The sequence below is a fragment of the Ictalurus furcatus genome, chromosome 16 (genome assembly GCF_023375685.1).
Source record: "Ictalurus furcatus strain D&B chromosome 16, Billie_1.0, whole genome shotgun sequence".
Lineage (NCBI taxonomy): Eukaryota > Metazoa > Chordata > Actinopteri > Siluriformes > Ictaluridae > Ictalurus > Ictalurus furcatus.
Window position 1 is genome coordinate 29,302,834 of NC_071270.1, and position 62,500 is coordinate 29,365,333.

General features: G+C 38.5%; 5 protein-coding genes across 9 annotated transcripts in view; 1 reads left to right on the forward strand and 4 right to left on the reverse strand.

The window, feature by feature from the left end:
- The window catches only part of pip5k1ba (phosphatidylinositol-4-phosphate 5-kinase, type I, beta a), a 21,088-nt gene extending 15,105 nt beyond the window's left edge, over positions 1 to 5,983 (reverse strand). For all 4 annotated transcript variants that reach the window (XM_053645738.1, XM_053645736.1, XM_053645739.1 and 1 more), the window contains exons 1-3: positions 5,861 to 5,983; positions 1,946 to 2,002; positions 1,597 to 1,662 (exon numbers count right to left, since the gene is read on the reverse strand). In XM_053645738.1, coding sequence (XP_053501713.1) covers positions 1,597 to 1,662 — 66 coding nt within the window. In that variant the 5' untranslated portion in view covers positions 1,946 to 2,002; positions 5,861 to 5,983. The remainder of the gene's footprint in view (positions 1 to 1,596; positions 1,663 to 1,945; positions 2,003 to 5,860) is intronic.
- A 2,590-nt stretch (positions 5,984 to 8,573) lies between these two features.
- actr1b (actin related protein 1B) lies at positions 8,574 to 14,351 on the reverse strand. The gene is made up of 11 exons (XM_053645174.1): positions 14,153 to 14,351; positions 13,298 to 13,362; positions 12,263 to 12,338; positions 12,048 to 12,173; positions 11,776 to 11,900; positions 11,479 to 11,695; positions 11,012 to 11,104; positions 10,562 to 10,736; positions 10,213 to 10,274; positions 10,075 to 10,115; positions 8,574 to 9,986 (listed from the first exon to the last, which is right to left on the reverse strand). The coding sequence occupies exons 1-11, from the start codon at positions 14,198 to 14,200 to the stop codon at positions 9,884 to 9,886; spliced, it is 1,131 nt and encodes a 376-aa protein (XP_053501149.1). The 5' UTR covers positions 14,201 to 14,351; the 3' UTR covers positions 8,574 to 9,883.
- Positions 14,352 to 15,509: 1,158 nt separating this feature from the next.
- On the reverse strand, positions 15,510 to 17,314 carry LOC128620298 (cytochrome c oxidase subunit 5B, mitochondrial). Its single transcript, XM_053645175.1, has 4 exons — positions 17,156 to 17,314; positions 16,035 to 16,105; positions 15,852 to 15,951; positions 15,510 to 15,763 (listed from the first exon to the last, which is right to left on the reverse strand). Exons 1-4 carry the CDS (start codon positions 17,247 to 17,249, stop codon positions 15,651 to 15,653), a joined length of 378 nt encoding a protein of 125 aa, XP_053501150.1. The 5' UTR covers positions 17,250 to 17,314; the 3' UTR covers positions 15,510 to 15,650.
- Positions 17,315 to 25,416: 8,102 nt separating this feature from the next.
- Positions 25,417 to 46,771, reverse strand: LOC128620667 (drebrin-like protein B). 2 transcript variants are annotated; one of them, XM_053645902.1, is made up of 17 exons: positions 46,563 to 46,771; positions 45,927 to 45,982; positions 45,230 to 45,342; positions 45,031 to 45,105; positions 40,417 to 40,563; positions 40,116 to 40,193; positions 39,225 to 39,376; positions 36,348 to 36,402; positions 36,186 to 36,254; positions 36,015 to 36,092; positions 35,186 to 35,337; positions 32,160 to 32,208; positions 32,012 to 32,080; positions 31,679 to 31,781; positions 28,906 to 28,976; positions 27,329 to 27,416; positions 25,417 to 25,828 (listed from the first exon to the last, which is right to left on the reverse strand). In XM_053645902.1, exons 1-17 carry the CDS (start codon positions 46,643 to 46,645, stop codon positions 25,692 to 25,694), a joined length of 1,575 nt encoding a protein of 524 aa, XP_053501877.1. In that variant the 5' UTR covers positions 46,646 to 46,771; the 3' UTR covers positions 25,417 to 25,691. The 2 variants fall into 2 exon arrangements, with proteins under 2 accessions (XP_053501877.1, XP_053501878.1); XM_053645903.1 differs by lacking the exon at positions 36,015 to 36,092.
- A 10,139-nt stretch (positions 46,772 to 56,910) lies between these two features.
- The window catches only part of LOC128620083 (cytolytic toxin-alpha-like), a 16,490-nt gene continuing 10,900 nt past the window's right edge, over positions 56,911 to 62,500 (forward strand). Inside the window, exons 1-2 of the mRNA XM_053644733.1 lie at positions 56,911 to 57,053; positions 57,847 to 59,600. Of these exons, the coding sequence (XP_053500708.1) occupies positions 56,963 to 57,053; positions 57,847 to 59,600 (1,845 nt within the window). The 5' untranslated portion in view covers positions 56,911 to 56,962. The remainder of the gene's footprint in view (positions 57,054 to 57,846; positions 59,601 to 62,500) is intronic.

The following is a 62,500-nucleotide window of genomic DNA, read 5'->3' on the forward strand; positions in this document are numbered from 1 at the left end:
AATAGAAACTTCCTTCTCCTAAACCGTGATGAACAGAAACGCCTGCAGAGAGGTTACTGATTTCACCAGATGCTACTGTAAATAACTTTTTTGTTGGTTTATTTATTTCCTGTGTGTGTGTAACATAGCTAATGCTACATGAAGGTGTGAAACTAGCAGATATTTTCAGAAGCTGTAGATCAGACTGTTGTAGCATGTTTCAGCACCATGTGCTCACCACAAAAAGAAAGTGCAAGGTCATTATTCCAGTCGTCTTCACGCTACACTGCTGTGTGTTCAATTCAATTCAATTCAATTTTATTTGTATAGCACTTTTTACAATAGACATTGTCTCAAAGCAGCTTTACAGAAACAGATAAACACAGGATACAGATTTTAAGTGTGCGAATTTATCCAAATTGAGCAAGCTGGTGGCGACGGTGGCAAAGATGTCATGCTCATGATGTTTAAAGATCTGAATGATTTTATTTCTGGCGTTCACCAAATGGCCAAAAGTATGTGCACCCTTGACCATCACACCCATATGAGCTTCTTCTCCAAACTGTTTCCACAACGTCAGACGCACACAGTCGTATAGAACGCCTCTGTACACTGTAGCTTTATAATTTCCCTAAGAACTAAGAATCCCAAACACTGTTCGAGCATGACGACGTCCATGTGCACAAAGCGAGCTCCATGAAGACGTGGTGTGTGAAGGTTGGGAGAAGGTAGAAGAACTCGAGTGTCCTGCACAGAGTCCTGACCTCAACCCCACTGAACACCTTTGGGATGAACTGGAACTGGAGTCTCCTTACATCATCATCACAACATCAACATCAGCACCTGACCTCAACCTCACTAACGCTCTTGTAGCTGAATGATCACGAATACCCACGGCCACGCCCAAAATCTAGTGCTCCCGAGTGGCCAAAGTGTTCGCCCTACAGTCAGGATATAATGAGTTTGAATCCAAGAAAAACAAAATCACTGCTCTCTGGGTGGGAGGGCCATTCTCTCTATCTCTCTCTCATCTAGGGTTAGGGTTGGGGGGGGGGGGGTGTTCTGGATTCCATCACAATCATCACAGCTCTGCCAGCGAAACTCTGGAATAGTGTTTTAGAGAACATCAGGACTGCACTAAAACTCTTTTAATCCAGATTTAATACTTTAAATTTAATTAGGTTTAAATTGGACTATTCAAGTTTCTGGGTCTTTTACTGTGTTAAAGGGACTCTTTATGATTTTAGTATTTTACACAGATTTACAGTTACAGTACATTATTAATCTAATTATTAATCTAACCACTTTTTAACAACAGAAATGATCACGATGCAGCTTTACAGAAATCTGGATGTCGATTTATATCCTAATGAACAATCCAGAGGTGACGGTGATGAGACAGAACTCCGAGATGCCATGAGCAAGAAACCTCGAGAGGAACCCCTCCTCATCTGGGTGACATCAGACAGCAAACATCACTAATGTCAGTAGTTTCATTCAAGTTTAAACTTCAGCCTATTGCATGTAAAACATTTTTAAAAGATGCTATAAATAAATCTGATATGAGGATAAATTTATTTCACACGCCAAATGAACTAATGGATGAATAATTCTCACCTTTTTTTGATTCTTGTCTCCGCTCTTCTGAGGTTTTCTACCTCCGCTTTCATCTGGCGCAGACATCTAGAGTTTAAATTAAATAAATATCAATATTGAAATATTAATTAATAAATCAACTCACTATAATTACACATACTGTAAATTATTTTTGTTTCATTAATGAATAAAGTTTTAGAATGATCTCCCGTGTGTGTGTGTGTGTGTGTGAGAGAGAGAGAGAGAGAGAGAGAGATGTGCTGATATTACGAGAAGAGGAGGAAGTGGCCTGTTCCTGTTCTCTGAAACATCACCGCTCACATCACACACACACACACACACACACACACCATAATTTCACCTTTCTTACCTTTTAAACTGATCTTTATGTCCACTGCATTTCCAATCTGTCACTAGACCATGAGTCCTGTAAACTCCGACAGAGAAAAGACAGAACGTGAGAAGGTCTGATAGAGTGAGAGAGAAACTGAAAATACCGGAGACAAGGAAAGATGAAGACAACACCAGTAACACAGGAAGTGTGTGTGTGTGTGTGTTTGGGGGGGGGGGGGGGGTGTTTTTACATCTTGGTGAGGACCCACAAGGATAGGAATATGTGAGAGTTTTGACCTTGTGAGGACATTTGGCTGATCCCCATGAGAACATCTGCTTATTTTCTTTTTTGTTATAAGTTTTGTGTCAGATTTAGTTGTAGCATTAATTAACCAACGGAAGATCCTCGTAAGGATAGTAAGACCAGTGCACACGAGTGTGTGTGTGTGTGTGTGTGTGTAAACTCTGATTTTTCGATGACTTGTTTAGATTTTGGTCTAAATTTTTGGGTACTGACTGAACTGATAAGCAGGTCATAATAAACATCTATAACAACTGATTTTAACCCAAGATCACAGAATTCTTCTCCACAGTGTGATTTTAGTCTCTGACAGCTTTATGAAGCAGCTATAAGAGAGCTGAAGGAGGAGAAGTTTACTGATCGTCACAGACACAAAACAAACAGCTGAACACACACCTTTCTGCTTTTGTTTAACTCGAGAGAAAAACACGTAAAAGAAAATTCAGCAGTGAAATAACCAGAACTCACGATTACAGAAATCCAGCTGAGGATTACTTAATGATACACAGAGAAAATAAAATAAAACACAGAAGATAAAGAATAACTCCATGATGACTCTGATCATAATCTTCATTTAACGTGTGTGTGTTTCCATTTCCAGATAAGAACCTGGTAACATACACACACACACACACACACATACAGACACACCCTGTGCTCTGCCTAAACTATCCTGAAGTGTTAAAGTCACACACATCTGTATAGAAATAATGATAATGATAATAAGTCTTTATTGATCACATATACACAGCACAGTGAAATTCTTTTCTTCTACCCCAGCATGTCAGGAAGTTGGGGTCAGAGTGCAGGGTCAGCCATGATACAGTGCCCCCTGGAGCAGAGAGGGTTAAGGGCCTTGCTCAAGGGCCCAACAGTGGCAGCTGGGGCTTGAACCCCTGACCTTCTGATCAGTAACCCAGAGCCTCAACCACCAAGCCACCACTGTTCCAAGTATTATATTTCATATAGAAATGAAGATGTGGTTTTATCTTGTCCGGATTATAGTTGCGTGCTGGGAATGTTGGTATTAATGACATTATTTCACTTTTATTTTAAATTCATTAATAATGGAAATTTTTGTTTACTACACAACAGTGTTTTGTGAACTCCTGCCTAAAACACACACTTTCCAGTTTATTGTCATTCAAAAATTTACTAATATTTCAAATGTACAAAAGGTTTAAGGGGCAAAAAACCCCACAAACAAATGAAAAGCAAAAGTGGGCGTGGTAATCCATCAAAGAGTTTTTACACACATTGAGTTTTTCATTTCCTAAAAAAAATCTAAACTAAAACTGCACTACTTCCTGATGGCCATCACTACCTTAAAAACTCTGATTAAATGAAATTTAATGTAAAAATGTCCAGCTACATTAACCAATCAGAAGACTTCTCTTCAAGGAGGCGGTCCTTCCTGCTGGTACATTATTCTGTATGATTCAGTTGCACAAACTCAGCTATACTGTTCCCTCCATTAATATTGGCACCCTCGGTAAATATGAGCAAAGAAGGCTGTGAAAAATTGTCTTTATTGTTTAACCTTTTGATTTTTTGTTAGCAGAGTGTTTTTGTGAATTTTTGTGAAAAGGTTAAACAATAAAGATAATTTTTCACAGCCTTCTTTGCTCATATTTACCAAGGGTGCCGATATTAGTGGAGGGAACTGGCGGACAGTGGGCTGGATATGAATCCAACTAATTATTTCAGTAGACCAAGCCGAGCATTCAAAGCGTCCTGTAGCAGAACTGATCAACGTTCAGCGACTGTAGTTTTCTAAACATGAGCTAGCTTAGCTTCTGGATCAGATTCTCTCTTTCAGTTTATGAAAAATGTATACAGATTATTTAAGTAAAGAAGCTCATCAGGCCAATGAGAGATAGAGAGATCAGACAGAGATGTTTTTAAATTTCATGACCTCTTTCTGGTCTGATTAGTAAAGAGACAATGTGACCTGTTAAAGAGATCGATGATGAAAACAGAATGTTTAAAGATGTTTAAAGAAAGAGAAGAGATTTTATTGTTTGTTTCAAGTTTGAATCAGATGTCTGATCTGTTCAGAGTCGACATGTACATCAGGACAGTCAGAAGTTTTTACATCAGATACGAATCAGGACCAGGAAAGGTCTCCTTCATCCCTGTCCATCAGGATTCACAGTAAAGTGTTGATTTATCTCATGTACAGCGATGTCAAACACACTGATGAGCTCCGTCTCTCTTAAAACTTCCTGCTGTCGTTCAAAAGTATTTACTAATCTAGACAATCCAGAACACAAACTATAAAATTCAAACACTAACTGTAATAAGAAAACCGGTCAGGGTTAATACTCGACAACACATTAACATTAAAACATTAAACCCTCACTAAGTCACTTAAACACCGCTGATTTTACATTTACATTTATTCATTTAGCAGACGCTGTCATCCAAATACAAGCAAACAGGTTAATGAAGCACATGTGTATACAGGTTTATATATATATATGTGTGTGTGTGTGTGTGTGTGTGTGTGTGTGTGTTGATTAGAAGGTATTAGTGGTCAGGTGAGTTACAATGAACAGAATTATTTGAATATTATGCATCACTTCTACTGAAACTGAGTGCCATTGTTCTGTAAATATAGGACAGTGAAGCAACACACACACACACACACACACACACACACAAGCTCTTTATCAGTAACACACAGGGATATGTCTGGAACAGCACGTGTACACGGTGTTTGCATTTGTTGGGAATAAGAACAATTGATGTAATAAAAGTCAAGCAGGTGATGTAATCTCTCTAACAGAAATGAGGAATGAGTGTGGAAACTCACACACACTTCACACTTACACACTCTGTAACACAACACCACTGAAAACACAAAAACACCTCACATTTATATTTTATATTCCAGCTTACACAAACCTACAGCTCACACCTCACACACTGTATCCACGTTCATATTATTATTGCTGTTCATATTATTATTCCTGTTCATATTATTATTCCTATTCATATTATTATTCCTGTTCATATTATTATTCCTATTCATATTATTATTCCTGTTCATATTATAGTGTGTTAAGTACACATGTGGAAGAGGAAGCGTGTTATGGCTGTGTTCCTGTAGATGTTTCTCTGAAACATTAGTTTAGTAAGTTGAGATGTAAATGAAGATAAATGATGTAAATGATGATGGAGGGGTAACAGACTTCTCTGTGCTCTATAATGAGGAAGTGAGTCGGGCAGGGAATTTGACTCTATAATATAATAATCGTCTTTTCCGCATTTCTTCCTGAGGAAAACAGAATGTAAAAGAAACTTGGAGATTAATCATTACATTTTATTATTTTTATATCTTATGTCTACCCCTCCCCACACACACACACTTTAATACATGCTAGTAACCTATGTATAACAACATTAATACATTCTCGTAGCACTTAAACCTATAAACAGTTTACTGTTTATTAAAATACTATTTATTAAAATAAATATTTGATCTGAAAGTTTTTCACTTTAGTAATCAGTATCGCGGTCTGTTTACTGCGCACGAGACCTTTAATTATTAAAGCGTGTTGTAGTTCAGAGACCGAAACAGAACTAAAGTGGAGTTCAGTGGAGAGAAAAAAAATCACAACAGGACAGATATTAAATAAAGAAACTCACCCGAAAATCTGCCTTTTATTTTCATTAAAGCTCCGTGTTTCCCTCAGAGAGCCGCCATTCCGCTTATAATGCTCATCTACAGCAGCCCCGCGCGCGCCTGTCACTCCGCACTGGCCCCGCCCCCCCAGCAACCCCGCGCGCGCCTGTCACTCCGCACTGGCCCCGCCCCCCCAGCAGCCCCGCGCGCCTGTCACTGATAGTTCTGTTTATTCAATTCAGTTTTATTTGTGTAGCGATTTTAACAGTTCAACACTTTTAACCGTGGACATTGTCCCAGAGCAGCGTTACAGAAATATATACATTCAGGATATAGATGTTAAATGTATGTATTTATCTCTAATGAGCAGACAGAGGTGACGGTGGTGAGGAAAAACTCCCCGAGACGATAGGAGGAAGAAACCTCGAGAGGAACCGGACTCAGAAGGAAACCCGTCCTCATCTGGGTGACACCGGATAGTGCGATTATAAATAAATACACCCCTTCTGTAAATGTAATGCAAATAGTGCAAAAAAATGCAAATAGTGCAGTTGTGTAAGCAGGAAATTCATTACAGTTTCTACAGGAAGTCTGTTTTGTTGAACTTCTCCACTGTTCACTGATGGAGACTCGAGTGCAGAACTGTTTGTGGTGATTGTAGTGCTAAAGCTATCATAGTATAACCGTTCATATGAACTGAGGTCCAAAGCATCTTTATGGTGTTTAAGTGGAACCGTCCTCAGTAATCTCAGTGATCTTCAGTGAACTAGCGCATTAATATAAACCTGCCGTTTACAGCCGGAACTACTGTCCAAGCCGCTATTATGCAAAAATACTGCACACCTTCTGACCAATCAGATTCCAGCATTCATCTGTGCTGTGGTATAAATTTAAATAAAGCATTTGATAAATGTGTTTATTTTTGTAGTTGAAAGCCTGACTGTTGAAGATTAAATTTCAGGTGTGCAGATCATTAAAACACAAACTTTCTCATGTGAAAGTCAACGTCTGTATGAGAATCAATATAAATGTGTGATCAAATTCTTTAATATAGTAAAACTTAAGACTTAAAATACTGAGTGACTTAAACACACAGTAAAGGAGAGTACTGGTCTGTTTATATAAAAAAACGTATTTTACTGCGTCGATCAGTACGATGTATTATATCATACTTATGAATTATATTGGGGGTGAATTTCGCTACATTATCACAGTGAAACTTATTTCCTGACCTGAACAGTGAAAGTTAAAACTGATCAGCTTACAGTTGAACTACCTGAAAGAAATAACATGACTTGATTCCTGTGACATCATTATAAGGGGGCGTGGCCAGCATCAAATATGAAGTTAATCCCAAAAACCTTGAGGTAGGAAAACTGACATGTGCACACTGTGATGATGAATTTGGAGACTATTTCAAACACTGTTGTTGACGTGATTTTCTGATGCCATGAATAAATATGCTACAAATAAATGTTTTAAACCTCTCATTGTTGCTGTCTTTTATTGTTGAACAGTAAAGTAAAAGATGAAAACAGCAGACTGACATATTTTTAAAAGGTTTACATGCGTATTGTGTAGAGAAACAGACTGCATTTAAAATCCTGTACACAGAGCCTTTACTTCCATTCATAACTTCCTCCTTACATTATTATTATTATTACTATTATTATTTTCTCGTTCCTTTTTTTACTTCTCAGATCTAAACTTTTCAGGACTGAAACCTTTGTTTAAAGCTGTTTAAAACTAGAGCTTCCTCTAAAATTAGATTTTCAGACTCATGCATAGGAGATGCATTTCAGTTTGTACTGATTTAATCACTCTTTATGTATATTAACACACAATTAGAGTTAATTATTGTAAACATCTGTGTAAAAATGCACAATTTTCTTTACTGAATTTAAAGACAGTTTGAAGACAGCATAGAAAATTTGATTGTAATTACATTCAGTATTAAATTATTGTCTTGATGGCAATAATTGTTGACAGAAAGTTTAGTATTACTCATATACTACCTGTATATTACCCATATATCCTACATATTAACCCATATAATGATATTGTTGCCAGAGATGGGTAATACTTTTTTCTAAGTCAAAATGTAGAATCTCTTCCTGGAGTTTTAGTAAAGACAAATGAGTTTAGTTTTTTTCTTTTTTAAATGGGTAAAGTACGGTAGTAAACCTAACCTGAAGCTTTTTTCTACAGCAGCTACTTTTTCTATATTCTTCAATACTTTCAAATCAAAATGACAAATCTGTGATGACCCTCGGATTCTCCTGGCACAACACGCCTGATGTTTTCGAGATGAAATGCAGCAACAAAACCAGTGTACTCTAAAACCTAACACACTGCTGAGGGTGAAATTATCCTCATCATCTCATCTGAACAGAGAGAAAAACAGCTGATAAACTCAGATTCCTCATCACAGCGTCTCTGATTTTACTGTGTAACCTGTTTAACGTTCCAAGAAAAAAACTCACTAGATTTATAAAAGGCAGAGCTGCAGGATAATCAATAATATACAGCAGTGCTCTTTAGTTCTCTACACCAGGACATCCAAAACTTCATCAGAATACTTGAAGTCCAATCATTTCTCTCTCTCACACACGTCCAGAGTCCAGCCATGTTAGACATATTTATGACTCTCTCTCTGTGTGTGTATGTGAGTGAGAGAGAGAGAAAGAGAGAGAGAGAGATCAGACTGATGGACATTTCTGCTACAGCAACACCAGATGAAGTTTTTAATTAATTTATTTATAATTTATACATAAGCAGTAAAGAGAGTTCATGTGCAGAGCTTCTGTATGTAAAGAAGAAAATTTTAATTTAAACACATTTCAGTTTTTATTTCTTATGAAACAAATCTCTGGCCACATTTTCTGATTTATTATCCACTGAATCATATATATGTGTGCGTGTGTGTGTGTAAAAAGCAAATGTAATGAAATATTGAGATGATTTAATAATGACACACTGCACTACTCTGACTTTGACTAACTGTCAAACTCTGTCTTTTAATCCAGAATCATTAAACCTGCTCTATCACCACACACACACACACACACACACACACACACACACAGTGGAATGTGATCAGAATTTAGGTGAGGGGTCTGAAGGGTTTAATATCACGTGTTTTACTCGTGACTACAATAAACTGACTGGCTATATTGCTAATGCTATAAAGTTTCCATAGCAAAATCAAAATAAATTAAAACAAGCAGAAAAAAACAAAAAAAAATGTTGTAGCGGGAGTCAGTGGTGAAGTTTGGAGCTGTTTCCATGGTGATATCAGTCGAGTGACCAAAGGTACAATATGATCACAAAGCATAAAGAACTCATAGTTGTTGCTGTCATGGCTACCCAATATGTTAAAGACACACCCACTCCCAGTTACATAACAGACAACTGAAGAGGGGGAACAGACAAAACCATGCCACACTGGATACTGCATACCCCACCCACAGGATATGACATCTCACTACTTCAACAAGCTCTCTACAGAAAGCATTAAGGGCTTTCTGCAAACCACGAACCCTTGACACACACACACACACACACACACACACACACACACACAAAGTAAAATTAATATTTAAATGAGAGAGTCCAAGTTTCTAAACTAACCACTGAGCGGGTTTCTGGGTGTGTGTGTGTGTGTGTGTGTGTGTGTGTGTGTGTGTGTGTGGACATGTTTACCAGCATGCCTTCACTTCCTGACTAATAACATGGGGGCGTGGCCTAGAGCTGACCAACATCATTCCTGGAGTGGCAATAACAACTCTCACACAAGCACTCTCTCTCTCTCTCTCACACACACACACACACTTACAGAAACAAGAAAAAACCCTTAATTTTAGACTGGAACACACAGACAAGCTGAAGGACAAAACCATTACAACACTGTAGTAAATGTGTGTGTGTGTGTGTGTGTGTGTGTTTGAGAGAAAGAGAGAGATCAGAACTGCACAGACACTCCCAATCAGCCGCAGTGTCATAGCTGGGAGGGGGCGGGGCATGGGTGAAGCAGTGGGAGGGGCTTATTAGAAGGTCTTCCTGTGAATGGCACGTGCTCGATCCTCTTCATACTCTTTCTTAGAAACCCACATCTTCTTAAAGGTGTCCAACGAAGCCAGGATAGAGCCACTGTAAAACACACACACACACACACAGTCTCACACACACTCTTACACACACTTTTATACACACAAAAATGTGTTCAACATCTTCTCACCCAATCCATGTAGAGTAAAGTCTCTCCTGTGGTGCTGAGATCTGAAACAAACACACACACACACACACACACTTCAATGTTAATAATAACAGTAATGATAAGAAGTGTTAGTGTTAATGTCACAGTAAACTGATGAACCTTTATTTTGACGTCTTTGGGAGCGAGCTTCTTCACTTCACTCAGTAATCTGTCTCCAAACCCTAACACACACACACACACACACACACACACACACAGAGTTAAATCTTCACATTAATTGCACTCATTGCACCTGAACATTGTGTTAATGAATCTGTGTGTTAATTCTATACTGGATGATTACACTGCTTTTAGTTGTATGAGGTCATTAGAAACACGGTTCCGTGTTGGTTAAATAATCCGTGCCACCCCACGCAACCGCACAATTACCACCGTTATCAACACACCGATTAACACGGTGATTAACACCATAACTGAGCACTGGTTAAGACAGTAATTAATACAGCACCTTTGAGCAGCGTGGAGCCGCCACTTAGGACGATGTTGGAGAACAAAGTACGCCGGAGGTCCAGGTCTGATTTCTGTATGGCAAAGGCGAGAACCTCATGGATTCCCTCACTCTCGTCTCCAATCAGGTCAGGTCGGAACAACAGCTCCGGGGCCCGGAATCTCGCTGGCCCAATCTATGCAATTAATACACACACACACATCTAAAACTGCACACTATTAGTCTGTACACTTCTCCACTATGGTAAGTAACACTGTGTGCTGTCACTGTCTCTAGCTCCACCCACATGTTCAGTTCTCTTAGTATCATGACTAAAGAACTAAATTCATCTGGCAGAGAAAATAAAACACATGGAGGTGTTTTACTGTAGCACACTGCTCACTCACACACTCACACACACACACACACACACACAAAGTGATGTTGAGTGAAAGAGTAACAGGTAATTACATCAAGTGTGCTCCCGTCCGGTAGTGTGTACTGAGCCTTCTCTGTCTCCAGAGTCTCATCTTTCTGAGGATTCAAGGACAAATAACACGCCCTCTGGAAAACACACACACACACAGACACAGACAGAGGTGTTAATTACATTAATTACACACTAAACTTGGCACAGTGGTGTTTATTAGCTCACTCTTCATCCAATCATATTGTGTGGGCGGGGCTAAATGTGATAAAACGTTTTCACCACCTGGGGCAGGGTGAAGGCTAATACGTGTGTTCTCCGAGACACGTGAAGCCAACCGCATCTTTTCAAACTGCTGTTCATGCTGTGTCACAGGGCGGAGTAACACACCCGGAGGAAAGCGCATACAGCTCACAGACCACCACACACACACACACACACACACACACCCCCACCCCATCAGCCAGTACTGCCATGCAGTTTAGGCTCCGCTCTTATTGTAGTGCCCTACCTCCTTGATAGTGCGCACGACCTCAAACTCAGCAGAGGTGTGAAAGTCGTACCCCTCCTTCCTCAGGAGCAGGCGGAGGAATCGGGACACGTCCCGGCCCGCAATGTCCACACGCATGATGGAGTGTGGGATTGCGAAACCCTCGTAGATCGGCACGGCGTGGGTCACACCATCCCCCGCATCCAACACCACACCTGTCGTCCTGCCCGTCGCATACCTACACACACACACAGTTTACCATCACCTCGCAGTTACCCGCAATATTCGTGTGTGTGTGTGTGTGTGTGTGTTACTCACAGACTGAGCACGGCCTGCATGGAGATGAAAAGTGCCGGAACATTGAAGGTTTCAAAGAAGACCTCAGCTGCACGCTCGCGGTTTTTACTTGGGTTCAGAGGAGCTTCAGTCAATAATACAGGGTGCTGAACACACACAACAAATTGTTAGTGCTTTCTCACAAGAAGGGGATCATACAACACACACACCATTTAAGTGGTGAAGGACATGAGAACACTGCTGCTTAGTAACTGGGAAACGTGGACAAATGTGTATGAGAGAATGTTCAGTACCTCCTCACTGAAGGTCTGCAGCTGTTCTTTAGAGTAAACGTACTGCCAGATCCTCTCCATGTCATTCCAGTCTTTAACAATGCCATGTTCCATTGGGTACCGAACTGATAACAAACCCCTGTGTTCCTGCACACATACACACACACAGTTTTGCAATTTGTAGAGTGTGCTCAGTGTAGCAAGTGCAGTGTGTATGTGTGTATAGAGTGCGTTACCTCAGCTTTGGGCCCGATGAACAGATCCCCCTCCAGCGCTCCGGCCATCACACGCACATGTTTGGGCCGACCGACACTGCACATCAATCAACAACACAGAAGTAATGTTTATTAAACCACACACACACACACACACACACACACACACACACACATACTCACACTGAACACAATACACAATTGAATGTGATAAATAAATAAATCAATATCAGTCAGTACTAAACTGTGTGTTACAGTAAAATACAAATACATGTGTGCGTGTGCAGCCCAAAGCTGATTATTCTCCCACACGTCCAAGTGTTTTATTCCTTTTATACCACAGCAATTTACAAACTATTACAATTGATTATTTAAAAAAACAATATGTAGTACTTTTTATTCTTTTATATTTACATTTAGTGTTGGTGAAGCAGCTATAAACACTCGTTCCCTCACCATCCCTCTCTTTATTCCCTCTCTCTATTCCCTCTCTCTATTCCCTCTCTTCACGTTAATAAGAAAAAATAAAAATGCAGCTTGTTACATACGTTACAGAGAAACAGTAAAGAAGTGTAAACTCCACTGTGCTGAAGATTTGGGAAAACAAAGTTACAGCTTTACCTGACAGTTACACAGTGCTAACACTGGAGACTCCTTCCATACATGTTACATAAACACATTTCTCCTTACAGAAAACTTCCCATCAACAATTTATTAATCTGTTTATTATCAGTCAAGTGTCCACCATACACATCCCTGTGAATGAACTGTTACTATAGAAACGATAGCGTATTTAGAATGAGCGCATTAATATAAACCTGCGCTACTGTCAGAGCCGCTTTTATAGAGAATTAATCACCACCTTCTGACCAATCACAGTCCAGAACTCAGCAGCGCCGTGGTGTAAATGTTAATAACGTGATTTAAGTTCTGTGACATTTTTAAATAAAGGAAGGAAAAGTATAATGACATCACTGCGCATATTATTATTATTAAAAGGTACAGAGTCATTAAAGTCAGACTGAGGTACACTGATGATGTCAATAAGTCACTTACTAATTAGGAAAGCAGTATTTAGGAATCTGATCTCCAGCGAACCCGGCTTTAATCACACCAGAACCCTAAAGAGAACACAGTTAACACACAATCACTAACAACACATAACACACAGAAATAACCCTGCTGCGTGTGTCTCTAAGAATTTTATCTGTCATAATATTACATTTTATTTATTAGCACAAAAGAGCTCTACAGTTTCAGACTGTGGATGTTCAGTTTGTGTTCAGTCATAAGACACAGCTGGAGGACACACACACACACACACACACACACACAGACAGACACACAGACTGGCAGAAGACTGATGAACAGTGTGGTGATGTGACTGCAAATCTACAGTAAAATAACATCATCTTGTGTGTTGAGTTAATATTGTGTATGTATGTGTGTGTGTATGTGTTAGGCGGGTCCACAGCAGTGACGAGCCATTTCAGCCACAATAACAGTCAGCTATCGGATTCACTTTAATAATAAACACACAGCTGTAGAAACAGAATAAAATAAACACAGCTAACAGATTAGCATGTTATGCTACACAGCCGGTATGACATTAGCTAAACAGCTAAGGGCTAACTGTTTCCTCTCCCAGCAGCAGTTAGCGCTCAGTGCTGATATAAACACACAGAAGAAGTGAGACTGTATCAGGGGATTATTCATGATTACACTGAGGGGAAGTAAGAGATTTATTCATCTGTTGTTCAACCTACCGAACGAACAAATGTAATAGATAAATAAAGTAAACAAATAAGCTAGCGTTTGGCATAGAGCGCTAGCCGCACAAAGCCATTGTCATTCAGCGGGCTATGCTAACTGTGCTAACAGGGTGTGGATCGGTGACATCATCATACTTACATTATCGATGACCACCGGCTGGTTAGCGATAATATCATACGACTCCATTTCGGCTCTGCAGCGCGCGAGCGTGTGTATCTGTGTGTGTTTATGAGTGTTGTTTTATTTGATAAAAATTGTGTTCATGTAAAATCCGCGCGCGCCCCAGCACACACCCGCAGAGATGTGCTGCGTGTCAACCGAACTGCAGCGCACGAGACAACCAACCCTCATCCGAGCCCAGTGTGTGATTGACAGCTGCATCAGCCAATCAGATTGCTGTACGGGAAAACGTTGCCTGATAGTAGGGGCGTGACGCGTCAGCCTGAAGCAGCGAAATTTCATAGATTGGACATAAATATTTACTATATTTAATATACTATAATATTTAATAGACTTTTAAATAATTTGCACAAAATATTTGTGTCAAATTCACTTACAGAGGAGAAACAGAAGCCCTTACTGCTTTTACCTGTGCAGATGTTTTAATTCTGTGTGTTATTTATCTTACTAGCCCACATCTCTGACAGCTGGGAGTGAAAGTGCTTTATTCATATTTTATCCGAGTTTATATCATTATAGAGTTATATAAAATAGATTTATTTCACTTGAGTTTTCTGTCCAGATGTGCTCTTCATGGTTAATTCCTTACATTTATTTATATAGCGCTGTTCTAGACACTCAAAGCACTTTACACAGTATGGGAGGGGGGTGGGGGGGGGTGGGTGTCTCCTCAACCACCACTAGTGTGTATCCTCCACCTGGATGATGTGATGGCAGCCATATTGCTCCAGAACCCCCACCACACACCAGTTATTAGTGGAGAGGAGAGAGTGATGTAGCCAATTCAGTGATGGAGATTATTAGGGGTGAATCTTTTCATGTTAATACAAATATTTACACATTCAGAAATTTGCTGGAAATGTGGGAGGACATTTCTTTCCCGCCCCGAGTTCATATATATATGTAAATCAGTTTGTGAAGCAGATCAGCACTACCCTGATGTTCATTCAGCATTCTTGAGGTTCACAGCACATCTCCCATCAGTTTATTTCACACTTCATGTAAAACCTCATTATAAAGTCTTCCTTTGATTAAAAAGCTGCAATGACCACACGTACTACGTACTGACAATTAACACATAGCGACTGTGGGAGATAAGATTTTATTAATCCCCAGATGGAGAAATTAGGGATAAGCCAAAGAGAAAAAAAATCACACAGACTGTTTATTCCTGAAACAGTGTGGATCTCCTACAGAAACATACCTGTTAACTGAACTAAAAATGTATGTTTGTATATGTGTACGAGTACTCAGTCTTGCTACCTGTCAATCAATTAAACCAACACCCCCATGTACACAGACAGACAAACAGACAGAGGTTTAAAGTCTTTATTAAGAGTAACTGGTGAGACACACTTTCCACAGTCAGGTGTGTAACTGCAGTAATTCTGTGTGTATAAATGTTATATTATTTAACACGGGGGAAAAAAAAACAGAGCTGAATGTTTACAGAGTCTCAATGAGGAAGCTCATGAGGAACAAGTTTGTAGTGTGAGCCACAGGATGGACAACGCTGAGGTTCTCCTTCATGCAGCCAGAACCACACGATGGCTGTGTTGTCCTCCTCACCTACAACACACACAGACAGTTAATGTACAGTACACACACACAAATGACACATAATGAAGATAAAGAGAAGTTTTAAACGCAGACATACAGACACAGCCGACGATGCGCTTGTTGTTAATGGAGGGGACGATGTGTGGGTCGTCTTTGGAGCCAGCGTACTGCTTCGGCTTTAACACACTGTACGGGTCCTGAAAGCATCACACACAAACAATTAACACACATTCTAAGCAGATCAATCAGTGTGTTAAAAACAAGCTTTAGCTGCTCGTACCGCGCCAGCCTTAAAGGACTTCAGAATTTTTTTCTCCAGCCCAGTGGCCTGCTGTTCATCAGTGGGAATGCCTGAAGGACAGACAGAGAGACACACACACACACACACGTTACATTCAGGTCACCAAGCACACAGAAACAGGCTTCATGAAGACATCTACATGAAGTTCCAGAACTTTAAAAACTTTTTAGGTTCCTTTCCCCCCCCCCCTGTTAAGGACATGAGTTCCCTGAAGTTCACATAAAAAAACTGTATGGAGTTTCTCAAAAGCATCTCAGCACAAATAACAATTAAATAGCATCACACTGAATTCTCCCTCCCACGTTAACACATTCTCATCTTTGTGATGCTTTTGGGAAACTCAGCCCTGATCATTTATTATAGTGGTGTCTCAGTGGTTATGGATCAGAAGGTTGTAAGTTCGAATCCCAGCACTGCTTGTCCCCCAGAGCATGACCTTTAACCTTGACATTGCTCTTTATGTTTGCAGGAACACAATACTGTGTTCTTAATGCTAATAATTTCCACACCTATATTTATAACTAAAATACACATGAAATATATTTCATTAATCATTAAAGACATTGTCAGATATATAAATAATTAAAAAAATTTTTTAGCCCAGCACATGAAATTTATTTTTTTCTGGAAAGGTATATTAAAATGTCACTCTTTGATCATTAACAATTCATTATAAATAAATAAATAAAGAAAGAAACACCAAAAAAAAAAAACACACAAAAAAAAACACTAGGTTAAAAGAGTAAATAGTGAAATTTTGATGTAAACACAAATGTAAATGAAAGCTAACAGTTACAACCCGGAAGCAGTTAGCCGCGTAAGAAGGCGTTAAGTTATTTCTATAAAGTGATAACCTTCTGATAACTCTATTAAACCTCACGCGCTTTTGAAGAATAAAATAAATTAACTCAATTACTAAAATATAAATAAAACCAGTTTAGTGTAGCTGAATAGTGAATGTAGTGCGTTATTCGAGCAGATCTGATCCTCGGGACGCCATTGCTTGTCCTTGGCCTGTTTTCACACGAGCTTTTATATCGAAGACAAATAAAAATTAAAAGCTGTCATTACTGAAATAAAATATACTTTAACCCGCTCACCTCCGGCCGCCATGCCCCTGCTGAGGACAGGAACGGGAGAAACGCGGCACACAGCCGAAGCCCGGACTGCAGCTCTCAGTAACCTTGCAGCCATTTCTGCTTCTTCTGCTCCAACTGCACCGGTCACACACCGATGACGCAAATAACGGCGCGTACAAGTGACGTCATACTCATACATGGAGGTGGATACGTCACACCGGTCTCAAAAGCGGATGAATTTCTGTTTTCAAAAAATGATAACTTTATTATTCTATCTATCTATCTATCTATCTATCTATCTTAAACATAATACAAAATATACATTTATAATGACATTATACATGCAAATAAATAAAGCAGTAAATTAAGACACACCAATACATTTTATATGTAATTTATATATCCATCCATCCATCCATTTTCTATATTGCTTATTCTACAGGGTCACAGGGAACCCAGAGTTTATCCCAGGGAGCATGGGGCACAGGGCGGGGTACACCCTGGATAGGGTGCCAATCCATCACAGGGCACAATCACATTTACACACTACAGACACTTTGGACATGCTAATCACCCAACTATGCATGTCTCTGGACTGGGGAAGGAAACTGGAGTACACAGGGAGAACATGCAAACTCTGCACACCAGGGCTGTGGCAGGAATTGAACCCCCAACCCTGGATGTGAGAGGCACACATGCTAACAACTAAGCCACCATGCACCCTCTATCTATCTATCTATCTATCTATCTATCCATCCATCCATCCATCCATCTATCGTTCGTTCATTCATTCGTTCGTTACAGTTCCTGACCACAAGGTGGCACAGTCACAAAACGTCTTCGGTACATTCATGGTCCTGAAGATATGTGTCATGATGATACATAGATGCATTGCTGAGATACACCCTCAAATCCTGTTTTACATTTACATTTACATTTACGGTAGACGTCCTTATCCAGAACAACTTACAGAAGTTCTTTGAAATCTCTATCAATAAATATGTCCTGATACTGGTTCACTAAGACTAAGAATACCATCAGTCTTAAAACGCTGTTGGACAACACTATTTATTTATTTGTTTGTTTGTTTGTTTGTTTGTTTGTAAATACAAAGTGCTAAATTAAGTATTTTAGGAAGAGGTAGGTCTTTAGATGTCATTTGAAGACCGCCAGTGACTCAGCAGTTCGGACATCTAGAGGAAGTTCATTCCACCTCCTAGGTGCCAGAACAGAGAAGAGTCTTGATGCAGGTCTTCCTTGTACCCTGAGAGATGGTGGGACCCATCGAGCAGTACTAGAGGATTGGAGGGAGCATTTTTTTTAATGCGTTTGCCAGTGCATTACAGGAGAATGGTTTTGAATATCAAAATTCCTTTTTGATATTCAGGTCTCAAGATGATATGAGCCAAATTTGGTGAAAACTGGACAAAATACGGGGAGGAGTAGCAAAAATGGCTATTAGATATAAGCATTATTAGCATGTCATTATAACTTTTGACCAGTAGGTGGCCACTGGAAAGCTAATATACTGGATTTATACAGTTAGCTTGTCATAAACTTGTAGAATATCACTGTGGTATAGAAGAGTAGGATACAGTACCTAATTAAAACAAGAACGGATAAGTTAAGAAAAGTGTTCTGTACTAAATGAATAAAACATTTTGGAATAGCTTTTAAAATACACTCAAATTGTTTGCGTTCACTATATAGATTGCATTTAGTACAAAAATCTCTGAAAGTTAACAGACTCCCATCTTCATCCATTAATCAACTACTGACCAAATACCTTTTCCAAGCCAATCAAGCATGCATAGAATGCAAACAAATCTGTTATTCCGAATGGGGTTTCTATGTGGGGTAAAGTTGTGATTATATAATAACTTACAATAAATCAAGATCTGTTCATGTAAAGAAGATAATTTGATTGGCAGAAACAATAAAGTCACATCTTAATTGGATATCAATTACACCCAGTTTTCTAAATATATCCCTGGGAATGCAAAACCAAAAAACATTTTCATTATTTATAAAACATTGACTTTCAACATTTCATTTATAAACTGTAAGTCAAAGGCTTGTAATCCACCATTCTCATAGTCTTGTATGAGTTCTATAATATAGTGTACAAGCTTTCTCCATATAAAATTAAAATGAATTTGGTTAATGGTCTTGATAATTAATGGAGATAATTAATTATCTCAATTACTTTAGGAATCTGGTCAATGCTTTAAAAAATAATATTGTATCATCCGCCAATTGACTGATCACAATTTGCTGTCCAAACACATTTAATCTTTCAATATTTAAATTTTTAATAAAGAGTGCCAACATCTCTATAGGCATAATAAATAAAGAGGGTGAAATGGAGCAGCCTTGATTAACCCCTCTCTTAATGTCAAATCTGGGTGAAGTACCTGCTGGCAAGGCAGCTGAGCTATTAGCGTCTGTGTAGAACAGCTGAACAACCTTATGAAAATATTCACCAAACCTGTAAAATTTGTAAACATTTAAAAATAAAAGAATGATCCAACATATCAAAAGCTTTATAGAAATCAAAATATGAAATAACCTCATCATCTTTTTCTTTCAATCCAATTCAATTTGATTTGTATAGCGCTTTTTACAATGGACATTGTCTTAAAGCAGCTTTACAGAAACATATAAACACAGGATACAGATTTTAAATGTGTGGACCTTTATTATACTCAAGCAAGACTAAATCCAGTTGAATATTATTATGTATAGATCAGACTCTGATAAATCCAGTTTGCGTGTCCCCAGTAATTTTGTAGTCATTGTTTAAGAAAGTTATAGGTTGTAAATTGTCTAACAATCTAGGGCCATTCCCCAGTTTGGGAATAAGAGTGATTAAACCTGGTCTCATCAAGCTATACGTAGAACAGAATGCTTCTTATTCTTATTTCTTGAAAAGCTCCAAAAAGAAATTTCCTTAATAGACCCCAAAAATGACGATAAAAAATTGGACGGGAGACCATCTGGGCCAGGTGATTTATCTAATACCAAACACATAACAGCAGAATCAAGCTCTTCAGTTGTTAAGTCTGCATCACGTTATTTTAAATTGTTCATCTATTTGAAGGAAATTAGGGTCTAAGATTGAGCAAGAAGATGAATATATGTTCTGATAAAAGTTAGTTATTCTTTTGCTGTTAATTTTGCATCAGAACTCTCAATACCATCAGTGATTAAAGTCTTAACAGTGTTTCTTTCTTGATGTTTTATTTCTAATCTGCAAAAATAAGCTGTGCTTTTCTCCCCTTTTCCCATCTATTTAGCTGTTGACCTAACGAATACCCGATTAGATTTTCTCATATAAATTTCATCTAACTGTGGCTGCAAAGAATTAACCCTGAAAAATTAGGTTCCACTGTTATAATTAGCTTCCACTGTTATGCTGATGATACACAGTTGTATGTTTCAGCGAAGCCAGAGGACAGACAGAAGCTTAGTAAAGTTGAGGATTGTGTAAAGGACATTAGACATTGGATGTTAACTAACTTCCTTCTACTTAATTCTGATAAAACAGAAATACTTTTATTAGGCCCACGTGTAGCTAGAAGTAATCTTTCTGATCTCACAGTAACTCTGGATGTACTTTCTATTTCATCATGTGCAGCAGTTAAAGACCTTGGAGTGATTATTGACTCCAGCCTATCATTTGATGCTCATGTAGATAATATTACTAGGATAGCCTTCTTTCATCTCAGAAATATTTCTAAAATAAGAAACATATTGTCACTACATGATGCGGAAATACTAGTTCATGCATTCGTCACCTCTAGATTAGATTACTGTAATGCCTTACTGTCTGGATGTTCCAGTAGGAATATAAATAAGCTCCAGTTAGTCCAGAATGCAGCTGCTAGAGTCCTAACTAGAACCAGAAGATACGACCATGTCACACCGATATTATCAATACTGCATTGGCTCCCAGTAAAATCTCGCATTAACTATAAAATACTTTTATTAACCTATAAAGCACTAAATGGTCTCGCGCCACAATATCTAAGCGACCTTTTGGTTTTATATAATCCGCCACGCCTACTTAGATCAAAAGATGCAGGCTATTTGACGGTACCTCGAATAGTGAAGGCTACAGCAGGGGGAAGAGCTTTCTCTTATAGAGCCCCACAGTTATGGAACAGTCTTCCTATTAGTGTTCGGGACTCAGACACAGTCTCAGTGTTTAAGTCTAGGCTTAAAACGTATTTGTTTACTCAAGCCTACCCTGACTAGATTCTGTTCTACTACTTCGCAGTCATAATTATCTTTTTTCTCCCTCTCTCCTTTCGCCGAGCCCCACATGAATTTATGGAGATACTAGAGATCCAGATCCTTTCTGCCTCTGGATGGAGCTCAAATCTTCTCTAATTCCAGACTGCTGGGACTACGGCTGCTTCTAAGGCCATACAGACTTCATATAAATCCATAATGAACTTTTTCACACTATCTGTAACCCTGTTACCCAGATGAGGATGGGTTCCCTTCTGAGTCGGGTTCCTCTCAAGGTTTCTTCCTCTTAAAACATCTTAGGGAGTTTTTCCTTGCCACCGTCGCCACTCAGTGGCTTGCTCAGTTGGGATAAATTCGCACCTTTAATATCTGTATACCATGTTGATATTTCTGTAAAGCTGCTTTGAGACAATGTCTATTGTAAAAAGCGCTACACAAATAAAACTGAATTGAATTGAATTGAAAGATAATAATCGTTATTTTATTTGATAGAACATTAATTTATTTCTTTAATAAAAGATGTCTCTTAAAAATATCATATCTATTTAGTTGTTTACTGTAAGAAATAGAAAATTGATGAAGTTTGTATTTAAAGAATTCCCATTTACTTAAAGCTGCAGTACTGAACTTCTGTGTCTCTATCGCCATCTCTATTTGAAACATAAAATTGCAAGTTTCTTGCAGAGTTTGTTTAATATATATATTTTTTTACGTGGGTCGTGCTTTGGCACTGCTCCTCTGTGCGGATGAATCTGATGGTTTGAGGTTTACGTACGGGTTGTCTGTGATCACCACAGCACAGTGGATCTGTCATTGTACATTGACATGACAGTAAGAAGTATATCCTACCAGGCACATATTCGAAAAAATGTCATCTGAACAAGTAAGTAACATATATGCCACTTTTGTTAGGCCAATTGTAAATGTTTTGAAATAAATCACGCTACTGACGTTTAACGATTGCTCAGTTAGCTCAGATCAAGTCATACATTGCAAATTATTATTATTAAACTTTGGTTGCCAACATCAACATTGTGTAACTAGTCATAATTTGTGTGTATTAATGTTATCTTTAGACTGCCTCTGATTTAGCTCCAATACTTGACAGTGAAGGTGGAGGTGGATACGGTTTTCTTGGAGTGGGGTAAATCGCTCTCTCTCATAACTAGCAGAAAATAATTGCAATTTACCCCACTGACCACAGCAAAACAAAACAAAATCATAGGAAATGCGACAGCTAGCTGAATCAAGCGAACAAGTGTGCTAATGTTAGCTAGCTACCTATTGAGCCACTGAAATATCTGACTTGTTCAGCAGAAAAAAGCATCTCTGCGTCAATCTTCAATCCCTTCAGGTCTCTGAGTTTTCGTCTCCTCTCAAAAGCCATCCGGTATTTATTCCCGGTTTAGCACGGGTTCTGTCACTTTACTTTTTTGACTGCAGGCTCTCTGAAGTTCAAAGTTTCTTGGTTTTGACAGCAGCTTATTCCCCAGATGTCAACGATGATTGTGTTTATAATTATCCAGATTAAAGCAGCCATCTAGATGACAAGTTTAAATTCTAAGCAACTGTTATAAGAACAAGCTACAAACACGCCACCATCCTCAGCACCCACACACATGATATAGTAGTCAGTTCTTCTTCTTTCTATGGACACAAAGACGAATGACGTCAAACTGACGTTTCCTGCGAAAATCTGACCTGACAGCTCAAATTATAAATCATTATTATAAGCTTGCCTTTACGATTCAAGTTAAGATAAGGAGACAGTTTTGAACACTGATTTTTTAATGTACTTGCTCAATAATTGATTTTTGACCATTTTTAATCAAAAAAGTCCCTTACTGCAGCTTTAAGTCAGACGATCATCTTTAATATTTGAAACAATATCTGCAACTGCTTTCACATAGCCCTCTTTTTCTCGAAGATTAGAGTTAAACTTCGAATATCCTTTGTTACAGAAGGGTTTAGCTTTATGATTTATCATCAACTGAACAAATTAAAGTAAAAATCTATGAGAAATTAACCAAAGGTCAATCCGAGACTGGCCAGAAGCATCAGGTTTAAACCGAGTAAACTCTTTTAAATACGAGTTTGATTCACGCCAAGGATCTACTAAATCTTGGTTATTACAAAAATGAACTAATAATGAATTATAATGATGTATAATGTTATATATATATATATATATATATATATATATATATATATATATATATATATATATATATGTATGTATAATGTTATATTTAGTAGGAGGCCAATCTAACCTCTCATCATACACCATGTTAAAATCACCCTCAATATAACACAGTCAGTAGCATACTTTCTTTTCATGTCATCTATTACCCGTGAAATTTCAGAAATAAAGAGTCTGTTTAAGGACAATTGGTTGTGACAATATACGTTTCCTTGGATAATGCAAAAATGATCGACTTTTGGAATGCAAAATAACCAATGTCCATCTAAGCTAGATCTTGACTCAATAATTTCCCAAGAAAATTGTTAAAAAGAAGAACAACGCCACCTGAGCAAGTCATGTCATGATCAAATAAAATCAGTTCACCCTACTGATGAGACCAAAAGGTACAATCACTACCACTTGAATGTGTTTCATGAAGAAGAACACACTGAGCTTTCTTCTCTATACAAAACAAAAATGTAGCCTTTCTTTTTGAACTATCTTTTAGACCTCTAACATTTAGTGAAAGAAAAGAAATACTGCCATTAACCTGAAATATACAACAAAATATAACATAACATTAACTAAATACAATGAACAATCACTGCTGGGGATAGAACAACGCCAGCTATTAAGATTTAATACGAAAGCAAAAGAAAAGTATGAACTGAAGCTCTGGCACATAACAGTTTCACATTCAGTTCTTACTTATCACAACCTCTTCTAAACTTTATGGGCATAATCAGTCCAAGCCTTTATTTGCAGATGAAATTAAGCGGCCATCAATGTATCCCAAAGGACCATGATCGTATGCCTTCTTACCATTATCAAACTACCTGAATGAGCGAGCAAAGAGCTGCATGAGCTCTCCGGTCCTCAGCTGATAGATCCTGATGAACCCAACTCCATGGTCAATGCACACCTGCGAGTTCTTTGTAATCTTCAAGATTTCATCTCTGTATCTATGTATGGTGAACTGAACAATCATTTGACTGTGTCTTCCAGACTCCTTTCTCCCAAACCGGTGAACAGAGTCAATTACATCTTCCCGTTTCTGTACCAAGTGTGGAGGTATATCAACCAAAAGATCAGCTGCCCCTTTCTGTGCATCCTCATCAGCAGCTCTTTCATCACGTTAATACGGCGATGCCATCTTCCCATTATAATGCTCAAGTTCTCCCATTTTGAGCCTTAATTCTTCATTGGACTTGATGAGGAATACTGCTTGCGTTTTCAAGACTGTACATTTTTGTTTAAATTCCGTAATCTCTGCAGTAATAAACTCCACTGATTTGGAGATGGTCGCAATCATAATGGTATTTTGCCTGTGATGTCCTCCAGCTTTCCATCTTGAGAATCAAATCTTGCCGTAATCTGTTTTTTGTTTTTTTTGAACCACGTTGCTTTTTTTTGTATACTTGTACAATCACCATCTAAATCTATATGTCCCATAACAACCCATTCTCCAGAGTAGCTATGGTTAGCTATTGAATTAATAATTACTAATTAATTCATAATAATTATGCATAACTATAGTTCATAACTACTCACGAACTATCTAATTGAGCGAGTTTATCAGTTTTACACACCTTGTAGTGTTGCTTCGGCATAATGGTTTACTGAATTATCAAAAACATAGTTGACAGATTATTCAGTTATAAAACAATTGTTTGTTACGGATCTCTTCTTCAACTTTTATTAGAAGTTGAATCTGTTTAGCGTTCATTCATAAGCACAGATGCAAGGCTGATATGGAAAAAGTGAAAAACATTTAGTCTCCTCAGTATTTAAACAACACTTGTAATCTAGATAAGAAATAAAGTATTGCTTCCAGTTAAACTCCATGTAAAATTTACTTTATTGTTTTAATGTGTGTGTGTGTTTCCTAAATTAATGAATCCAAACACAGTATTTTAGCAGTTAAATGTTTGTGTTTTCAGAAATACAGTTTTTTAAAGGAACCCAACTGAACAGTAATCTGATAAACATATTAATTACATGTGTGTAGCATATTTACTGCTGTAAATCTCAATAAATTCTCAAACTGCTCAGGTTTAACAGACGCAAAACCACCAAACCTTCAGGAGCATTTCAGTAACAGATTAAACATTAAAGTGCAATTTATATGAGCTCCACGTAATTAGAAGGAAACATCCCATAATGCCCACCAGGCCCGTAACCGTGCCACCAGCCTTCATCAGTCATCTCTACAACAGTGATGATGTCACCGGGGTCAAAGGTGATCTCAGTCTCATCAGCTGAGGAAAGAAAGACACTATGTTTAGCTTTAAAATGCTTTACGTGTGTGAATTTCACTCTCCTCTCCTCTTCACTAATAGCTGGTGTGTGGTGGGAGTTCTGGAGCACTGTCGCTGCCTCTCATCATCCAGGTGGAGGATACACACTGGTGGTGGTTGAATAGATCCCCCTCCCAATACTATGTAAAGTGGCTTGAGTGTCTAGAAAAGCACTATATAAATCTGAGGAATTATTATTTTTATTATGCGTTCCAATCCTGTTTAATTGCCCCTCGTACATGAGAGTTAGATGAACGTTAGATGAACTTTGGACGAGAGTTAAGTTAACATTAGATGAATTTTATGTGAACCTTAGAAAAAGATTGATGATTGTTAGGTGAAATTACGTCGGTCCCTACAGGATTATGAGGAGTTTTTTTGTGATTGTTGCAGCCAAAAATGCTCGTTTTTGCTGCGGCTTTTAAAAAAAATTGCGATGGAGTTTTTTGTGCTTTTTTGTGGAAAACTACTTGAATCGACGAAATCACAAACACACGAACTAGTTGTGCACGCTCTTTCACAGTGATGTTTGTTGGTAAATGAGAGCTTTTAGCTGTACTCGTGTTTGTGATAACGTCACATGATGCGTCTCGGCTCAAATCTGCAGAAAATCTGCTGTAATTTTGAAAAATTGCAATCTCCTCCGACTATTGTGGAGTTACTTTATTTTGTGTTAATTTCTATGATCGCAAAATCACAAAATCCTGGAGGACATGACTGTTAGGTGAATGGTGGATGAATGTTAGGTGAAAGTTAGAAAGCTGAATGGACATTAATGGTAACAAAATGGTAAAATAATGTATAACATCTAACATTCATAATTATTTTCTCTTGCTGGGTTATAAGTGCTTTCTAATTGTAAAGCAACCTTGAGTGTGTAGAAAGGCGCTAAAACCCCCCAAACATTTTTATCATCATCATCATCATTATAATAATAATAATAATAATAATAATAATAATAAGAAGAAGAAGAAGAACAACAACAACAACAATATATTAATAGTCATAAAATTGTATGTTTAAACATTTTCATGCCCCATTCTGAATGTGACAACTTTTATATCTATATTTTTATAACTGGTGTAATATTTCAGTCCTTTCAGAATTTCTGCTCCAGTTCATGTGACTTTGTTAATGAGTTTATTGAGGTGTTGTTGAAATAAATGTAATATGAAATAACTTAAGAATCAGTTGATCTATAGACGATTCACATAAAGCAGGAAATCCAAAGAAAATGTTACTAAAACACATTTTCAGAATATTATTCTGATTATTTTACGTCATGCTTGGTCTTGTTTCAGGTTACACACACATTTAATTTTTAACTATCTGAAATTATTATATTTTTTGTGTGGAGTAATTGTAAAAGAGAGAAATGTTTTCCTTTATTAATCCAGAAACTACAGGGATGTAAACTGTTACATTGTATTATAGATGTGTGTAAGTGACAGCAGCACTCACCCGCCTGATAATCATACAGAGCTTTAGCGTAGAGACTCTGCTGCAGACCAGCCGACTGTTTCACTGCAGACATTCTGTCATCTTTCACCTTACAAACATAAATGCACACACACACACACAAACACACAGATGCACAAACACACAGACACACACACACACAAACACACACATACACAAACACACACACACACACACACACACACACACACATACACACACACACACAGACTTACTAACATAGTGGGCTCCAAGCTCCACGTCTCTTCTTTGAGTCTAGTTCATGTTAAATTTCTTGGTGCTTCATCATCTGAATTCAGTATTAAACCTTTGTATGATGTCATGGGACTGACAAGATACTGGTGTCTGGAGGTGTGTAAAGAAGATGAAGGGGTGAATTAAATCCTCCCTCAGGATGTGGACACTGCAGTCTTGTGTGAGTGTGTGTGTGTGTGTGTGAGAGTGTGTGTGTGTATATGTGCTTGTGTGTGTGTCTCTGTGTGTGTGTGTGTCTCTGTGTGTGTGTGTGCTTGTGTGTGTGTGTGCTTGTGTGTGTTTGTGTTTGTGTGTTTGTGCGCGTGTGTGTGTGTCAAGGTTATAATGGTAAACGAAAACGAATGAAATAACGAACACTAGGTGTGAAAAAACATTGTCGTTAACTGAAATCGATATAAAAACGAGGCATTACAAAAAAACGATAACTAACTAAAACTATATTGTCTGTTTGGAAAACTAACTAAAATAAAATACAATTATAGAGTAAATGTCCTTAGTTTTCGTCTTTGTCAATGTCTTTCATAGAGCAAATATCTTTCAGTTGACATTTCCGACTGGGAACCTGGAAATTACGACATTCCATGTCAAATTGATAACAGCATAGTCCATGCTCCTTGACTGGCATCATGGTGGTACCGGAAGTCAGAAGAAAGCGGCAGAGTCCTATTTGGGATTACCTTGAATATGACTGTGTGTCAGATAAAACCAAGTGCCTTGCAGTGGAAGGTGGTGAAGTATGTAGACAATTTATTAAAGGGAAAAATCCCACGAATTTGAAAGTACATTTGAGAAGCACGCACAAGGAGGCTAGCCTAGCTTACCTTAATAAGGTAAAGGAGAACGTCAAGCCCCCCTCCCCCAAAACAGAAGCTAACCCCGGTACAGAGCTAGGCAGCATGATGGAAACAACCGCAGGACAGAGAACACTACAGCAGAGCTTTCACCGGCGAACCGATAGCTGCTGGGTAGTAAATACGCAGGAACTCCACAAGCGGGAGGAAGTGCTGGTTAATATGTTTATTGATACTGGGATGTCTACACAACTGTGTGAGTTGCCTTCAAAATGTTCAACACTTTACTTGAACCAAAGTTAAAAACACCTGGAGCTGCAAGAGTCAACAGCCTTATTGGGGTTAAGATGGATACGGCAAAGCAGAAATCACATCAGTGTGTGTGCTGTCCCAAATGTGTTGGTTCTTGATTAAAAACCTGGCAGTTTGGACTTTGTCTTTGCTGCTGATTCGTACAACAACAATAACAGACAAACAATAAATAAATAAATAAATAATAATAATGTTACTTGCCTCATCGTAGACTCTGTGATGTGATGGAACGTCATAGATGTTTTCCTCCAGCGTTCCTTCTCCATTACAAGCTAAATATTCCACACACAGGAGTGAAATTTCAGTTGAGTGACATAAACATGATTTTTTTTTACATCACTATCATTCATTAGACTACAAAGAATAAATGATGCAGTTACTCAGTGTTCAGAGCTGCTCACTGCCACCAGCACAGATCTGTAAAAAATAACACACACAGTGCTTCTCCCCTGAATAGTACCACTCGGTTCACCTGGTACCGGAGTGAGAAGGGAACCACATTCAGCATGGGTCCTTACAGGTATGTATGGCACAGCTCACTTGGCATCGAACTTGTTGTTCGAAGCTGAGAAGCTGTTCTGCTCACCACGGTTGTAAAGAGTGATTATATGAGTTACCATATCCTTCCTGGCAGCTCAAACTAATCTGGCCATTTATCTCTGACCGCTCTCACCAACAAGGTGTTTCCACCCACAGAACTGTCACTCACTCAATGTTTTTTTGTTTTCCGCACGATTCTGTGTAAACTCTAGAGACTGTTTTGTGTGAAAATCCCAGGAGATCAGCAGTTTCTGAAATACTCACTTCAGTCCATCTGGCACCAACAACCATGCCACGGTTAAAGTCACAGAGATCAGACTTTTTCTTCATTCTGATGTTTGATGTGAACATTAACTGAAGCTCGTGAACCTGTATCTGCATGATTTTATGCACTGTGCTGCTGCCACATGATTGGCTAATTGGATAACTGCATAAATGTGCAGGTGTACAGGGGTTCCTTATAAAGTGGATGGTGAGTTTACATACAGTAAATATGACACTATTAATTAATTATAAAATCATCCCTTTAAAGTTCAGTGATTTTTTTTTACACAGAAACATCCGAGGAGAGACATCTTAATCAGAGACACTGATTATCTCAAGGAGTATATATTTTATGGATAAAATTATGAATGAAATTAAAGTGAGCTGTAAGTGTTCTTGTGATTCAGTTTCATTTACATTGACATTTATGGCATTTGGTAGACGCCGTTATCCAGAGTGACTTACAGAAGTGCTTTAAATCTCTATCAATAAATACATCCTGATACTGGTTCACTAGGTCACAGACTAAGAATATCATTAGTCTTAAAACTCTGTTGGGAGGAAAAATAGTAAGAAAATACAGACTTTTTTTAATGAAAAGTGCTAATTTAAGTACTTTAGGAAGAGGTAAGTCTTTAGAAGTCATTTGAAGACTGCAGGTGACTCAGCTGTTCAGACATTTAGGGGAAGTTCATTCCACCACAGAGGTGCCAGAACAGAGAAGAGTCTTGATGCTGGTCTTCCGTGTACCCTGAGAGATGGTGGGACCAGTCGAGCGGTGCTAGAGTTTCGGCAGGAGTGTGGTGCAGTGCAGGGTGTGATAAGTGATTTGAGATAAGTGAGTGCTGGTCCATTTTTGGCTTTGTAGGCAATCATCAGAGTTTTAATTCTAATGTGGCTACAGGAAGCCAGTTGAGGAAGTGTAGCAGTGTGGTGGTGTGGGAGAACTTAGGAAGGTTGAAAACCAGTCGAGCAGCTGCATTCTGGATCAGTTGCAGAGGTGGAATGGAGCTCAAGGCAGACCTGCCAGGAGCGAGGTGCAGTAGTCCAGTCTCGAAATGACAAGAGACCGATCCAGCACCTGAGTGGCCTGTGTGCATAGAAATGGACGAATCCTTCTGATGTTGTAAAGGAGAAATCGACATGAGCGTGACAGATTAGCAATGTGAGAGGGAGGAAAAGGACAGTTGATTGTCCATGGTTACCCCAAGGTTGCGTGCAGTAACTGAAGGTGGGATCAGAGAGTTGTCCCGGGAGATCACAAGATGCCAACATGGTGATGAATCACCTGGGATGAACAGCAGTTGAACAAGTTTCAGCTGATGAGCTGCCATCCATGATGACATGTCTGCCAAACACGCTGAGATCTGAGTGGAAACAAGAGGGTTTGAGTGAGGGAAGGAGAGGTTGAGTGTCATCCACATAGCAGTGGTATGAGAACCCATGTGAAGATATGATTTCACCAAGACATTCAGTATAGAGGGAGAACAGAAGAGGACCAAGTACAGAGGCTTGTGAGACACCTGTGGAGAGCCTGCGGGAGCAGATGTGGATCCCCTCCATGTCACTTGGTATGAGCGACCCTCCAGGTAGGAAGGAAACCACTGCCATGCTGCACCACGAATTCCGAGACTCGTGAGGGTGGAGAAGAGAGTCTTGTGGTTGATTGTGTCAAACGCTGCTGAAAGGTCGAGGAGGATGAGGACTGATGACAGTTTCGCTGATCTAGCAGCATGGAGCTTCTCAGTGATGGCCAAAAAGACAGTTGCTTGTAGACAGTGTGTTTAAGGATTTTAGATAGAAAAGAGAGAAGTGATACCGGTCGGTAGTTGCCGATGTCAGAGGCATCCAGAGCGGGTTTCTTCAGGATGGGAATAACCCTTGCTCTCTTGAATGCAGTTGGTACATGACCAAATGATATGGAGCCATTGATAATAGTCATGATGAAGGGGAGGAGGTCTTGTGAGATTGTCTGGAGCATTGTGGAAGGGATTGATCCAATGCGCAGGTGGTAGGACTGCAAAACAAGATGGCCTGCAGGATCTCTTCTGTTGAAGAGTTCTGTTAATCCTGTGGTGTATCAGGCTAATGCTTATAAGCTCTGTTAATAGTGCTGCTCTCACACTTTTATTATTAATATTATAAGCACTGTTAATAGTGCTGTTCTTGCCTGGTTGTGTTTCAGAGGCTCTGTTAGTGAGGAAATTTGTTTCTTTTTGACTGAAGATGTCTCTGGGATTGACGGCACGCTGAGAGATGATGGCTGCTGCATCCTGCACAAATACAGACATAATGATTCAATATTGAACTTTATTACACACACTCACGCACGCACACACACACACACACGCGCACACACACACAACCACACGCATGCACACACACACACACACACACACACACACACACACACACACAACCACACGCACGCACACACACACACACACACACACACACACACACACGTTTAATTCTGTTCTCCACACTGCATGTGTTTACTCACATTGGCTTCCTGAACAGATCTGGAGCTTCTTATTCCTTTCCACTGAGCAGCCTGAAGTTCTTGCTCCACCTGAATCCATTTCAGATGTTCAGACTTTAAGCACTCACTCATTAACATCACACACTGAGCACTTTATGGATTTTCTTACCGATTTCTGTTGATTTATATTTTTAGCTTCCTGCTTCTTCTCCTGCAGCCTGTGAGTCAGAAGAGAATTTTTGTTTGCTTTGTTTGATTCGATAAAACATAAAATAATTTATATTCAGATTAATCATTAATATGAAAGTCACAGGCTGAGTGTGAAGCGAGAGAATCACAGAAATGAAGAACACGTGTGAAATTTCAAAACAATTATGAAGGCAGAAACAAAAAACACAATAAACAAAAAAATCACAGAAAAGAAAAGCAACTTAAGCATTACACAGCAAGCATTAAGTGTACAACTGCATGATATGACAAACAAACAAACAAACAAACAAATAAAGTATTTAATGAATTAGTGTTACGGTACCGCCAGCAGATGGCGCTGTGGCGACAACATGCACGAGCAGCTTGAGAACGCGCACGTGCGTGAAGTGCGCATGGACTCTAAAGCTGGGTTAAGTGTCGCCAGCTGTCGGCAAACAAGGGACTGTCTACTTAAACCCCTCGCGTTGCTGCGCACATCGTGTGGCATTAAACTAAAATAAACTAAACTAAGCTAAAGAGGCCAAGCCAAGCCAAGCCAAGAAAGGACTAACAGAGAAGACGACGGAATGTATAATGGTGCCAGGATGTGATATTGCCATGCTCTGTCTGTTTTCCTGTCCTTTAGTTCATACCCTGTCGTTGTTGAGTGTTTGTATCCAGTCCTAGTTAACTGAGATGTTCCTGTTCTAGTTAAATGGGAGATTCCTGCTTTAGTTAAATTAAGTGTTCATACTCTAGGTACATGAAGTGTCCATGCTCTAGGTTAGAGTTTTATGTTTGGATCTGGTTTCCTGCCTCCTCGTGTGTTTAGTCAAGTGGCACAATAAAGACTGCTCTCCTGCACTTACTTCCTGTCTCCAAGTCCCTGTTTCGTAACAATTAGCAACATACAGTGCATTGATAATTAATCATCCATCCATCCATCCTCAACCGCTTATCTGTAATCGGGTCGCGGTGGTAGCAGCTCCAGCAAGGGGTCCCAAACTTCCCTTTCCCGAGCCACATTAACCAGCTCTGACTGGGGGATCCCGAGGCGTTCCCAGGCCAGTGTGGAAATATAGTCTCTCCACCTAGTCCTGGGTCTTCCCCGAGGTCTCCTCCCAGCTGGACGTGCCTGGGACACCTCCCTAGGGGGGCGCCCAGGGGGCATCCTTACCAGGTGCCCGAACCACCTCAACTGGCTCCTTTCAACGCAAAGGAGCAGCGGCTCTACTCTGAGTTCCTCTCGGATAGCTGAGCTCCTCACCCTATCTCTAAGGGAGAGGCCGGCCACCCTCCTGAGAAAACCCATTTCGGCTGCTTGTACCCGCGATCTAGTTCTTTCGGTCACTACCCAACCTTCATGACCATAGGTGAGGGTAAGAATGAAAATTGCAGACGGCGGTCCCGGGCTTCCTCCGGGCAGGGTAACTCCTTCTCTCTTTATCTTTTTCATGAGGGTTCTTGGAACCATTCTTAGACTGGCCCCTCCCCTGAGACCACTTTGCCTTGAGAGACCCTGCCAGGAGCACAAGGCTCCAGACAACACAGCCCTCAGGTTCATAGGGACACACAAACCTCTCCCCCACGATAAGGTGACGCTTCCCGGAGAGGGATAATTAATAATTTACAATATAATATACAATCTAATCTAAATCAAAGTCAATCTACTTTAATGTAGACAAATCTAGCTATAATTTAAGTATAATTGAAATAGTTTAACCTAATCTAATCTAAGTCAATCCAATCTAATTTATTGTAATTTAATCTAAATTTAACCTAATTTTTTATTTAATGTAATCTAATTGAAACATGATGTGATGAATGTGATTAATATGATGATGGAATTAATGTGATATGATTAATATGATGTGATTAAAATGATGATGGAATTAATGTGATGTGATTAATATGATGTGATTAATTTAATGTGATGATGTGAGTAATGTGATGATGTGAGGAATGTGATGATGTGATTAATGTGATGACGTGATTAATGTGATGACGTGATTAATGTGATGTGAGTAATGTGATGCTGTGATTAATGTGATGCTGTGATTAATGTGATGACGTGTTGAATGTGATGTGAGCAATGTTATGATGTGATTAATGTGATGTGATTATAGTGATGTGATGAATGTGATGATGTGATCACTATGATGTGATTGATATTATGATGTGATGTGATTAATGTGATAACATGATGAATGTGATGTGAGTAATGTAATGATGTGATTTATGTGATGTGATTAATGTGATGACGTGATGAATGTGTTGTGAGTAATGTGATGCTGTGATTAATGTGATGCTGTGATTAATGCGATGATTAATGCGATGAGAGTGAGTAATGTGAGTAATGTGATGTGATTTATGTGATGTGATTAATATGATGTAATTAATGTGATGATGTGATTAATGTGATGATGTGATTAATGTGATGACGTGATTAATGTGATGACGTGATTAATGTGATGTGAGTAATGTGATGATGTGAGGAATGTGATGCTGTGATTAATGTGATGCTGTGATTAATGTGATGACGTGTTGAATGTGATGTGAGCAATGTTATGATGTGATTAATGTGATGTGATTATAGTGATGTGATGAATGTGATGATGTGATCACTATGATGTGATTGATATTATGATGTGATGTGAGTAATGTAATGATGTGATTTATGTGATGTGATTAATGTGATGACGTGATGAATGTGTTGTGAGTAATGTGATGCTGTGATTAATGTGATGCTGTGATTAATGCGATGATTAATGCGATGAGAGTGAGTAATGTGAGTAATGTGATGTGATTTATGTGATGCGATTAATATGATGTAATTAATGTGATGATGTGATTAATGTGATGATGTGATTAATGTGATGATGTGATTAATATGATATGATTAATATGATGTGATTAACGTGATGACGTGATGAATGTGATGACGTGGTGAATGCGATGACGTGATTAATGTGATGATGTGATTAATGTGATGATGTGACTGGTCACCTCTGCTGATTGATCTGTTTGGCTCTCTCTCTCAGCTGTCGCTCTCTCTCTGCTGTCTCTCTCTCCTCCTGTTCTTTTCTCTCTTTCTCCACTCTCTGTCGTTCCTCCTCTGCTTTTTTTCGCTCCTGCTGACGGCGAGTTTGTTCCTCTTTCTAATGAAGAGATGCACAGAAAGACGAGTAAAAAACAATCATACCCTCCTGTACTCATTTCATGTGGAAATGCAAGGTCTCTATCTGTGCCAGTTAAGTGAGTTACTACGGTAACAGTCCTAGTGACAGGAAAACTAATTTACCGCCCGTTTACAAAAAAACTGCTAATCATAACAAGACACTAAAATTTCCTCGTTTAAACTTTTAAACACCTTGGATAATGTAATATCCTACATTAACACCACGTTTATTTTACCTAACATAGATAGAAACACTCTTGTTAAGTTGTGCTTGTTGAACAGGCTCGGGATAAACTTAAATTCATCCAGCAACCTGTGAGGCCCCACCCTGCCGACATGAACCCCCTCCCCAGCCTACTTTTATCAGGGTGTTTGGTCATCTCTATCTGCACATGACAGCTAATAGAACTGCTTTAATTTAGTAAGACGATACGATGTACAGACTGAAGACTCCATAATTACTGAAATGAAATTGTTTCAGTTATGTTGTTCTTGCTGGTCCATTGCTGTGTGAGCAATCCACTCCACCTATACACACCTGCTATTGTGCTGCTAGTGTACATGCCAGATGTAGGTAATACACACTTCTGAGTCATTAGCGAAATTCAACAAGGGTGTGTTTAAAGCCAGCACTGAGATGCACAAATGTTCTCTTACCTCCAATTGAGCCCAGAAATTTTCCCTGTCGGTTCCATTAATTTCCTCTAAAGCACTGGTTTTATAATACTTTGAACCCTGCGCATGCACACACATACACACACACACAGATTTAATATGTGTTTAATTCTACTCTCCATCACACACAGAACACTGCATGTGTTTACTCACATTGGCTTCCTGAACAGATCTGGAGCTTCTTATTCCTTTCCACTCAGCAGACCGAAGTTCTTGCTCCACCTGAATCCATTTCAGATGTTCAGATGTTTAGCACTCACTCATTAACATCACACACTGAGCACTTTATTGATTTTCTGAGATTTGGTTCTTTACCGGTTCTTGTCGCTGCTGATTTTGATGCTCGGTTTCCTGTCTCTTCTCAAACAGTCTGTGAGAGACGAGAGGAAAGAAACCTTCACTACAGAAAAAACAAACACTAACTACATAAACAACTGCATTTCATTTTCATTTCAAATTTACTTAGGTAAGCTATGATGTTTAGTCCATGTTAACCACAACATCAGAAGACTTATACACACTACTTATAGACACCCAAATACCAGTGTTGGGTAAGTTACAAAAAAAAAAAGTAATCCACTGCAGATTATTAATTACTACTTTAAAATTGCAATTTGATTACATTACTGATTACTGCATGTAAAAAGTCATCAGATTACTAATTAATTTACTCTCAAGTTACTTTCAAAATCTATCAAACCTATAAAAATACACTACAAAGTGAAACTTGTAGTTCTTTCACTAATTTTAGTGTGCGTTCGCCGGTGATTCATTAAAGTGCTCATTAACTGAAGCAGCCACCAGGGGCATTAACTGTAATCAAATTGCATACATTTAAAATGTGATGATTTACATTACTGTGTTATCAGAGAAAGCAATTAGAATACAGTAACATGTTACACACAACAAATACACACCATGAGAACTTGATTTTCACTCTTGTAGTTTATATCACCCTAATGTTACAGCAGATCTGATGTGATGAAATTATTCATATGATGTGATTAATATGATGTGATAAATATAATGGGATTAATGTGATGATGTGATTAATGTGATGCGATTAATGTGATGATGTGATCAATGTGATGTGATTAATCTGATGATGCGACTAATGTGATGATGTGATTAATGTGATGATGCGACTAATGTGATGTGATTGTGATGATGTGATTAATGTGATGTTATTAATGTGGTGATGTGATTAATGTGATGATGTGATTGATGTGATGTGATTAATGTGATGATGTGATTAATGTGATGTGATTAATGTGGTGATGTGATTAATGTGATGATGTGATTGATGTGATGTGATTAATGTGATGATGTGATTAATGTGATGTGATTAATGTGGTGATGTGATTAATGTGATGTGATTAATGTGATGTGATTAATGTGGTGATGTGATTAATGTGATGATGTGATTAATGTGATGCGATTAATGTGATGATGTGATTAATGTGATGTGATTAATGTGGTGATGTGATTAATGTGATGTGATTAATGTGATGTGATTAATGTGATGATGTGATTAATGTGATGTGATTAATGTGGTGATGTGATTAATGTGATGCGATTAATGTGATGATGTGATTAATGTGATGTGATTAATGTGGTGATGTGATTAATGTGATGTGATTAATGTGATGTGATTAATGTGGTGATGTGATTAATGTGATGTGATTAATGTGGTGATGTGATTAATGTGGTGATGTGATTAATGTGATGTGATTAATGTGATGTGATTAATGTGGTGATGTGATTAATGTGATGCGATTAATGTGATGTGATTAATGTGGTGATGTGATTAATGTGATGATGTGATTAATGTGATGCGATTAATGTGATGATGTGATTAATGTGATGTGATTAATGTGGTGATGTGATTAATGTGATGTGATTAATGTGATGTGATTAATGTGATGATGTGATTAATGTGATGTGATTAATGTGGTGATGTGATTAATGTGATGCGATTAATGTGATGATGTGATTAATGTGATGTGATTAATGTGGTGATGTGATTAATGTGATGTGATTAATGTGATGTGATTAATGTGGTGATGTGATTAATGTGATGTGATTAATGTGGTGATGTGATTAATGTGGTGATGTGATTAATGTGATGTGATTAATGTGATGTGATTAATGTGGTGATGTGATTAATGTGATGCGATTAATGTGATGTGATTAATGTGATGTGATTAATGTGGTGATGTGATTAATGTGATGTGATTAATGTGGTGATGTGATTAATGTGATGCGATTAATGTGATGATGTGATTAATGTGATGTGATTAATGTGATGTGATTAATGTGATGTGATTAATGTGATGATGTGATTAATGTGATGATGTGATTAATGTGATGTGATTAATGTGATGATGTGATTAATGTGATGTGATTAATGTGGTGATGTGATTAATGTGATGTGATTAATGTGATGCGATTAATGTGATGTGATTAATGTGGTGATGTGATTAATGTGATGTGATTAATGTGGTGATGTGATTAATGTGATGCGATTAATGGGATGATGTGATTAATGGGATGTGATTAATGTGGTGATGTGATTAATGTGATGTGATTAATGTGATGTGATTAATGTGGTGATGTGATTAATGTGATGTGATTAATGTGGTGATGTGATTAATGTGGTGATGTGATTAATGTGATGTGATTAATGTGATGTGATTAATGTGGTGATGTGATTAATGTGATGCGATTAATGTGATGTGATTAATGTGATGTGATTAATGTGGTGATGTGATTAATGTGATGTGATTAATGTGGTGATGTGATTAATGTGATGCGATTAATGTGATGATGTGATTAATGTGATGTGATTAATGTGATGTGATTAATGTGATGTGATTAATGTGATGATGTGATTAATGTGATGATGTGATTAATGTGATGTGATTAATGTGATGATGTGATTAATGTGATGTGATTAATGTGGTGATGTGATTAATGTGATGTGATTAATGTGATGCGATTAATGTGATGTGATTAATGTGGTGATGTGATTAATGTGATGTGATTAATGTGGTGATGTGATTAATGTGATGCGATTAATGTGGTGATGTGATTAATGTGATGCGATTAATGGGATGATGTGATTAATGGGATGTGATTAATGTGATGATGTGATTAATTTGATGTGATTAATGTGATGATGTGACTGGTCACCTCTGCTGATTGATCTGTTTAGCTCTCTCTCTCAGCTGTCGCTCTCTCTCTGCTGTCTCTCTCTCCTCCTGTTCGGTTCTCTCTTTCTCCACTCTCTGTCGTTCCTCCTCTGCTTTTTTTCGCTCCTGCTGTCGGCGAGTTTGTTCCTCTTTCTAATGAAGAGATGCAGAGAAAGACGAGTAAAAAACAATCATACCCTCCTGTACTCATTTCATGTGGAACTGCTATTCTACATTTCAGTACATTTTTAAATGCACTCTTGTCCGCTTCCCCTTGAATGAGTCAGAGGTTTGTTCTGTAATCTCAGTAAAGTTTTTTTTTAGCATTTGATGAGCTTTATATGTGCAAATTACCAGCATTATTTTAGTATTGTGTGAGCTTTCTGTAGTTCTGTAAATTTTTTTGAGCAATTAATGACCACGACATGAGTATTATAGGAGCATTAGATGAACATTTAAATTGGTGTTTGATTCGCATTATATGTGCTTTAGTTTAGTGTTATCTGAGCATTATCTGAGTGTTTGACTGAGTGTTTGATATTTAGATAAGCTTTAGATTAGTGTTTGATGATTGATAGGGTGCTATACAGTATATGAGTTATGAGTGAATGATGATTGTGATAACTGAGTCATCGCATAATGGAAGTGTAATAACCCTCAGTGGTTAAGACATTGGACTACTGATAGGAGGGTTGTGAGTTCAAATCCCAGCTGTCATCTGCCACTTTTGGGCCCTGGAGCAAGGCCCTTAACCCTCAACTGCTCAAATGCATAAATGAGATAAATGTAAGTTGCTCTGCAAACCGTAGTCTGCTAATTGTAATGTAAGTGTTTGATAAATGTTATATCTGTGATAGATTAGTGTTATTTGTGCAATGTACTGTTCTCTCACCTCCATTTGAGCCCAGAAGTTGTCCCTGTCAGTTCCTTTAATTTCCTCTAATGCGTTGGTTTTGCGATACGTTGAACCCTGCAGACACACGCACCCACGCACGCACACACACACACACAAAGCTGGTATAATTAATCCTGTCAGACTGATGGGCTTATTAGCTATAGTAAAATCTTAAAACCATCATGTTGTGCTGTGTTTGTCCCTGTGCAATCTTTTGTAAATACAATGGTATTCATGGTATAAACACAGTGTGTATCTCACCATGTTGCTTATAAAAGATTGATACTCAGTTTCTCACCACAGGACGTGAGGCTGAAGTGCTGTTAAATTGATTTGATTCAGTGTGTAAGCTGTAAGTCACTCCTACAGCCTGAGAGACTTTATTCATAATGAGTTCAGGCTCAACATCGTCTTCTGAATGTGCATTAATCACCACATGAGCTCCCTGCAATCACACAAATACATACAACACACATTTGTTTTAATATGATACACAATAACATAATATGGTAATGAAATGTTCCTCAGAGGCTCTGAATTATAGCAGCGGAATTTAAAGGAAAGTATCAGGAAATCTGTCTATTAACTGAATCTGAAGAGAAAGTGGGTCATGCAGCAAGACTACGATCCTAAACACACGAGTCGTTCTAGCAACGAACGGTTAAAGAAGAATAAAGTTAATGTTTTGGAATGGCCAAGTCAAAGTCCTGACCTTAATCCAATAGAAATGTTCTGGAAGGACCTGAAGTAAGCAGTTCATGTGTGGAAACCCACCAACATCTCACAGTTGAAGCTGTTCTGTACTGAGGAACGGGATAAAATTCCTCCAAGCTGACGTGCAGGAGTGATCAACAGTTACCGCAAACGTTTATCTGCAGTTATTGCTGCACAAGGGGCTCACACCAAATACCAAAAGCAAAGGTGCACATACTTTTGCCACTCACAGATATGGAATATTCAATAATTTTCTGCAGTAAATAGGTCTGATTACCAAGAATGATGAATAGGCTATTCCAGTGGTGCAAGGCTAAGAATCTCTTCCTAAATGTCAGCAAGACTAAAGAACTGGTTGTGGACTTCAAAAGGGAGCAATAGAGGACATAGCTCTTATGATCAACAAGACCCCGGTGGAGAGAGTGAACGGCTTCAGGTACCTCGGCATACAGTACACATCAGCAAGGACCTGTCATGGCCTTTTTAAACATCAAACTTGAGGAAGTTGCACATCTCCTTAGCGTTCCAGAAGTCCATTTATAGCAGCATAATAGAGAGCAATCTCACTAGAAACATCACCATCTGGTACAGTAACTGCAGTGCTGTGGACAAACAAAGCCCTGTGGAGGATGGTGTGTCCAGCAGATCACCAATTCAGGACTGCCCAGTCTGCAGGACATCTGCACAAGGTGGTGTAGGACCAGAGCAGTAATAATCCCAAAGGACAACACACCTCAACAATGAACTATTCAGATGGGTTTGGTCTGGAAAGCTCCTCTGCAACCACATGCCCAGGACACTCATCATGAACATGAATGTTATGGCAATATTGGGCTTTGCATCCAGACGGGGCAGTGATTATGGAAGGAGACCTTAATTGTGTTGAATTAAAGACAATACTGCCAAAATTTCACAAAAATGTTAACATCCCAACTAGAGAAAATAATATTTTGGACCAAGACTACACAAATGCTCCAGGAGCATACAAAGCCATCTGGGCTCATCAGATCATGTTTCCCTGATACTGACTCCGGCCTTTAAGCCTCTGATCTGCAGAACAAAACCAGCTGATAAGACAGTCGAGGTTTGGAGTGAGGAAGCCACCTCACAACTGCAAGACTGTTTTGAGCTCACAGACTGGGATGTATTTGCAGAAGGAGCTGAGAAATATAGTACATCAGTCCTGGCCTACAATGACGTCTGCACGGAGTCTATACTAACAACCAAAACCCTCAAAACGTTCCCCAACCAGAAGCCATGGCTGCACAGTAAGGTACGGTCTCTCATTAAAGAGCGTCATGTGGCTTATAAATCAGCGACACAAGGCCTATAGTAAGGCCAGGACAGAACTGATGAAAAGTATCAAAGAGGTGAAACACAAATACAAACAGCGCACTGAAGGTCATTTTGAGAACAGCAACACCCATAGCATGTAGGAGGGAATTAAAGCCATCACTGACTACAAGGGCAGTCCTTCACAAATCAGTCATGGCCCATCTCTCCCTGAATAATTTTTTTTGCTTGCGTTGATAACCAAAGCAACAGATTTGGAGTCCACCCTTTTCCAACAAAGGACATGCAAACACTCTCCTTACATCATCATCAAGCAAGAGCCAATCTGAGGAAGGTTGACATCCACAAAGCTGCAGGACCTGACAGGGTCTCGGGCCTCACACTCAGAACATGTGCTCACCAGTTAGCGGGGGTATTCATAAATATTTTCAAACTCTTATTACAGCTTGCCACGGTTCCCACCTCTCTCAAATCCACCATTATCGTTCCGGTGCCCAAAAGATCTGGGGTGGATTGCCTCAACGACAGTTGGGGTGGATTGCCGCCCAGTTGCCTTAACTCCCATCATCATGAAGCACTTTGAGAAACTTATTCTATCACACATCAAAACCATCATCCCCAAGGATCTAGATGTCCCTCAATTTGCTGACCGAGCAAACAGATCTACGAATGACGCAACCTCAAGTTCACTTCACACAGCCTTAACACATTTTAGAGCAGCCAAACAGTTATGTAAGGATGCTATTCATTGATTTCAGTTCTGCTTTTAACACTATCATTCCTAACAAACTCATATGAAAACTAGGCAACCTGGGCCTAGATGCAGCACTCTGCTCATGGATCATGGACTTTCTCACTAACAGACCGCAACACATCAGAATAGGTAATCACATCTAACTTCCCAATAACTTGTACTTATGTACAATTGTTTGAACTGATGATCTTGGAATCTGCAATTGTTTAGAAATGGCTCCAAGAGACATTCCTGACATGTAAATCCACCATCCTCTTTTTCAGATCTGCACTGTGCTCCTAGGACTTTCCCATAGTACTGTGTGTTGGTCAATCCAATGAGTGCTATCAAACAAACCCTTTTTATGTGTGCACATAGAAGCTGCCAGCTGTAGTCAATCATGATCACTAACAGGACATTAAGAGGCCTTGGTCTTGGCAAATTAAAGGACATTTTGGAACTTTAAGCACCACTGAATTAATAATCTAAGTGTTTGTATGTATATTTTTGACCTTATATGATTACAGAAAACCCCAAATGAATAAAAAATTTGTGAACAAAATTCTTGTTTTTAAAAATTTTTTTATTAATTAAAGATGTATGTTGTACAATCATTCTGCCCCAGAAGAAAAGTTCAAAGAAATTATTGCAAGCCCAATACTGCCATGACATTCATGTCTAGGATGAGTGTAGTATGTAAACTTCCGACTGCAACTGTACATACATACATACTTACAAACAGTTTCATAAATGTATTTTTGTATGCTCTTGTGGTTTGCTTGTCATTATTTTCAATGATCTTTTGTTCTATTGTCTTACAGTCCCAATTACCTTATACCCATTGTACTATTGTCTGTATATATACTGTTTTGTTATTCAGACCCTTCAGAGCTGCCACATCTCATTTCTCTGCACCTTTGTATCTGCAATCCTGCAAACCTGCAATCTTATCCGCAAAGATAAGGGAAAGAGGTTCTTGTAGGTTTTCATTTCAACCAAGCAGGAGCCACACCTGATTCCACCTGTTTAATAAATTGTGCTTGGTTTTCACTAGACTCAGCTGTGGCTTATGCTTGGTTTGGATGAAAACCGGCACCCACACTGACCCTTTCCGAATAAGATTGGACACCCCTGTCATAAGGACTGTCCTGTGCTCATTCTGGGACACTCATACACTGGAATGCTCATACTATACATCTTGTAAACACAATCAGGACTGTTTGTCTTTATTCTTCTACAGCTGTGTTCTTTAATGATTTATGTTCTTTTATGATTTACTATCTGGTCTCACCCAGGAGAGCATGGATTCCCTTTTGGGTCTGGTTCCTCTCAAGGGTTCCTCCTCATGTCGTCTCAGGGAGTTTTTCTTGTTTTTCACCATTGTCACCACTGGCTTGTTCATTATGGATCTAAATCTACATCTGGATTTCTGTAAAGCTGCGATGTGAAAATGTCTATTATTAAAAGAAGGGATGCATTGATACTGACACTGGTATCAGGTATCGACCCAATACCATGCTCATTTACTCGTACTTGTAAAAGATGCCCCAAAACCAACATCTGATACCAGGTGGTACTTTGTGATGTAAGGTCATTAAACATGTACCTTACTATGTGAGGTAAGGTACATTGCTTCATTAATTACAGAGATCTAGACATATTTCATGAATATTGGTCATACAGACTGCAAACTGTCTTCTGTGAAAATGCAGCATCTTCTTATAATACAAGTGACATGATAAAACATTTTACACAGTGAGGATTTCAATACTAGCAGCACAAGCTAGGCGAGAAAAATTTCTATAGATGACGCTATGTGAGTGAAACTAAAAGCTCTTGCCCAACAAGTTATTCTTGATCAGCCACTATCAGTCATTGACAACGAGGTATTCAGATGCACTGAATATAAAAATGTACTTTACTTACAGCTGTATAGAAACATTTTCCAAAGTGAAACAAAACCCCCTCTTCTCCACTGCAAAACTACTCCATCCAAGCTAATGCACTTTATTTAAAATCAACTTGCTAACATCATAACATTACATTTATGGGACTTGGAAGAGATATAATAAAGAATGATAAAGAATGAGTCTAGTAGCCTAAGTGCATGAACACATGTGCTTTTCATCACATGATCTTCATCTTCTTTATATTAACAAATATAAAACTCACCCTTAAAAAATGGGCCATGGAGTTGAAGTGATTAGCGCACACACCTCTCCTCACACCTGCCACTCCTTCACCAGTCTAAACACACACACACACACACACACACACACACACACACACATACACAGACGGTTTAGATCCTGCTTTTCTACTCAACAACACTTTACTGAAAGCTCTTTAAAGGATCTCAGTGTTAACTCACCCAGTTAATGAGTATAAATTTTGGCACGCCGGAATTTGGATCAGTCACTCTGCAGAATGCGTACATCACTTTACCCGCATTGAGCTCCTGCACCATCTGATCTAAACCTCCACCTGAACACAGACAGGAACATGATTAACCCAAATCTGTACCTGAACACAGATAGGAACATGATTATAATTCCTTAATAATTCCTTAAATTTATATAGCACTTTTCTAAACACTCAAAGCTCTTTACATGGTATGGGGGGAGATCTCCTCAACCAGCACTAGTGTGTAGCCTCCACCTGGATGATGTGATGGCAGCCATAGTGCTCCAGAACTCCCACCACACACCAGCTATTAGTGGAGAGGAGAGATTGATGCAGCCAGTTCAGAGATGGAGATTATTAGGGGTGATAGAGAAGGGCCAATGGGGGAATTTTGGCAGAACCCCGGGGTTATACCCCTATTCTTTACCATAAGTGTCCTGGGATTTTTAATGACCACAGAGAGTCAGGACCTCGGTTTAACGTCTCATCAGAAAGAGTTTTTACAGTATAGTGTCCCCATCACTAAACTGGGGCATTAGACCCCACACTGACCACAATTTGATTAACCTAAACCTCTACCTGAACAAGACGAGGAACATGATTAACCCAAGCCTCCACTTAAACCACACACACACACACACACACACACACACACACACACAAACCTCCTTTTGCTGCTACTTGGATGTCATAGCTGTTTCCTTCATATGTAAATAAAACCCTGAAATACAGATACACAGAGAAAGTGACGATGTAATGTAATTTAAAAAAGAAAAGTCCAAACTTTTTTCTCACTTGTGTGTATTAGTGTGTGATAGTGTGCGTTAGTCTGTGCTTGTGTGTGATAGTGTGCGTTAGTCTGTGTTTGTGTGCGGTAGTGTGTGTTAGTGTGCAATAGTCTGCGTTAGTGTATGATGTGTGTTCGTGTCTGTTATTGTGTGATAGTGTGTGTTGGGTTCTGTCTGTGTGCGTTACGGTATGATAGTGTGCATTAGTGTCTATTAGTGTGAGATAATCTGTGTTACTGTGTGTTTGTGTGTGTTAATCTATGTTAATGAGTGTTATTATGTAATAGTGTGTTAGTGTATTATAATGTGTGTTAGTTTCAATCATCTGTACTAATGTTCAGGTCACTTCTTCTGGAGTCTTGACAGAAAATATATAAAATCGATTCAGCACAACTCAGATCTTACAACAGAAACTCTGTGATGCGTGTGTGATCTGTGTGTACACCTGTGTGTAAATCTGTGTGTAAACCTGAGTGTACGGCTGTGTAAAGTGTAATAATATGTGCATCTTACCAGTCAGTGTCAGTTCTCCCATTCACCACTTCATTATAAGCATCAGAGAGTGCTGCACCGTGTTTACTCAGATTTACTGCCATCACTGATAAAGTCTTAATCTAAAAACACATAAAACACCAACATGTACACCATTAACATCGCTGTCTCTAACTCTAATGAACACACACACACACACACACACACACACACACACATACTTGCCTCCTTAAGCCAAACCTCTTGTTAAAAAAATCACGCTAAACCAGTTTGGGAACCTTTAGAGCACAGGAACACCTCAAAACTCTCTCTCTCTCTCTCTCTCTCAGACACACACACACACATGTCCGTCATTGGATCACTCATCGGAGCCCACATTCCACCATGATTACTGCAATCTGTGTGTTGGTTCTGTGTGTGAATATGACGTGTTTATAATGAAAAATATAACCTGTGTCCCAGTTGGAATACTTATACTATGTACTAAAGGTATGTACTCTTTTTGTGAAGAAAAAGTACACACTTCTGAGTGTGTAGTAAAAGAGTATACAAGTACACTGTCACCGTAAACACACTCTTCATTACATTTAAACTTTTCTTCATTCACTATTCCTTATATAATTTATACTATATAGTTTAATTCATCATTCCCTTGCTTTATCCCTCATGCAAGGATTCGTGGGTAATATTAGCTGAAAAAGTGTCCACAGACCCACACTTCAAAAATCTTCCAGAAATAGTAGACTATCCGGGAACCTTTAAGATACTCATTTCAACATACTACGATTTGGGACACACTAATCACATTAATTCTAATCTTGGATACTGTTTAGTACAGACAATATGCCAATTCGTACCTAGGGTCAGTCATGGGAAAAAGTTTTTATTTATTTGAGCAGAAATAACAACTATGTGATCCTCACCAACTTCTATAAACAAACTCAACAGATGTCAATATGTAATTTCCTCCCAAAAGCATTCAGAAATCAGGTGGGGAAAATATAAGTACACCCTTCTTACTTCCACAATCATTAACAGAGTAATTAGCAGCCAGGTGTTACTAATGAAATCACAAGATTAGTTCATCATTAAGAAGTGCAGTTGGTGTACTGGAAAAAGCTCTGGTTATAGGAGACTACATCTTAAGGCACATGATATTAGCTAGGCCTTTAATCGAACCGCCAAGATTGCAATTAGTGGACAACCCTCTCTACAGCTGCCCCAAAAGAAAGAAACCACTGGTGTACTAACAACCATAGATGGAACAGGTCCTTCATCTTTTGAAATGCTGCATCATGCTATTGTCCCATACGAACTCACTGTTGTGCCACAGTAGCTGTCTCAGTGGTGTATGAATGTCTGAATGTCACGTTTCAAAGATGGTTTGGAAGCAATTTTCAACATTTTATTATATAAATCAACCAAAACACAAAGGATACTTAGACTGATACAAAACACTGTGGTACAGACTACACATAAACTAACAAGATCAATACAAGGGAACATGGAACACGGTAGTCTAAGACAAACATAAGACAGAGAAGCAGTGCAATCAATGGCTAAATATAAGTGTGCTCATTAACAGAAACGTGATTCAGGTGCAGGTGGTCATGTGACATGTTGTAGTACAGTGCAGTGGCTGATGGGAACTGAATTCCAGAGTTACCTCCTTGATATATGACAGAACCCCCCCCAGGGCGCTTCTCCTGGAGTGCCCAAAAATGCACTCCCTCCATCTGGTGGTCCTGGCCCCATGGGCAAAATGATTTACCCAATCAGTCGACATTGACTACATTTACATGGACAGCAGTAATCTAATTACTGACCTTATTATGAATAAGACAATATTCTGATTAAGGTGTTTACATGAGTCACTTTTAGAATATTCCTTTCGTGTTCCCGTTTTACACGTTATAGAACGTAGATCGATTAACGGCACACATCATTATGTCCCCACGCCACACCGTCCGACATCCCTCCAGAATTTCATGTGTCGACATACAGTTGGTCTTCATTATGTTACCGTATACAGTTTTGGGTGTTTTTATTTAAAATTTTTATGGACGCTTAAAGTGCGGTTAATTATTTGCCATGCTATATGTGCACGACTTGAAGCCGTGGGCTACGTCCCAAACCGCGTACTTACCTACTATATAGTAGCCGAGATACATGTATTTCGCCTACTATATAGCAGGTAAGTACGTGGTTTGGGACTCAGCCGTGCTCTCTTGTTTGCTGTTAAACGGTTGAGCACTGCCGTGTTAAGGTATTAAGGTAATAAAAAATTGCTGTTTACATGGTAGTTTATTAATCAAAGTATCGTCTTAATCGGGTTAATATTGGATTATTGTTGTCCATGTAAACGTACTGTCTGTAACTTTTACAATGACACCTTGCTCCTCCATGGAGTCGAGCTCCTCTCAGTACACCCACTGCCCCCAAGAGCGTCCTTGTAGGAACTGCATAGCATGTATGTAACACCTATTACAAATCTATATTCAAACATATGTATCTCCAAGATCCTAGAGTTATGCTCGTACCTACATAGGAATAACATTCATGAAATACTGTTCTCCTTGATAGACTAGAAAATGTTGTTGGCATTAAAGGAACGGTCCTCTCCTGTCTCAGGTCTTATAAGACTGATCGTTATCAGTTCGTAGATGTAAATGGAGACTTCTCTATGCATACTGAGGAAATGTTTGGTGTTCTGCAAGGTTCTGTTTTAGGCCCACTGCTTTTTACTTTATAGATGCTACCTCTAGGCCAAATTATTCATAAACATGGAATTATCTTCCACTGTTATGCTGATGATACACAGTTGGATGTTTCAGCGAAGCCAGATGACAGACAGCAACTTAATAAAGTTGAGGAATGTGTAAAGGACATTAGATGTTGGATGCTTATTAACTTCCTCTCACTTAATTCTGATAAGACAGAAGAACTTGTACTAGGACCATGTGTAGCTAGAAGTAATCTTTCTGATCTCACAGTAACTCTGGATGTTCTTTCTGTTTCATCATGTGCAGCAGTAAAAGACCTTGGAGTGATTATTGACTCCAGTCTATCATTTGATGCTCATGTAGATAATATTACTAGGATAGCCTTCTTTCATCTCAGAAATATTTCTAAGATAAGAAATATATTGTCACTACATGATGCAGAAATATTAGTTCATGCTTTCGTCACCGCTAACTAGATTACTGTAATATCCTACTGTCTGGATGTTCCAGTAGGAGCATAAACAAACTCCAGTTAGTCCAGAATGCAGCTGCTAGAGTCCTAACTAGAACCAGAAGATACGACCACATCACCCCGATCTTATCCACACTAAAATCACGCATTGATTATAAAATAGAATTTTATATTGTAAATTTGGATGCTGTTGCAACCTGCTCTCTAGACTTGCCCGATCCTGATGCACTACGTCTGGTTGAAGTTGTCGGCACTTCAACATCACTTGCTGCTGATAAAGGTGGCTATTAGATAATTAAAATTAGGCTGTCCACATGGACAGCCTAAAGATGACCATGAGATTACTGTGGATTGTACATAAAGATGGCTGTGGATGTTCTTCCTTGGATAGTCTTAGGACTACAATTGCTAAGAACAATTTTGCATTCAAGTCTCCATCAGTGAAGTGTTAATAACTTCAACACAACAGACCATAAGTTAAAACTATGATGAATTCAGAAATGACTTGGAAGCTCATGCTCGTAAGTTATACATAAGCCCACAGGTTACTGTTTATACCACTGCAATTTTTACCTATATAGTATACAGTTATACAGCACTATCTGTTGTTATCCAGATGAGGAAAGGTTTCCTTCTGAGTCTGGTTCCTCTCATGGTTTCTTCCTCATATTGTCTCAGGGAGTTTTTCCTCACCACCGTCACCTCTGGCTGCTCATTAAGGATAAATTCATACATTTAAAATCTATATCCTGAATTTATATATTTCTGTAAAGGTGCTTTGTGACAATGTTCACTGTTAAAAGCACTATTAAAATAAAATTGAATTGAAATACAATAGTGAATATTATAAAAATGAACAGTGCCAATAGAAATTTTGCCAACCCTTTACAATTTTCTGTATTTCTGCATAAATTTGACCTGAAATGTGATCAGATCTCCATCTAAGTCCTAAGACTAGATAAAGAGAATACAGTTCAACAAATCATGCAAAAATGCATTGTAGTTTTAAATTTTTTTAATTGAGCTAAATTTTCCAACAATAAATAAATTTTTTGGTAAAAGTATGTGAACCACTAGGAGTATGAGTTTATTTAAATTGAAGTAATTGTAGTCAGGTGTTTCGATGAAGAGCATGGCAATCAGGCATGAGTTTAGCAGGCCCTCGCATGTTTCAAGAAAATAAACTTGGGTCTTTACTCTCAAAGACTTCACCAGGTTTTTCAGGTTTATAGAGGTGTGCTATGCCTAGATCAGAGGAGATTCTTGAGGGCCTCAGAAAGAGTTACTGATGCTCACCAAGCTGGAAAAGGTTACAAAACCATTTTTAAAGAGTTCACCCTCCACTGTGAGGCATATGATATACAAATGGAGGAAATTCAGCATCACTGATACTCTCCCAAGGAGTGTCCAGCAAAACTCTAAGGGCATGACAAATATTATCACGGGAAGTCAGCAAGAACTACAGGATAATATCTAAGGACCAACAGGCCACTCTTGCATTGCGTAATGACAATATTCATGAGTTCACCATCAGGCAAAACTGAACCAGCATGGCAGGTGTCACGATCTCGCCAGCAGATGGCGCTGCGGTGACGACGTGCACGAGCAGCTGGAGAGTGCGTGCACGTGCTTGAGTGCGCATGGACGCTAAGACTTTGTTTACTATGGACATGTGCACTAGTTTTGGTTCCTGTTCTGTAACCTCCCGGTTCACTTATTGGCGGAGGTGCGAGGGTGTGTTGTGAAGTGTTGCCAGCTGTCAGCAATTAAGGTAATTGTGACTGGCTATTTAAACGCCTCGCGTTGCTACGCACTTCGGGCGGTATTAGGGTAATGACTGATTAAGGGAAAGACGGAATGTATAATGGTGCCAGGTGGTAATGTGTCCATGCTATGTCTAGTTTCATGCTCTAGTTAGAAGGAGTGTTCCTGCCATAGTTAGGAGTGTTCAAGCCTTGGTTAAACGAGTGTTTCCTGCATTAAGTGTAAATAAAGACTTTACTCCTGTGCTTCCTTCCTGTTGAGTCCTGTTTTGTAACAGCAGGATACTGTAGCAAGGAGGAAGCAACTCCAAAAAGAACACTGCTGAAGTTTGCTCAAGACCATGTGGATATTCCAAAAGCCTACTGGAAGAATGTTCTGTGGACAGAATAAATTATTACATAAAACAAAGGCAGAAACAGTTGCTTAAAGAATATTTGTTAAAAAGTCCCTTGAGGCTCTGTGGTGAGACTGTTCATTTGCTTACTAATAATTCATGTCTGAGAGTACTAACAATGTGGTTTGCAAATGATAATGAACAAGCATCTCTGCTTAATACAACTTTCTGAAGTTTAAAAAGAAATAACATTTTAAATGTTTTAGCAAATACATCTTTATCTAAACAAAGTGTGAATTGCACAATATCTGCCACTCAGTTGACATTGTTTGCAGTGTTAAACATTATTGATAGGGACTTCAAAGCACTTCTGTGAGTAGCTTTGGTTAAGGGCATCTGCCAAAGCAGGGGTGGACAAAAAGCAGCCTGGTGTCATATCTCAGCCCAGCCAAGACTCAGTTTCCCGAGAAGCAACACCCACTTCTAACATGGCCGCTAAGGACTACAATTCCCACACACGCATGCGCTCACCCTCCCCAGAGTTCTGATCATACACACCTACAGCCAATCACCTTGTCCACTCACCACGGCTTTTTAAGAGACTTTGGATACAGAGACACTTTGCGAAGTAAACGTTCAGCAGACTAGTTTCTGTGTCGTTCTCCAAGCGAATTCTACTGTGTTTATTCGAATGGTGATTTTGACCTTTGCTTACGTCCCCGACCACGATTTCTGTCTTGCCCCGTTTGTTTTGTTTGCATCATCGCCTGACCCTCGCTTGCTTCTTGATTACGTACTTTGTTAACCCCTTTGGATTATACTGCTTGGACCTGCCGCCCGCTTCTGCTTCCGTATCCCCCACGGTACGTGACACCTGGGAATTTGCTGTCAAGCGGCCCCAAATTGATGCACCAAATTCGAACTGACACATGTTTCTCGATCAATGAAACATTCATTTAAAAAATCTGTTCATTTGCTCCCGACTGCAAGTTAGCGCCTTGCATGGCAGCTCTGCTACCACTGGTGTGTGTGTGTGTGTGTATGTATGTATGTATGTATGGGTGAATGAGACACAGTGTAAAGCGCTTTGGATAAAAGCGCTATATAAGTACAAGTACAGATCTATCAGGGTACCTGTGGACCTGGGGAAAGAATGGAATATTAAATTGATTTAGGAGACTGACTAAAGGACAGTGACTGCTTTTTTTATTTATTTATTTTTATTTTATATAATTTTTCTAGTTTGTTGTTTTGTTTTTCCTGTGTGGAGAAATGTATGTTAAACAAAAAATAACAATGACACTAACTCCATCTCTACACATTTGTTTTGTTTCTCACCTCAGCATGGTTATGGCCATTAATTCTGTCCAGGTCACTGCTAATAATAATAATAATAATAATAATAATAATAATTTCTTACATTTATATAGAGGTTTCCTAGATACTCAAAGCACTTTACATTGTATGGGGGAAATCTCCTCAACCACCACTAGTGTGTAGCCTCCACCTGGATGCTGAGAGGCAGCCATACTGCACTAGAACTCCCACCACACACCAGCTATTAGTGGATAGGAGAGGAGCCCAAATAGCATCTTGCCCATTCACACCTGATATTAACATCCATCCCAAGTTATCAGATCACAACTGTACAACTGAATTGAACAAACTGGTATTTCCATGTGTCTCAACATGGTCTCATGATCTCTTGTGAATGAAAGATGCAAATAGCAGGCTTGTTTGACAAAGGCAGTCCATTATCACTTTAAGACCACAAATACCACACATACGTATATTCTTATGTGAAAATTTACACACCCCCAGGAGCAGGAGTAGGGTTTGAATGGTTTTCTGAAATTACAGGATTTGTACCAAATTTCTTGTGTAACCACTCATACGAACAATTTACACATAAATCTATTTCAAGTCCAGTTTGATTAATGAGACCCAATAATGTTTTGTTATCCTCAGACTACAGACAACTCGAATCATTCCTGCAAAAATATTTGCTAGTGAAATCAAGAATTTTGAAATACCTCCAAAAGTAATCTTAAGGAAGTTAAAATAACTTGAAATTCATAGAATGCCTACTAAAATATGTTAAGATTGTTAATAATGATGGCATTCCTATGGTATATAGCTTAAAATAGCTTAAGCCTCAGAAAAGTAAGGCTCGCTATAAAAATTGTAGCAAAAAAGCTGAAATGTATCCTAGGTGTTTACAGGTTATTATAACACTAACATAACAAACTATTGTGTTGTTCAAACTGAGTAGAAATTAAATGACTAAATGATTGTTTAAAATAAATCTAGCATGATTTGGTTACAAAAGATTTTGATTAAAGACATGATTAAAATGTAAAGTTCTTGTCTACGCTCTCTGGTGAGACTGCTCATTTACTTAAAATGGTCCTTGGCTGACAATTTGTTTATTTTGTTTGCAAATTACTCTGATCAAGTGCTTTCCCTTGAGAACTTCTATACATGTATAACTGATGTTTAAAATTGAGACATTTTGGAAAATGTCCACAAATTTTGCCCAGAAAGCGCATAATCTAGAGGCAAAAATGTACTTCAGATGTATTGGTCCTTAGAAGGGTTACCCTAGGAAGGTATACTGCTTTTCTTTTCCAACCTTGGACATGATACAGACATATTTGAAGGTATACATTTGTTGTAAATATTTAAATATACAAAATACACAATCTACCTGAAGAACAAAAAACCATTAAACACTAAACTGAGAAATACTATAGGAGAAAAATAAATTAAGAGACTTTGTCTACATGGACAGCAACATAATCTCTGAAATACAGGTGGTATATAAATAAAGATGGTTATAAGATTATGTGATAATTTAATAGTGTTCAGGATGCAGAGGATGTGACACTGTCACTGATGTGGAAGTATAATATTGCCAAATGTCCTCAAGGCAAAATGGCATGTTGAATTACATAAATGGAATAAAAACATATCGCGATAACAATAATTTGAAAAAAACCCCAACAACCCTGCAATAACAGTGCTTGAATTAGTTTCCTCTGCAATTAATTGGATTTGTATATTTTGATTGAAAACCAAATTCCACCCTTCAAAATTCAATGCACACACATTCACCTTCCTAAAATACAGTTCCAAAATATTCAGTTGTTAAAATACCATCTTCATTATTTGTCAGGTAATATTTCAACACATTATTTTTCAGTCTCACAAATTCAGGCTGCAAAAATTCACAAGGTCACATGCGCATTCATAACAGGTACACAGTGCAGTGAAATACACTATACAGACAATATAACAATGTATATGGGGTAATAACATACAAAAATACAAATATGAATTTGTAGGTATGTATGTATCTGTATATGTATAAGTATGTAGTGTGTTAAAGTATCCTGTGCATGTGCAGATGTGCCAGATGTGCCTTATGTGGCATGTATGAACAGGTACTTTATGTGTGTGTGTGTGTGTGTGTGTGTGTGAGAGAGAGAGAGAGATCCATGCGATCCATCTATATCCTCTGTCTGCATTTCACTTATTGAAGAGAAGATAGATTGAAGAAGTAAAACAAACCTGAAAGTGAAAGTAATGGAATTACAGAAGTAAGTTCGAAATGGTTTTCAACCAACTACAAAGTGTTAAAATACTTGTGAAGATATATTTAGAATATAAATTTATGAAAATGTCATTTTAATTTCATATATTATACATATACCCTTGTAGGTCCATAGAGTGTGTGACTCATGTGGGCGTAATTCAAATGATAAACCAAAAAATTTGTGAAAAAGTTATCCACATTCAGCCCCGTGCTATGCAGCTGTTGAAGTTCATTAAGAGTATTCAAATTGCATGAGTACAGACTGTGAGATTTCTCTTGTCTGTAGCTGTTGGGGAAACAGTTTTGCATGTAAAACAAGCACTTACCATGACTAATTAATTTTGAGGTTTGAATGTGTGAAATTGCAGCATGAACTACTCAATATACAGGATGCACTTAGCCCCATTATAGTTGTTGTTCCAGTTGTTTATTTAGTTAAATTGATCTTTCATATTCCCTGATACATTTTTTTTGCTCTTTATCCTAACAACATTTCCCTTTAAAATTCATATATTTATTTTCCTGTTGAGCCTTCAACTTTATTCACATTACTAGTCATAAATTAAAGTTGTGTGAAACTATACACTGTGATCTTAGTATTATAAGATTTGACCTTCCATTCTTCACACAGCTAATAAATGGTAAATGGTGCACTTATATAGTGCTTTTATCCAAAGCACTTTACACTGTGTCTCATTCACCCATTCACTCACACACTAATGGTAGCAGAGCTGCCATGTAAGGTGCTAACTTGCCATCGGGAGCAACTTGGGGTTCAGTGTCTTGCCCAAGGATATTTCGGCATGTGGAGTCACGTGGGCCAGGAATCAAACTGTCAACCCTACGATTAGTGGATTAGTGGACAACCCGCTCAACCACCTGAGCCACAGCCGCCCAATGCTGTTGGGCGGCTTATTATAGTATTATAATACCTAAGAGACGTCTAAGAGACGTCTAAGCACGTCTAAGAGAAGCACCTGCCTCAACATGAGTGTGGACCAGTCCCATTGTGTTCCACCTTAAATATTACCTGCTTATTTGCCTAAACTGGTTGCAAATTTCAGACGTATTTTTTTTTCACCCAGTTGGCTATAAATATCTGACAACTAAGAGAAGAGGACGCTAGTTAAGACTGGCAACAATAATTCTCTCATTTATCTGTTTCTGTGTTCTAGTGAAAACTTTTAGACAAGGTAAGAACATTACAGCTTCTGTTACAACTAGTACTGCTGATAACAACTGCTTTAAATACTACTATTACTGTTTCTACAAATATTTATTAATTTTTTTACTAATTTTATTAATGTACTTCGTAATAGTACTATTATAATTAATGCTTCTATATATATATAAAAAAATTGCAACTTCACCCATTTGTTACTGTTTTAGTTCTGTACTCCAGCAATATGGATTTGAATCTAGGATGAGGGTTTTGCTATGTTGGAATGTTCACAGTGACAAAATACCATCTGTCTGGGTAGAGGCTGAAGTTCCTTCTTATTTCTACTGTATACCGTAATTTTCTTGACAGTTATGGACTCTAAAACCATTGAAATGGCAGCTCTAGGAAGGGCTCTGCATCCTGGCACCCTGTACAACTGCCACAGTGATTCCTTAATTCCAGGTAAACATCCACCAATATTTTACTTGAAACGTTTTGTGACATTGGATTCACCTTCTGGAAGTAAATTAGATAACAATTACTTAAATTAAAGCTATATACTTAAAAAAAAAAAAAAAGGAAATTTTGTGGGAAATTTAGTGCATTGATTGTGGAATAAGTGATGCAGTGTCAAAGATGTAAGTGCTGCTCGGAGAGTTAAGCTTGAGATGTGCGTGCAGTGTGAAGTTTGCTTTGTTGCAGTGTGAATATCAATTATTCACTGAGAGTATGTTCTAACCATTTAACCCTGAACAGAAAATGATGAATGCCATTCAAGGAACATACTTATGTATTGTACATGTAAATATGAAAATTCCTATTAATTATTTTAAAAAAACCTTGTGCTTATGAAGTTCCTCTGTATCTTAACTGGAGACAATATCTCTCAAGACCACATTTGATAAGGCATGTTAATTACCATAATTTATTAATTAAACCTAATTAAAGTGTGTTGTAACAGTATCACTTTGTCATTTTACTCACTATAACATGATCATGTTTTTGCTTATTGGATAACCAATAATGGCAAATTTAAAGCAAATGTATATAATGCCACAATGGCCATGGAGCCACCACTTAAGTAAAGCCTGAGCCTCAGACGCATAAATTGCAGGTTTTGGTTTCAATAATTCAATAATAACTAATAATTAACTATTTGTATAACATTTTAACATAAGTTGGCATATCACCTATAGCTAACAGTTATTGTTGCACAGTTTGTGACAGAAGTATCAGTTGCAGTCTCTCATTTCAGGTATTTCTCTATGGGATAATGAAACAATAAAGAAGTATTTGGATTCACGTCGACAGCCCAAGACAGATCTGAGTTTCACTGCTTCTGACTCTCTCAATGAGAAAGCAAAACTTCTAGATGTGAGTGCCTCCCTTAAAGCTAGCTTCCTGGGTGGTTTGGTGGAAGTTGGAGGGTCGGCCAGGTACATGCGTGATAACAAATCCTCGGCACGTCAGAGCCGGGTTTCTCTGAAGTACAGCCAGATAACAAAATTTGAACAACTTACTATGGACCAGCTGGGTAATATCACCTATCCTCAGGTGTTTGATGATGGAGCTGCCACACACGTTGTTACTGCTGTACTGTATGGAGCTCAGGCTTTCATGGTGTTTGATCTAACAGCCAATGAGAATGAGGATAAAGAAGAAATCGAGGGAAACCTAAATGTAATGGTCCAAAATATACCTTCACTTTCCATTGCAGGAGAAGGAGCTATAACCATGAGTGAAACAGAAAGAAAATTAGCTGATACTATCAACTGTACATTTTATGGTGACTATGAACTTGAGCAGAACCCCACCACATACATGGAGGCCCTCCAGGTGTACAGGACACTTCCATCTCTGCTGAGGAATCGGGAGAATGATGCAGTACCAATGAAAGTTTGGCTTTATCCCCTTGCACGTTTGAGTAAAAAAGCAGCTACACTGGAGAGGGAAATTCATAAGACCCTGATCATTAAAACAGAAACTTTATTGGAGGAACTGGGAAATGCAGAGGCTCAATGCAATGACCTGATTACAAACACAATAAATGATTTCAAAGATGTGAAACTCAGGCTGAAGACATTTCAGGAACTTCTAGATGTCTACAAGGTGAAGTTTCTAAAAGCGCTGCGTAGGCTGATTCCTGCTATTCGGTCTGGACAGGAGCAGGAGGCGGCACTAGCAGAAATCATAGCCATCCATCAGAAGTCTCCCTTTAGAGCTGAGAAGCTGAATCAATGGCTTGAGTACAGGCAGGGTGAAATAAATCTACTGAATCTCTATACTCAGCAACTGAATGGTGTTCCTGTTGAACAATACTCAGCCCTGATGAACAATATTCTCTTTAATCCCAATGTTGATACTGTAGTATGCTTCTGCTTTACGTCTCTAATGGATGAAGACCCATATTTGTCAATTCTAACTACATTTCTGAAAGTGGATGAGTTTGAAGAATTGTCAGCTATTCCAGTGTCAGCTGACCAAGACATCAAGGTCTGGTTCCACAATCCTGAAGTAATTGGGAATTTGAAAGATAAGCTTTTTCTCTTCAAAGGTTTTTTCCAAGCTAATAAAGATGAGAGAAAACCCAAGTTTGTCATTGTCTCAGTCTCCGACTCCTCGAATCCTGGAATCTCCATCCGTCTTTACAAAAAAGGGAAAATGATTGACAGCGCATTTCAACCTGTGTCCAAACCACCTGCACCCATGGTGGACATTCAAGACCAAAATATAATCCTGAAGCTGCAGAAGTCCCCAACTGGATCGACAGTGCGGTTCAGAGTGGAATACAGGATAATACAGGCCACTGGCTCAGAAGCTGTTGTGGAAAAATGGGAAGTCAAAGAGACTCCAGATGCTAAGGAGAACTTCACACTGACTGGACTTCACCTAAAAAAACAATACAGGATTCGGTACAGAGCAGTTAGTGAATTTGGAATGAGTGAAGCCAGTGACTCTGTCCTCTTCTCTGCTCATGGAAAATATCAATTATCTTTCAGCCAGCGACTGGTCAGTCAATTTTTTATATTTCTACTAATTTCTTTTCACATGTGCAAGATATTAACTCAATATATTATCAGCCTAAATGTAGTTCAGATAGTTTTTCATGAGAGTAGATGAAAAAAAAGACTAAGTATACTAAGTTTTGATCACAATTGGCCTGTACACCATTTCATACAATCGTCTAACACACTCTTCATATCACAGGATAACAGATCTCTGATAGCCTTGCTGCTCAGACGAGTTCACGTTAGTTAGATAGCTGTAGAACTAGCTGTAACTATAAATTCAAATATAAATATGTGAACTTCTCCTCAATAATTTTTGATGCAGGTTTTTACAATAATGTTTTGTTCAACAACCACACCAATTATCTGCAATCATTAGTTTATCTGCAACTGTAATGAAACAGGCTAATCAACCCAGAATAAACAAACAAAGATATTTTCCCATTTATATTCTGACACATAAATTTACCTTGTGCCTACACTCACTGGTCATTTTATCCTACCACACAGGTCACTTTGCAGATTTTGTACAATTACTGACTGTAGCCCATCTGTTTGCCTCACGATTTTGTTCCCCCCAGAATTGGCTACCTTATGCTTTCATTAATGAGATAAGACACAAAGTGAGGAGCAGCTTGGGCCCATCACAGTGGAGTGCCTCAACCATCAAGCCAGTGGTTAAAAATCTAGTCAACAACCCTGTGAGTAACACCTTTCACAGTCAGGCTCAAGAATGCAGTCAACTCAGTCGTTTTAATATTTGTACTGTTATATCAGTGACTGTAAAGCATTTTCCACTATTGTGACACAACAGGAGCTGATGAATGTAGATTTTACTACACATTCCTGTTTGTGCTAGTGAAGAATTAAGATTAGTCGTACATAAATTGGGAACCAATATGAAATCAATTTTATATTTACTGCAGTGTATGACATTTGACATATACATGAGGCAGAGGTGTTTGGATACAGGTATAAGCAGATTGATTGGCATCCATATTGGCAGGCAAAGATCATTCAATCAAAGTGACTAATACTTGCAAGGCAAAAGGGTAAAAAGTAGTAAAATTGTAAAACAGAAGAGAGATCAAAATTTGGCAAACCTTCTCATAGAGTGTGCATAGTGGTGTTGTATTTGTAGAGAGTTCATTGATTGTGAATGAGAATCAGCTGTGGTAGGTTAGTAGGAAGGGGGCAGTGAACGCAGTAAAGTCTGTGGAGTGGAGTGGCACTAGCTCCTGGAGAGGTGTTGGATCCTGAAGTGACGTTGGCTCATGGAGTTGTGGATCCGAGGTAATGCTGGATTTTTTAAATAACAACATTGACACTAAGTGGAGGTCATATGCATATTCTCCCCACAGGGAATTCCATATGAACTTGAAATCTCACAAATGAAAAGTATTGGAACAGCTTTTCACATCCAAGGGGTTGTTCCTGCAGATTCAGACTCGTATGTATTTATGCTATTAACCACTTAAAATAAAATAATACATCATGTGTCCTGCAGTGAGATGTATGAAATCTCTTGGGCAAATACAGAATCTTAATATTGATGGATGAGACCAATTTTCCTATTTTGTAATGCAAAATTTTCCCCTTTCACATAGCTTTGACTTTATATTCAAGACTGGAAAGGGGAAGGATGACTTTGTTTTTTCCCTGAAGATATACCCTGAGGTTCTTTCATACATGGAACTCCACAGTATTGGAAATTGGCATTCATATGCTAGGGGATGTCCTCTACTCAAAGGATCAGCATTTGATATTTTCCTTGTCCTTGGAGATGAAGGCTATGTGGTATAGTGATGAATAAAATAAACAGATATACAATACCTTTATTGCAATAATGTAAGGTTAACAAACAATACATGTTTGCTTTCCAGGTATATTATAATGGCCTGAAATATTGCATATTTCGAGACAAAATACGAATGGAAAGGGTGACTACACTGAACATTGGTGGAAATGTCATTGTAAACAGCATTGGTGTCGTTTCAGTAAGTCAGCTTCTCAAAACTCCAGTTTCGTTCTTTTTTTATTTTTCAAATAATGTGTTCAGCAATTTGTAAGACAGGGAAGAACAAAAGGGGGAAACCGAAAACTGTGTAGAGCTTTGGCTGATCAAGAATTTAAATACCTACAGTTAAGTATTGTAGAGATCCTCTGTATAATTTTAATTCATAAGCATTCTTCTTATCTTGTAAGAACTGGAGCAAATCTGCCTTTGGTACCTACTCTGGTACCTCACGTTGGGAACTTTCGAAAAACCAGTCAGATGGGGCACAACCAGTCTGCAAACCTGTGAGTAGAAAAGTAGTTTAAAATGAAAATAACTTTTTGTTATACTTTTTGTTTGCTAAGTAAATATAAAAGCTATATTTAGGCAAAAATACTATTAACAATTAACAATACCATAAAACAATTAACAATTTAAAAATATTATGACTAGATATTTGCCATGGCCTAAATGAACAATGTTTATGACCCTAACAGAACCAACCCTATTTAGGCCAAATCCCTGGAGGACTGAAAATTGGACTGGCTTTTTTCTTCCAGGGGATGGTTCCTTCAGATGCCAGCGGGTAAGCTTTTATAATGCTGCACACAGTATACCTTTACTGTTATTAGCATGAAATCAGTATGAAACAGAATACTTCATTTGCTTCTGTTGTTGCAGGTAACCTCTGAAAGCCTTCATTATGATTTTTCTTTTTGAAATGTCTGAAAAGTAGTGTCTTACATATTACTTACTTTAATGGGATACAGATTTTCCTATAACATTCTATTTTTTGTTGGAAATCTAAAATGTTCTTACTGACCCAATAATACAGAAGTCATATCTAAAACACAATTTGTATTAAAAACATTTAGGCTGCCCAAGACTTTTGAACAGTGCTCCAT

Excerpts from the sequence above, each read along its gene's own strand:
- actr1b (XM_053645174.1), bottom strand. The coding sequence starts at position 14,200 with ATGGAGTCGTATGATATTATCGCTAACCAGCCGGTGGTCATCGATAAT. Across the intron at positions 11,105-11,478 it reads TCGTGCGCACTATCAAGGAG|AGGGCGTGTTATTTGTCCTT; the intron begins GTAGGGCACTAC and ends TGTGTTTTCCAG. Across the intron at positions 10,116-10,212 it reads CCAAAGACGTCAAAATAAAG|ATCTCAGCACCACAGGAGAG; the intron begins GTTCATCAGTTT and ends TGTTTGTTTCAG.
- LOC128620298 (XM_053645175.1), bottom strand. The coding sequence starts at position 17,249 with ATGGCTGCAAGGTTACTGAGAGCTGCAGTCCGGGCTTCGGCTGTGTGC. Across the intron at positions 16,106-17,155 it reads CAGGGGCATGGCGGCCGGAG|GCATTCCCACTGATGAACAG; the intron begins GTGAGCGGGTTA and ends TCTGTCCTTCAG. Across the intron at positions 15,764-15,851 it reads GCGCATCGTCGGCTGTGTCT|GTGAGGAGGACAACACAGCC; the intron begins GTATGTCTGCGT and ends TGTGTGTTGTAG.
- LOC128620667 (XM_053645902.1), bottom strand. The coding sequence starts at position 46,645 with ATGGCAGTAAATCTGAGTAAACACGGTGCAGCACTCTCTGATGCTTAT. Across the intron at positions 39,377-40,115 it reads ACTTCTGGGCTCAAATGGAG|AAAGAGGAACAAACTCGCCG; the intron begins GTGAGAGAACAG and ends TCTCTTCATTAG. Across the intron at positions 36,093-36,185 it reads GATCTGTTCAGGAAGCCAAT|GGTTCAAAGTATTATAAAAC; the intron begins GTGAGTAAACAC and ends GTGCATGCGCAG.